The sequence below is a fragment of the Papio anubis genome, chromosome 7, assembly GCF_008728515.1.
Source record: "Papio anubis isolate 15944 chromosome 7, Panubis1.0, whole genome shotgun sequence".
Classification (NCBI taxonomy): Eukaryota; Metazoa; Chordata; class Mammalia; order Primates; family Cercopithecidae; genus Papio; species Papio anubis.
This window is the reverse complement of record NC_044982.1, coordinates 134,752,992-134,825,080: the sequence shown is the minus strand read 5'-3', so window position 1 is coordinate 134,825,080 and position 72,089 is coordinate 134,752,992.

Here is a 72,089-nt window from a genome sequence, read left to right as displayed (position 1 = left end):
TTCCCCAAAGATCTGGGCTTTTGTCTGTCTGAGAAACTTTGATGATCAAAGCAAGAAAATCCCTGTTTAAGAGTGGCATCTGCTGGGCAGCCTCGGGCCTTGGGTGCCCCTTACCAATATAGTAGTTTGGTCAATTTAAGGGCATACATTTGATGACATCAGAGGGGAAGGTGTAGGTGAAATAGAAGAAATGTAAGATACTGGCTGGAGAGAAGATTATTGAAGATGCAAGACCACAAAATCACAGAATGTCACAGGTGGAAGGGATCTTCTATCTTATGCACAAATACCTTTAAATATTTTAGATAAATAGTCATACAAGGGCTGGGAAGATATGAAGTGAAGGAACAGGAAGCAGCGTTCATTCTGGTCTAGAGAAAAGAACAGCTGTTTCTCTGAAAGAGTGGTGGGTGAGAGGATAGGATCCAGACAGAAGTTATTCTGAAGTAGAGAGGAGGAATATTAGAGATTTTATATCAAGAAGCGGAAGTTTTGCCTCTTCCCTCAAAATATTAGTTGCTTCCCTCTGCTCTTCTCTTGTACAGGAAGGTGGAATGGCATGGGGAACACCCAGGCTTTCATTTGCTCCAATTTACCTCTAACACTTTGCAGATAAGAGTGGCCTTCCTGGCAATGGCTTAAACCAAAGGTGCTTACATTCTGAAATGGCAACTTGAAAGGAAAGGAAATCCTAATTGGAAATGCTTTTCAAGCTCTTAAACAATAATTCGTTTTCCAAAAAAGAGAAAGTTATTTGCTTCCTGCAAAACAGTACTTCTACTTAAGTATGACAATAAAAAGTTTTTAAAAATGTATATAATAAAGTGCAGGTAATTTTACCACTCACATACAGAAAAGACAAGAAAAAACTAAAGAAAAAAGGTAAATCCACACAGTAATCCTGAGGTTGATCCAAAGTCTTTGTTTATACCAAAACATAAAGGCATCGGTGGTGCAAAGGACTGATTTTATGTCCCTGCAAAAACTCAGAAAGCTAGACATCAGAGTTTACATAAAATGGATAGAAGTAGACATGTACTTAGACATGTTAAGGACGAAGGCTCCCAGACCAGAAGACTGCAAGTTAGCAGAAGACTGCAAGTTAGATCCCAGTGCTTAATTGAGGAGAGTAAGCAACATGAAGGGCAAATGTGTTGATGGGGTGGATCATCAAGCCGGAAGTATAAACACCTACTCTCTGCCAGGAGTAGACGTTTTAATTCAATCCTCACAACAACCACGTGAAGCCACGCAGAGATTTTAGACGAGATTCTAAGTGGTTAAGGAGCTTCCGTGAGGTCACATGGCTTCAAAACGGAGGGTCAGCGTTTAGCACCTTGGTCTTCTGCTCTCAGAGATCATGCTTTTTCCCCCTGGCTGAGCTGCTGGATAGCTCTGTCCAAGCGGGTGGCATGGCCTCCAGGGACTTAGGAAATGAGGCTGTGGAAACGTGTGCTTGCTTTTCCCACTTGCTTTTTGTCATTGGGTTACTTTTTCTCTCCAGATTAGTTTTTCAGTTTAATTGGTTTTGGTCTTGGAATTTTTTATAAAACTAGTTATTCTCCCTATCTTGCTTAAGCAATTGTATTCCATTTGATATTTTCTGACCTTACTCTTGGGTGGGGGAATAATAGAGTATTTTACACGGAAATGAATTGTGATGTCGTAGGTGAATGTGTGGGAGCTCATAAATCAACAGTGATCCCGGGGGACCATGGAGGGCCTCCTGGCCCTGTCCAGTGCTCTTTAGACCTCTTTATGCTAATAAAACAGAGATTTCTCTAGGAAGGGCTCCACCTTTGCAAATGACACTCATAATAAGCTCAGTGCAGTGTTGCAGTAATAGGCTGTTTACCTCCTGGTAATTGGTAATTTAGCCAGTGTAAAGGGGCTAATGGTCTATCTTCTCCATTTGGAGAATTAAGAAGTACAATTTTGTCCAAATAAACTGCATTTGTCTGTGGAAGACCCTGCAGAGAGCCAAGGACAGGGAGTTTGTCTTCCAAGGGTATCCTTGCTGAAAATACAGATGTGTGAAAACATATAGGGCTAGTGATTTCCAGATTTCTAGATGAGTTACTGAGTTTCTGTGAAGGGACTTTGTTATTTATTTCACCATCCTGGTAAGTGAGAAATGGGGCAGTTTATCAAATGACAAAGACTATATTATTCTGATTCCTTGTTCTAGTAATTATGACACAGACCAATGAGTGCTAGTGGAAGACTAGCATGACCATTTAAGACTTGCTTATTTCAGTCTATATAGAATTAATGTGGATATTTTGTCATAGGGCCTGGGGGCAGGGAGGGGAGGAAAGAAAGAAAATGCATTTTTTCTTAACTAAGTGACCACAAATAGAGATCTTGTTAATATGATGATGACATGTCAACACAATGAAGAATTATAGAGACATTAAATAACAATGAAACTATGTTGAAATAGTTATATGAAAATATATCTAAGGTATATATGGTAAGTGCATACAGTGAAAAAAGCAGGACAAAATTGTGTGTGTTCTCTGATGAGATGCATGTAAAGTAGGACATGCATGTATATGGACAAATGCTGGAGGAAAATATACAAACATGAAAATATTTGGGAGAATGTGGGTTTGTAAATCTATGGAATGATGCAAGGGGTCATTTGTATCAGATTCATTTTGGCCAAGGGGACTCAGTGTATAAGTTAATTTGCTTCCTACTAGTAAGAACAATCATATTTTTTCTAGTCAGACAGTGTTGGTCTTAACCCATTTATGCCTGAGGTTGCAATTTTTTTAAAGTTTTTACAATCAGTCCTTGCCGATGACATTGAGCAGTAGGATATAAGTAACTCACACGTGCTTAGCGTTCCAATAATGGAACACTAGGCATACATTTAATTCATTCTAACAGTAGGATTCCTATAGGCCAATGTAATCACAGAATGGTAGAATAATTCAGTGTCCTGAGAGCTCAGCAAAGGGAGCATTTCCTTCTACCTAGTCCTCATATAATATTTTTATGGAAGAAATAGAATTTACACATGTTTCTGATGTAGATTGAATTTTATCAGGTGGAGATGGGGCTGAAGACATTTCAAATGCAGGAAGAGTACTACTGAAGGCCTAGGGTAGAAAAAGTGCCGAGTATAAAAATTCACGGAGATGATTTTTAACAAATTGGTTTGGTTGAAATCTGGTCATGAAACAGAATGGGGAGAAGTCTTTAAAAGGTAAATCAGGGACAGGTTATAGATGCCCTTGAATGCCTCGCTAAGTACTATATATTCCCATTGCTTTGCTTCCCTTGCTTTCATAAAGATCTGGACCATACCTCAAAATGCAAATCACTGAATATCCTTATCTCTTAGCAAACCAAACTTCCAGTGCATACACTCTGCCCTGGGATTAAGTACAGTACTTTTGGAAATTGCATTATCTCATTCTATTCACTTTTTTCCAGCACATTTGTGAACTGAGACAGTTCCTGCTATGTGGATGGTGCAGAATCCAGCAGTTAGAAAAGGTATTAGAACATTTGTACTTTCAACTGGAACAACAGTAATATTTTGGACCAGTCATTACTTTGATCTTGCTTGCTAACGTGGAGGATAGCACTTTTCTGTTCCATGGAGGTGCAACAAGTCCTTCCCTCATCCTTGCAGGTAAACCGTCTCTTGCAAATGCCTCTTTCTCTTGATCAGTCCAAGCACCACTTATCCTTTGAGTCAAGTTCAAATTCTACCACCTTCTCAAATCTGGCTCTTGCCCATCTCTCTGTTGTCTTCTTTAGACACCACTTTTTTACTTGTACCATGCACTTGGCAACTAAATTCTGTTTTTACATTGCCCTCTACATTTCATGAGGCAGAGGGTTTTTTTGTTTTTTGTTTTTTTTTTTTGGACTCGGGCAGACTGGAAGCATCTGGAGTTTAGGAATTATCCAATAGATGTCAAGTATTCTGGGCACGTGGAGGGTAGTTTTACATATTATGTATTTGTGAATTTAACTAGTCAGTTAAATTCCAATAATCCATCAGTCCACAAATACATTTAACCAGTCTTTATAATTTGTAATATTCTTTTTACAACTCAAATGCCTGTAATAAGTTGATTTATTGCATAGAGCTCATGGCAAGCTCTCAGCATTGGGCCACGCAAGGCTCTATTGTTTTTTATTTTATGATTTATTTTTCCTTTATCAACTATCCAAAATCCTAATTCTAACACCATTCCACAGACAGCTCTTAAATTTTTAATATTTGCCATCCTAAACCATCCTCCATGTGTTTTTTCCCATATAGCAGTGCACATAGTTTTGTTATATATATGTAGTATGTATAGTACTGTTTTGTGTGTAAGTTTTAAAAATTCACATAATAGTTTTGGGCTGTCTGTTTCATGTTATTTCCTATTTGTTTTTCCATTTACATTTCAGAAGCCTATCCATGTTGTTTTTTGTAACTCCAGTGTGTTGCCTTGTATATCTATTACCCCTTTCCTTCTCCATTTCCTTAGTGCTGAAGACTAAGGTGGCACAGACCTGGGATGAACACCTTCAAGGGCAGCACTGTCCAAGAGAAAGATGATGTAAGCCACAGATACAATTTTTTATTTTCTAGTAGCCACATTAAGAAAGTAAAAAGAAACAGAAATTATATACTTTGTTGAACCCAGTATACCTATAATATTATTTCAAAAAATAATAATGAAAAACATTATAAGGAGGTATTTTCACTTTAATTTTCTGTACAGGTCTTGCAGGTGTATTTTATACTTAGAGAATGTCTTAATTCAGACTAGTCACGTTTCAAGTGCTCCACAGTCACAGGTGGCTGGTGGCTACTACATTTGAGGCTACAGATCTAGAAATGTAGACTTCTTGTTTGTCTTGTTCAGCACTACCTTTTTAATGCTGAGAGGAAGCCTGTTTTCCAATAGTCACTCAATAAAAACTTTTACTGAATAAATGAATGCCCCTCTCCGAATTGTGTCTGCATTAGTTATTGATAATACTCCCAGCAGAAGTATATGAGGCTTTCCATTTCTTACCTACTAATTTTTGTCAGTCTAATGGGTGTAAAGTGGCATTTTTGTCTTATTTTGTATTTCTGTGACTATTAGTAAAGCAGTGCATCTTTTCATATAGCAAACATGCGCTTTACTCATTTTTCTATAGAATTCCCTTTTGTTTTTTGAGGGGGAGTCTTATTTGTTCTGATTTTCTACTAACTCCAGATACTAATTCTGCATTGGTGATAGACACTGTAACATTCTTTTAACAGACATCTGTTAAAATACGTCTATAGTGTGGGCAAAAATCCACAATTTTGGTGTAGACGGTCCAGCAATTCTTCCCTTGATGCCTGTGTGTTTTGTTTTGCTGGGTATTCTGCTATATTTTCTTTTAAATTTACTATTCTGCATTTATCGTTTAGATCTTTACTCATACAGAATTTATTTTTGTGAGTACTCTAAAGCAGTTAGCCAACTTCACGTTTGTATCTAAGGTTAGGCAGTTATTTAAATTCTGTTTACTAAGTCATTCACCTGTTCTCCCACTGATCTTTGATGCCATTTCTATCACATAACAAATTTCCATAAAGATATGGCTCTGTTTCTGAACTCTCCAACTTTTTAAGATAATTTTTTTGTCTTCTTGCAACATACTAATCTAATATATTGTATAGTTGCTTAAATATCTGATAGAATGATGTTCTACCCTTTGATCTCCTTTTTAAAAAATTTCTTAGCTAGTTGAGGATCTTTATTTTTCCATGTAAATTTCAGACATTATTCCATTTCTGTCTATTCCCCCTATATCTTTTTGGTATTTTGAGTAGAATTATATTACATTTTTAAATGAATTTAGATTAAATTGACATCTTTATAAGAAGTGGCCCATCTATTAATGTGGTATATCTCACTTTGTTTAGTTATTTTATCATGAAGGTTTGTGAATTCTTGGTTAAGTTAATTCCTAGATTCATTACTGTAATGATTGGTTTGATAACTATTTTCTTTTGCATTTTCTAGTTAGTTACTGCTTATGTAGAAGGAAGCTTTTTTATTTTTATGTATTAATCTTGTATCCAGCAACCTATGTAAATTTTCTGATTAGTTGTAACAGTTTGTATATTCTCTTGGATTTTCTATGTAAATACTCATAATATCTACAAATAAAAATTTTGCTTATTTCCTCCCAAGTTTTGTGTCACTTATTTCTTTCTCCTATTATTAAGTTGACCAGGAAACAGTAGTATTCAATTAAGCTGTAACTATAATAGCTGAATTGCTGTGTTCTCTCTGGACTTAAAAGGCAGGCATGTAATGTTTCTCAGTTTTGTACGGCTTATTGTTGTTGTTGTGAGGCTTTACATAGCCTTTAAAATTAAAAATGGTCTCTTCTCTCTTTGGTTTGGTTTTTTAATTTTAAATGATGAACAGTTGAACAATGTCAAATAATTTTCTACTCTTATAAGATGTTTGTATGATTTTTCTTTTCTGAATCATTAATGTAAACTGATAGGTTTTTAAAATATTAAACTCAGAAGTAATAGATTATATTTAACCATGACATCTTACAGAAAACATACTGTTGGTTTTAGTTAACTAAGTTTTATTTCAGTTTTGGCATCTGTTTTTATAAGAAAACTATTCTATAATTTTTTTCTTTTTAAAGTAGTTCTTTCCTGATTATAGCATAAAGGCATTATTAGTTTCATAAATGACTTAGGTAACTTTCTTTTTCTATTTTCTGTAAAAAACTTGTATAAGATAAAGATATTTGCTTTGCTACCACATACCTGTAAAATAATCTGTCAGATCTTTTAAGTAGGGGAGAGGTGGTACAGGGAAGATTCTGATGACTGACTTCAGGCTCTTTATTGGCAGTTCCGTATATTTTATGTTTTCCTGTTCTAATGTTGGCATTTTATAATTTTATAGAATTTTATCCATTTCATCCAGGTTTCCAAATTTTCTAGCCTGCATTTGCTAAAAATATTATTCTGTTTCCTTTTTTCATTTCTGAATTTTGCTGCCTCTTTCCTCCCTCTCCCCTTCTTTTCTTTACTATGTCAATCTTGCCAGCATTTTATCTATCTTATTAGTGTTTTTAAGATAACTACTTTTGGGGATTTGCTAATTACCTTTAGTATTTTGTTGTTGTTTTTCTTGGTTTAATTAATTTTAGCCTTATTTTTACGATTTCATTTTATCTTTTTTTTTTTTCTGAGTTTATTTTGTCGTGGCATTTTCTAGCTTTTTATGTTAAATCTTCTCATTTATTTTCATTTCTTCTAGTTTTCTATATAAATATAATCAACACTAAATTTCTGTTATACTATTGCTTTAACTGCAAGCAATACATTTTGACTTTTATTTTATTTTCATTTTGGCATTTAATGCTTTTATATACCTCATAATTCCTCCTGTAATATCCTCTTTATCCTATGGATTTCTTAACGATATGTATTTGGGCTTTTAGAAATGTAATATTTCTGTTATGATTTGGTTATAAATGTTTTTGTTTTATGGCACTACAGACAAAGAACACGTTGTATATGATGCCCATCTTCAGAATTTATTGAAATATCCTTTGTGACTTACCGTATGACCAATTTCTGTGAATTTTTACATATCCTCTTTTTTTTTTTTTTTGAGACGGAGTTTCACTCTTGTTGCCCAGGCTGGAGTACAATGGCACGATCTTGGCTCACTGCAACCTCCGCCTCCCAGGTTAAAGTGATTCTCCTGCCTCAGCCTCCTGAGTAGCTGGGATTACAGGCACCCACCACCAAGCCCGGCTGCTTTTTTGTATTTTTAGTGGAGATGGGGTTTCACCATGTTGACCAGGCTGGATTTGAACTCCTGACCTCAGGTGATCCACTCGCCTCGGCCTCCTAAACTGCTGGGATTACAAGTGTGAGTCACCGCTTCTGGCCACATATCCTCTTGATAACAGTTTATTTTTATGCTTGTGACTATAAAGTTCATATATTTAGATCAAACTTCTTAATCTTTGATCTATCAGTTCCTGACGGGCTATTTATAGATTTCTCCCTGTAATTTTATCAGTTGCTTTATCTAGTGGAGGCTATATTATTGAGTACTGTTGTAGGCTGAATATTTTTGTCCCCCCTCATCCCTGCAAAAATTCACATGTTGAAATCCTAACCTCCAAGGTGATGATATTAGAAGGTGGGGTCTTTGGGAAGTGATGAGGTCATGAGGGTAAAGCCCTCACAAATGGGATTACTGACCTTATCAAAGAGGCCTGAGAGAGGTCCTTTGCCCTTTGCACCTTGTGTGGACTTAGCAAAAAGACTGCCATGTATGAACCAGGAAGTAGGCTCTCACCAGACACTGAATCTGCCATCAGCTTGATCTTGAACTTCTCAGCCTCCAGAAATGTGAGAAATAAGTTTATGTTGTTTATAAGCCACCCAGTCTATTTTATTTTGTTACAGTAGCTATGATTGAGTGAGACCAGTACATATTTATTATGATTGCTATGTATTCTTGTTATATTATTCCTTTACCATGATTAAATTATTCTTTTTTCCTTATGATGTTTTTTCATACTATTTATTTTGGCTGATATCAAAAATTAGAATTTTGGCTTTCTTTTGGTTTATATTTGCTTAGTGTGTTTTTTACTCTATTTTCAACTTTCTTTGTCATTTATGTTTTTAAATGCTTTTTATAGATGATATATCTCTTTAAAATTCAACCTAGGAGTCTTTTGATTGCTGAGTCGGAGTCATTTACATTTATAATAATCATTACGTCTTTGGACAAATGGTTTTACGTTTTCTATTTACAATGCTTTATTTTGGTTTCTTTTTTTTTATTTTTAATTTCTCCCTACATACCCATTTTTTTAATCATGTAGTGGATTGGTTGAATTTTATTTTGCTTGTTTGAATTATTCTATAGACTCATACATTAAACTCTCTATCTTAGCAATAAGTGTTTATATCAAAATTAAAATTGATTATCTGTTTTTTTCTTGCTTCATATTTTTTATAGTCTTCTTAATCTCTCTGAGATTATTTATAATGTATATTTTAACTTCTTACTCTGTCCCATTAGTTTTGCCTCTTATAATACAAGTCAATCCATCCTTAGGTTATCACTCTTTCATGTTTCTCATGCTTCTCAGGATTTTGTAATGTTTCAATTTTAGCTCATTTTTATCCTCTTGGGATATCAGCTCGCTTGATTGATGATGTTCTCCTGTTAGGAGCACCAGAACCTAGGTCTGAGTCTAGGTTCCTTTGAGTGAGTTTAGGGGGTCATGGGTGTGCTTTCAGGAGGAGGAGAACCTTGAATGCTCCCATCTGGATTCTCCCATTTCTTGTTTTTCCTGCAGGGATTGCTCTTGTCTTCTAGTAGACCAGTGCGAAGGGATGAGGTGGGAAAGTGGAGAGAGTAAACTATGCTGCTTCTCAGGCTGCCACATTCACTTTATCATCAAAGAAAAAGAGAGAGTGAGCAGGATCACTACAGTTCAGCGAGTGCATTTGAGCTCATGCAGGTGTAGTTTTTGTTGTTTTGCTTTGTGCAGAGTACTTTTTACAGTCCCTGAATTTCTGAGCTCTTTTTTTTAATGTCCTGGACTTGCTCAAAGCAAAATAATGGGATTAGAGCACAGTAGAGTAGAAAAATAATTAAACTAGGAGTCAGAAAAGCTGGGTGCTAGTTTCACATCTGCCATGGATGAACCATTGCATCTCTCCAGAGAAGATTTTCTATATCAATTAGTCTCAGAAGATACTACATAGATAAGGATCTGTGTTCTCTATATATTCCTCCTTTTCCTCGGCTCATGATTCACAATGCATATGAGCACTAATGAGGCCTGAAGGATAGAAATTCGTCGAATTTGTTTAATCTAGGGTTTCCCAAATTTATTTGACCTTGTAGTGCTATAACTGAGAACAGCGTGTTAGATGCTGGGCAACTATTGTTGGGAACAAACTTTAGGAAGTGCTACTTTACAAACTGCATTTTCTCATCTATGATAGGTGGACTATATGAATTGTATATTACCCCTGTTAGCTCTTCTGTATGACTTTCTGCATGCCCATTCAATATTCTTTTCTCTTACCATGTCCTTGTTCCTTTCAATGTCCTAGTTCTACTAAATGCAGGTGGATTAAGGTGTTAATCCCACCCCTTCTATTAATGACATTTTAATTGGCCAAGTTTCAGGAAATATTTGAAACCTAACCTAGGAGAGCTTTGCTAATGGTGGGATTTCAGACAAGTACTGGATAAATCTTTTCTGGATCCATGGGGCTTTCTCATTGCCCCTCCAATAATGTCATCTATTCAGCTACCTCCTCATAAGACCAGCACAATTTTGCTCTAAGTGAAGAGGCAAGGAGTTAGCAGCTTCTACTTACTGATCCTTTCTTTGAACCACTTAGTGAATATAAAAGTTCAACTTTACAAGGGAAGCACTTGCTATTTCCTCGCTTAGATAATGATTCCTTTATCCCAAATGTCCCCTTTGTATCTTCATGACAGTAAAACGGGGAAAATGGATTTTTTTTTTAAAAAGTATTTACACAACTGAACATGAGATAAGCACAGTTAATAGGCAAGAATTATCTGCTTTGACTGCTTTCACAGCCCAAATTCACATAGTAATTCACAACTCATTCACTGGAATTCTGTTTTATTTCCTAACATGGAACTTGAAATGAGACAAACTTAAGCTGCATGCTTTTCTGTGGAAGACAGCCATGTTGGCTTAGGAGAGATCAGGTGCTCTGATTACCTGACCTGGTGCCACAGCACTGATGTGAGATCCACCCTCCTTGGGTATGGTATCTCTGACCCTTGGCAATTGAGTGGACCCAGGATCCAATGCTCCTGGGCCCTCTCATGTCAGGTATATGGAAAGAATCTTAGTAGATGAACACTTCGAATCTGATACTTGGGTGAATTTCTTGGCTTTTCTTCATCAGTCAATCAGGCCTCCATCCAAAACCAATGTCTTTAAATATTGACCTGTTGCTTGGGAAAAGTAAGTTGTCATTGTTATCGTTATTATGATAGAGGAACATTTTATTCTTCTTGAGGAGTTATCAAGAAGTAGTTTGGCACAGGGATAGCAGATAGATGTTGGAGTCAAAGCGGAATGAATCTCTGAAACAGAGATGAAACTCAGTACATTAGCGGTTAGCACCACCAATTCACTGCTCTGTTATTATGACTCCACCTCCATCCATTAAATGCATGCTTACTATATTGTATTCACTGTACACAGCACAATGATTAAGAAGATAAGCTTTGAAGTAAAACAAATTTTGGGCTTAATCCTCATTCTGTTTCCTGCAGGTTGAGTCCCTCAGGAAACACTGAGACAGAATTTAGCAGGGAAGATGTTGATAAAGGAGTGGCTTTGAGATCAATATCATGGAGTAAAGAGGAGAGAGTAAGAGTGGGCAGAGAGAAGTTGCATTGTGGCCAACCTTGGCTAAGCTGTGAAGAGTTTTCTGCAGCTAATATCACCCTTTATGGTGGTCTGAAGTTGTCAAGATGGCCCACAACACATTGGTCCGTTGTGGGAGGCACTGTCCCGAGAAGGGCTGTAACCTGAGCCAGGTAGCTGACACCTGAGGCTATCTGCCATCAGCAGAAGGGGAATGTATCAAATATTAACTATATCACCATTTTTCTGTTGGAAGAATCTTTAAGCTACAAAACTTTCCTGAAATTCAGTGTATTTTTAGGTAAAATGGGGATAATAACTATTATGATAGGGATATTGTAAGAATATTATTAATTCTCATTCAGGAATATATTTAAAGTACAAAGTACTTGGCACAGGGTCTGTCACATGGTAGGTACTCAAAAATAATAATGATGATGATAATGGTGACATTAAATGTATTCTTCGGAAATATTAAATAATGAAACTTGGTCTTCGGTTTCTCCTTTGATCTCAGATTGTTTTGTCATTGTATTTATGTTTTTATGTCAAGTTATCTCAAATTCTTGTTTTGGAAGCAGTCAAGATATAAATCAATCAATGTAAAATAGTCTTAGTAATAGCGATACAGTAGAATAATATTTGATACACTATATTAAGCATGTTTTTTATGCTCAATAATTATTCAATATCTCTCCACTCCCACTCCCACCAAGCAATAACCAAAGCATTCCTGCACTTACTGCTTCAGGGAAGGGGAGATACAGTTGAACAAACACCAAATTATTCTCTTTAAGTTTGAAATGTTGCAATCCTTGCATAAATAATCTATTTAGGAGGCTAAATGATCAGTCAGTGCCCATTTGTCCCAGCCTAGAAAAAAAAAGAACGTTATTTTTGGGAAGGAGAGGACACAGAGTGGAGTTTGAATGTTGACAGATCCTTGGGAAGGGCTTGTGTTCTTCCATTCTCCCCATGACTTGGCTGGAGGAGGGAAGGAGGAGCCTTCCCCCTTCCAAGGGGACCAAGGGGTAAGGGGTAAGAGGTAAAGTAAGGGATCCAAGAATAGATTTTGCACAGTGCCTTCCTTCTTGGGCATGTCTGAGGAGGCAGTGAGATTTGAAGACCTCCCTGTGTGGCCAGCAGGGTATGGTGATGGAAGAATATAAATGTCTGGGAAGATGGAGCCAGGACAGCCTCAAGAGGCTCTGTGCCCTCCAGTGTGGCTGGGGGAGCAGCATAATGTTTTCCCATGTGGCATAGATGTGACTTATAATGTTAGTGGACCTGAAAAGGCATTGTGGATGGGATGAAAGTGAACACAGCAGCATCTGTGTGATCCAGATATGGACCCTAGATAGAATCAGTGGTATCTCAGTGAATGCCACTGTGGGCACAGGGCAACTGACAGTCAAGCAGGTGATTGTTCCCTCCCATCCCACAAGTGCTCGGATACATCAATAGGGACATAAGAGACTGGATATTCTGATTTGACCTGCTTACCCTGAATAGACTAAGAATAAACCCCACCACTAGCAGCATGGGGCTCCTGGATAGAAATTAAGTTTAGTTATAGAAAATAGAGAAGTTATATTTTCTGTAAGCCAAAATTTATGGCTTGATATTCATACTCATGGGATATATTTGTTAAACCAATTTCCTATTTTTAGTTATTTTGCTTATGCTATTTCACTTGAACAACCCTCTGGAGGGTGTGTATTATTATCTTCATTTTAGAAATACTGAAATGAAGGGGCAGAGGCATTAAGTAATTTTCTCAGTCATAGAAGATAGAGAAAAAATTAAACTCTATTAAATGTAAGATCTGAGATTCAAATTATTTTTCTGCTTACAAGTGTAGGTATCTTTAAAAATAATATTTGTGAGCATTTCTTAAATATCTATTGTGTATTAGACACTTCTCTAAGTACCTTTAATATGATTAATTTATTTAATCCTTGTAAAAATGCTATGATACAAAGATTGTATGTCCCCATCACACAGACGAAAAAACTGGGGCATGGAGAAGTTAAGTGACTAATTCAGCACTCTGAGAGTAGAACAAGGCTTTGAACACAAATAGTTTGATTCAAATGCCTACACCTCTAACTACTTTCTACAGCAGCAGACTTTGTTGGTTCCCCCATTTTTACCTTTCTAATAGAACTTCAGTTGTGTTCAGGTGTCCATCTTGCTCCAAATCCATGAGTGGATCCTGACTATTGTAGATCAAATCTGATGTTCCCATTCTTTGTCCTAGTGATTGGTTTAGAATCCAAGATAAACTCAATTCATGCATGACATTCCACTTGGGAACTCTTATTGGTCTGAAGGTGGGCACACAATCTAAGGTAGTCCAATGAGAGTATTAGAAGACATTTATAGTCCAGGAAAGGAAGAGAGATTCATATCTTTTCCTTGCATAGACACAATGAAGCCAGTTGCTGCAGGTAGCCCTCTTGAGACCATGACACAAGCTTCCACAGGAAAGAAGCCAGAGCTGATAAAATTGCAGGGAGGTAGCCCCGGAGCCCAGCCCTCATCTGCTGTTCTTGTTATATGGAGTTATAAATCCCCTCATTGTTTACTTCAATTTGAGCAGTACTTTTCACTCCTTGTAGTTGTAATGCTTTTATTCTGCCAGGTGTAACTACAACAACTCTACTACTTTATCACGGTTTAAAGAGGTGCCTATTGTAGCAATGAAATTCAATATTATCCTTTACATAGGGTAGTTTAACTGCTCTTCTTGGCTCTAGATTATAACAATAATCTCTTATTAACAGAATCTATGAAAGAGAGTATTTGTTGCAAATAATTACTCCACCACTAAGATGTAAGAAAACAACTGGAATAGTTTAAGTTTCTAAGTCCATGTGTATGTCTATGTTCAATTGGTATTGTCCCTATAAAACATCACTGAGAGATTGTAACAATTCTAAATCCCTTGCTACGTTGATTATTTGGCTTTTCAGGAGTGTAGTCATTGGACTGTGTTGAAGGAAAGTGAAGTAATGATCTCCTTGCATGTGTCTCCGTTTGTGTAAGGGGCACCTATTGAATTGCCTATTCAAGACCACCTTCTCTAGGAAGTGTTTCTTCTTCCTCATCTACTTATTTGAGGAGGTGATACCTTGTCCGCGCAGTAGACTCCACCACCTGATGACAGTAGTTAGTTGGTTCCAAGTAAATATCTGCTTAGAAATTTTGAGAGTCATTTTGAAAGAAAGACAGAGAGAGAGAGAGAGAGAGAGAGAGAGAAAAGGCAAACGTTTTGGAAGGAACATCAATAAGAAATATAATAACCTGTTGCTTCTTTAACTTTTTAAAATTTTGAAGTATTTTTGGATTTACACGAAAGTTGCAAAGTCAGTACATAGAATTCACATATACCCTTCACCCAGCTTCCTCTAATGTTAACACCTTAACCATAGTACATTTGTTCAAAACTAAGAAATTTAGATATTGATTAAACTATAGATATTCAGATTTTGCCAGTTTATCCAATAATATTCTTCCGTGCCAAGATCCAATCAATCTAGGATACCATATTGCATTCCATCATCATTTCTCCTTAGTCTTCTTGAATCTGTCACAATTTTTTGCTCCTTGTTTCATAATCCTGATACTTTTAAAGAGTACTGGTCAGATATTTTGCAGAATGCCTCAGCATTCAGGTTTGTATGATGTTTTTCTCCTAACTTGACTGGGTTGTAAATTTAGGAGAAGAATTACACAGAGGTAAAGTGCCCTTGTCATTGCATCCTCAGGGGGTGCAGGTTATGTGTGAAAATATGACTTTTCACTGACATTGATGATCTGGATCACCTGGTTAAGTAGTATCTATGAGGTCTCACTACTGCTAAGCTATGAAATTTTCTTTTCCGTACTCTATTCATTAAGAGCAAGTCACTAAGTCCAGCCTACTTTCAAGGGAAGGGGAATTAAGCTTTAGATCTTGGAGTTAGGCATATAAAAAATGTTGCAGACATATGTTCAAGCCACCACAGTAATTAATACATATTTGGGGAGAGTTACTTTGAGGCTATATACATATCTTGTCCTGATGGCTCCTGAGCCTTGAATTTTCATTCTTTCCTAAAGCCTGACTGCCATCTTTTCTGTGCTGGGCATCTTCTGTTTGCTTTCCAGGTTTACTCTTCACCCTTCTCCACCCTCATCTTTGCCTCAGAAGACTTTCCGTATGGCATCAACAACACTGTGTCCTCTGGCTTCTGGTTGGGGAAACCTGGGGGAAGATCCAAGAGAAGGAGGAGAACAAGGTCTGGGCATTTTGTTTCCTTTTCCCTCTGTGACGAGTCACCTCAGACATTTTGTGTTCCTGAAAGAAAGCAACCCAGATTCAATGGGGAAAAGGACTCCCTATTCAGCAAACGGTGCTGGGATAACTGGCTAGCTATATGCAGAAGATTGAAACTGGACTCCTTCCTTACACTATATACAAAAATTAACTCAAGATGAATTAAAGACTTAAATGTTAAACCCCAAAACTATAAAAAACTCCAGAAGAAAATCTAGGCAATACCATTCAGGACATAGGCATGAGCAAAGATTTCATGACAGAGATGCCAAAAGCAATTGCAACAGAAGCAAAAATTGAGAAATGGGATCTCATTAAACTAAAGGGCCTCTGCACAGCAAAGAAAACTATCAAACTATCAACAGAGTAAACAGACAACTTAAAGAATGGAAGAAAATTTTTGCAAACTATGCATATGACAAAGTCCTAATATCCAGAATCTATAAGCAACTTAAACAAATTTACAAGAAAAAAGAAACAATCCCATTAAAAATTGGGCAAAGGACGTGAACAGACACTTTTCAAAAGAAGACATATATGTACACAACAAGGCATGTGAAAAGAATGCTCAACATCACTGATCGTTAGGTAAATGTAAATCAAAACCACAATGAGATACCATCTCACACCAGTCAGAATTGCTATTATTAAAAAGTGAAAATATAAGATGCTGGTGAGGTTGCAGAGAAAAAGAAATGCTTATACACAGTTGGTGGGAGTATAAATTAGTTCAACCATTGTGGAAGACAGTATGATAATTACTTACAGACCTAAAAACAAAAATACCATTCAATTCAGAAATCGCATTCCTGCGTGTATACCTAAAGGAATATAAATCATTCCACCATAAAGACACATGTGGCTGGGCATGGTGGCTCGCGCCTGTAATTCCAGCACGTTGGGAGGCTGAGGTGGGCAGATTACCTGAGGTCAGGAGTTTGAGACTAGCCTGGCCAACATGGTGAAACCCCGTCTCTACTAAAAATACAAAAATTAGCTGGGCATGTTGGTGCACGCCTGTAGTCCTAGCTACTCAGGAAGCTGAGGCAGGAGAATTGCTTGAACTCGGGAGGTGGAGGTGGTAGTGAGCTGAAATTGTGCCATGGCATTCCAGCCTGGGTGACAGAGCAAGACTGTCTCAAAAATGAAAAAACAAAAAGACACAGGCATGTGTGTGTTCATTGCACCACTATTCACAATATCAAAGATATGGAAATCAACCTAAAGGCCCATCAATGATAGACTGGATAAAGAAAATGTGGTACATACACACCATGGAATACTATGCAGCCATAAATAAGAATGAGATCCTGTCCTTTGCAGGAATATGGATGGAGCTGGAGGCCACAACCCTTAGCAAACTAAGGCAGGAACAGCATATCAAGCACTGCATGTTCTCACTTATAAGCAAATCCCCATGACACAAGTTTACCTAACAAACCTGCATGTGTAGCCTTGAAATTAAAAAAAAAAAGTTAAAAAAAGAAAGAAACCCAGATATGCATGACTTTCCCTCCAATAGCCTCTATTGCCTCCTCTCATCCCCTCTGGCGACAGTTCTGCTGCTGCTGGGTTAGAGCCCTGTCCTGTCCCTGTAGCTCTGCCTATCCTGCTAACACCTTTGTTGTTAGTCCCTTTGTAAATAACCCCTCCTTGAATTATCCTAATTGAGTGTGCCACCTGTTTCCTATTGGGATCTGGACTGATACATTGATCATGGCTTCTAAGAGACATACTTCCATTGTCCTTTTTAAAAATATCTTTTTTTTTGCTTAAGTTACTTTAAGTAGGATTTTCACTCCTTGTAACCAAAAGTATACTGCGTTAGAGATTACAATGCTGCCTTCTTGTACCTACGACAATAATAAAAGCTAACTAGCTTTCTTAAAAATTATTTTATATTTTTATTTATTCATTTTATTTGAAAAATAAAAATTGTATATATTTGTGATATACAACATGATGTTTTGATATATATGTTTGTTGTGGAATGAATAAATCAAGCTAATTAACATATCTATTACCTCACATATTTATCTTTTTTTTTTTTTGTACTGAGAACATTTAAAATCTACTCTCCTAGCAGTTTTCAAGTACAGAATACACTCTAACCAGCTTTTTTGTTTGTTTGTTTTGTTTGTTTGTTTTGAGACACATTCTCACTCTGTCACCCAGGCTGGAGTGCAGGGGTGCGATCTTGGCTCACTACTACCTCCGCCTCCTGGGTTCAAGCAATTCTTGTGCCTCAGCCTCCCAAGTAGCTAGGATTACAGGTGCCTACCACCACACCTGGCTAATTTTTGTATTTTTAGTAGAGACAGAGCTTCACCATGTTGGCCAGACTGGTCTCAAACTCCTGATCTCAGGTGATTCACCCACCTTGGGCCTCCCAAAGTGCTGGAATTACAGGCGTGAGCAACTGCGCCTGGCCCCAGCTTTTTATAACACTACGTTTTATTAAGGCTACCTTACATCCATGCTTCCACCTGAGACTTGCACTAATCTGAACTGTGTCAATCAGGGATATTTGTGCCTACTTTGCTAATGAGGAAACTGAGGCACAAAGAGATCTAGTGAACTATTTCAGAGCACAGAATTAGCATCTAGTAGGGCAGATACAGAAACCCAGGTCATCTGATGGTAATCCTGAGGTGTCAGAGCATGACCGTGCCTCCTGCTCTTATGCACATGTTCACCACAGCTGTGTCTGCGTCAATCACCGTCTACAAGCCATAAATCTGAGAATCATACTTCCCTCACTCCCGGAAATGATAGAATTGAAGCCCAGGGCGTAAGATGGGCGAGAGAAAAGGAGCACTAGATTTTATCTTTATAAAGTAATGCCAGACATCATTATTACCAGCCACTATTATTTCCCAAAAAGTACCATAAAGAAAACTGAGTTCCTTAAAATATTCCCAGAGTGAATGAAAGTTCCTGAAGATCACAATGCACATTGGCATATTTATTAGACACTCAGAAAATCTGCGGCTACTCAGCTTATTTTATTATGTTTAACCTACTTCTTTATAAACTTCTTTTCACTAGAACCTTTTCGCTGTGTTCATACCTTAGGAAGTACTGGAATAGAACATGAATATTGAATATAAATAAAAATTACGTATAAAATATCATCCAAGTCGACTTTTCCTTCTAAGTACCATGAATTTATTACATCCTAAAATATCATCTGGCCTAGATCTTTCAAACTACCCCTGCCACTTTGGCAAGACACAGGCAGTAGTGAATTATCTATTTGGCTAAACCTACTTCCCAAATGTATTGGATAACCGCCAACTCTAGACTTGAATTCAGTTCTATGTAGACCTGTTTCCAACATAACAACTTCTAAGTTGCAGAATGTTTTAGAGGTAGACTAGGTTTCTTTTTATCTTTGACTTGATGTTTCACTGTTGACCTAGTAAAATTGCCCTTTTCAGAAGGAATGGGTAATGAAATCAGTGCCATCACTCAATTGCATATCCTTCAAAAGGCCAGGGAAAAAAATAAGTAGGAGTGTTTCTATGAGAGAAATTTCAGTGTAATATTTTAGCAACAGCAAGCCAAGTAACTGAACCATTTTTAAACAAGGATCGCCATAGAAAAGATGAACCGAAGGAGTCCATGGAACTTGTTTTCGAATTTCAACAACAAAACTGTAAATAACTTCAGAAATTCCAATTTGAGATTTATAAGATTGTCATGGAATTAGAGCACGTTTTGTGAAAAAAGCCGAATAGCTCCTGGGTATTTCTCGGAGCCATCATGGTTGTTCTGCCTAACACGCCATCCAGTCTCAGGCATGTCTTTATCAGCAGCGTGGGAACAGACTAATACAGCATCTAAGGTTACACAACCCACAATGCACAAGACAGCACCACAGCCAGGAATTGTCCAGCTCCAAATGCCAATACTGCTAAGATCCAGAAGCCTTATTCTCAATGGTGTATTGCTCAAATTGGTGTCTCTTAAAACGTGCTAGGCCTGAAAACTTACTTGCTAATTAAAACAACTGCGTTTCACTTGAAATGTATAAAGAGAAGGAACTTGAAATTGTATACATCTGAAGTTGTGCTGTAAATGTAGCCGTAAAAATGAGCGTAATTATTACTTTGTGGCACCCTGTTAGTCTTTCAAACAGATAAAATACACTCTCCTAAGGAAATAAAGTAAAAGCCTAGTGTTGTCTGACTGAATTTTTGATGTGCTCATTATGTTGCTCACTACTACTGACTAAATAAAACTAAGTGATGTTCTCAATGCATGGACACTAATAATTTTAGTCTTCACTTCCCCCATAAAATTAATATTGAGTAATAGTTCCCAGGGAACCACACACAAGCAGGTAAGCGTGTGCTCGCATATGCACACACAAACAATCACCCACGGCAACAGTGCAGCTCCTGCTGTACCTAAATTGTTTGCAAACTACGAGAAGCAACTGCAGAACAAATGCTGGTTCTCACTCTACCTCTGTAAAAGAGGTCTGGATCGGAGGTGCTCCTCAGTTATTTAGAGCTGGAGCAAACAGAAGGCCTAACTATGCAGATAAACTTCTCATTCTTTTATATGAGGCAGCAAAATAAACACCTTAACACTTCGTGGTTCCCAGAGTGCATGAGTTAATCGGTCCAATATCATTCTAATTCTCCTCATAGTTCATTGAATTTGAGCCTGTTAGGAGATAAAATGTATCTTTAGCTACTATGTACTTATTCCAACGACTCTTTGATTTGATGGATGACTTTCTGATTTTTTGAAACAATGCCAGCCCAGGGCCTTGTGGGGGCTGTACGGTGCGTGAGACCTCTTGTTGTGCTTCGGGGTGTGGACTGGAATGGAGGGAGGGAGGAAAGGAGGGAAGGAGGGGGCTCTGCTGTACGAGGTCTGGCTCAGTCATTTTTAAAATCAATACTTGCTCTCCAAGCCTTGGATAATTTAGAGAACATAATTCAGAATTTTCCCTTTCAGCATGTATCCTCCATCAAAGGGGGGTTTTCATCCAGAGTCAGCACAATGCTTGTGTGACCCAGGAATGCACAGATAAGGTTAAAAAGAAAGAAAGAAAAAGTGCATGTTATTCTTTCTCTCTCTCTCTCTAAGCATCTTTTGGACCTTGCATATGTGTGTTAGTATGCCTCATTGTGAATATCTCTACTTAGAACAGAGAATCGAAATCATGGTGGCTCTTGGTATTACTTCATATTTAAAGCTTTTGGTGGGAGGGTGTTTTCCATTATAAACCCTTAGCCTAAGGGATATCAGCCTTAGATAATTTATTCCCAGCAGGCCTAATATAGGATACAAAAATTTCAGCCGAAGGGCTGTTAAATTCTGCTTTTCACCTCATTTCCAGAAAGTGCCATCAACAGTAGTGTTTTGCTGTAGAGATAAATTTTTGTGTTCCTATGTACAGAAACAACAACTTCATTTGCTTAAAAACCAGCACGACACCTATTATTTAATCCTTCAGACTGTATTCACTAGGTTGCTCTAAAAAAGGATCCCCAGTGGAAAACATCTTGGTCATTTAAGTACAAAGAGCTTGAGATTTTACAGCAATTTTCCAATACTAATTACATTTCATACTATCTATCATATGCATGGCTTGCAAAACTCTATTGATTTTAATGGATACTAGTGCATTGGGAACAGGTTATTTTATGACATGTTATATTAGAGGACCTCTATGAAATACCTAGATCTTAAAATGTGGGCACAAATATACCCTCAATTATCCACAAGTGGATTATCCACTTGGTCTATTACCCACAACATATTTTAAATTAAAGCTGCTGTCATTAGGTGACTCAGTAGCCCCAGGCCAATTTCTATCATAACTTCTCTGTGCAGCCGGAAATGCAAACTCATTTTGATAGCCTTTTCTAATGTGATGGGTAGGAATATACTATTGGGATTGTTGCCAAAAATGTAAGTGTAAAAAACTTTAACATTGTGTTTTGTTTTGGATTATCCTTTCAAATTAGCAAGATTCCTTCCCTCAGCAAGAAAAATCAAGACAACAATTACAAATGTGGGCTCATCGACCTGTTGTAAATATGAAGTATCTCAAGAAATAAGCCTTGGCCAGTGCTATCTGTAAATGATTGGCAAAATACTTTGGGCCGAAATGCTACCTGATTTGTGAGGTCTTCCTGCATTTCCCTTTCAGAATTGTTCAAGTCTTCTTCTGGGGCAGCCTTAAGTAGTGAAACAAGATCATGTGCTTTGGAATCAGGAAGATCTGGGTCTGATTTTTGTTTCTACAACTTCTTAGGTGAGCTGCCTGGAAAAAGCATTTAGCCTTGTTGAACTTCACTTTCTTTGTATTTTAAAATAGCCATAACAATATCTATGAAAATAATATGATATGTGTAAAGTTCATAACTCAGTGTTTGGCAAATATCATGCACTCAATATGTGCTTCTTTCTTTCCCTTTTCCTTCCCATATCTATTTTTCATTAGCTTCTGAGTTCCTTGAAATTTGTGGCCGTATTTAATTATTTAATTCATGCCTGGCACTCTAGTGTTTAATAAATTCCCTTACCCTGTGAGATTTTAATAATATTTTGCTCAATTAAAGTGTGAATTGGATTTTTTAAAGTTTTGTATCTAAAATAAATTGTTATTTTCAAATTTCCACAAATTGGTTAAAATTATTTTGCTGTTCATCCCATAGAAAGAATAAAAGCTGGTTGATGTTTTCATGTGTAAATATCAGTAATTAGGCATATGATTTTCCTTGAGTACACAAATCTGTCCTTAAGAATATTCTTAGCAGGCCGGACGTGGTGGCTCATGTCTGTAATTCCAGCACTTTGGGAGGCCAAGGCAGGAGGATCACTTGAGGTCAGGAGTTCAAGACCAGCCTCGCCAACATGGTGAAACCCCGTTTCTACTAAAAATGCAAAAACCAGCTGGGCATGGTGGTGTACACCTGTAGTTCCAGCTACCTGGGAGGCTGAGGTGGGAGAATTGCTTGAACCCAGTAGGTGGAGGTTGCAGTGAGCTGAGATCACACTGCCATACTCCAGTCTGGGCAACAGAATGAGACCATGTCTCAAAAATAAAGAAGAATATTATTAGCATATATATTGCTGTATTATATGTGTATTATGCATGTATGAAAACCAAGTAGCAATGAAGGTTAATAGCAGGAAAGGCTCCTTAGCAAGTTCATAAATTCTTTTATTGTTTCTAGAACTATTCTCAAGTCTACCTGTTAAAATAAACATTTTTGTCATGATTAACATAACATATATTTAAAATGTAGAGTATTTTACATTTTAAAATTAGGAACATATTTTAAAGTTAATTTTCTGTTGGTATAACAGAATACCTGAGACTGGGTGATTTATAAAGAACAGAAGTTTATTTGGCTCATGGCTTTGGGGGCTATGAGGTCCAAGAGCATGGCACCAGTATGAGGCAAGGGTCATTCCACCACAGAAGGGTAGGGTAGAAGGTAGAAGAGTGGAAGGTGGATCCAAGTACTCAAGACAGACAACAAGAGATGGTCACTTTTATAACTCACCCACTCTCACGACAATGAGGACTCAGCCCTCATGACCTAATCACTTCTTAATGGGGATTAAGTTTCTAATGCATGAATTTTGGGGGGACACATTCAAACCATAGCAGAACACAATACAGCAAAGCTTCCACAGACTTAAAGTTTTAATGTAAGCAGAAGTCCTTAGCGAAATGAACAATTCATTAACTCTGGGAAGGTAGAGATTTTTTTCACTGTGTTTTTTAGCCATGAGCTACCTCTTTCTCCTTTGATGTGTCCAGTTGAAGTACCATAGTCATTCCTTAGCTATTTATTTTGTGCCTTCTCTGTCCATGGTACTGAGTGGTTCCTGCAGCAGTAATCAAATATTGCAACAAAGCCAAGCCAGGATAATTATGGTTACACTTCTGTGTGTTAGGCTTAGGTGACTGGCAACAAAACAGCAGTATTATTCTTTTCAATGTATTTCTTTGTTTAATTTTTGAACTACACGCTAATTTTATTTAAAAACTATGATTATAAGAAGAATATGTACTTTAAATATTATAGAAATAGTTTGCCCTTTATTGACACAAGAATACTTTTATTTACAGATCTTTGATGCTAAAAGCAAAATGGTCTGAGAGATGCCTTGGACATAAGTGATTTCACATCTGTAACTATATCCTGCAAACATTTGTAGACACATCTTGGGAAAGAAGCATTCATGCTTGCATCTGTTTCCAACGTCTGTGCATTTAAGCCAGCAACAAAAATCACCAGGCATTTGAGCTTTCCCTACTATAATGTTTCTGATTCACCTTGACAGCTTGAGTAATCCAATCAAAGACAATATTCCTCTTGATTTCAGTAATGAGAGAGACTACACTTATCTGAAACCTGTGTTACATTCATCTCACCAATACAGTACTAATGAAAAGGACAAATAACTGAGTCTCTCTTGGTGGCCTGCATACAACAGCTTAAATACATAAGTGCATAGCAACAGTATGTGTATAACATATAAAAATAAATATGTTCAAGTGCAGCAGGGTGAGTGGGTTTGTGGGGTCAGTGGCGTGAATGGGGGTTAATTTCTGTTCAGTCAGGTGAGGTACAAATGCATCAACTTTGCTGGAAAATAGTTCCAATTGTGGCTAAATGGTCTAGTTTCCTGCAGGATACAAGCAGCCTATTATTTCATGTTTTGAAAGGCTTGTTCAAGTTTGACCATTTGTATGGGAATCAATAAAACAGAGGATGGGGACAAATATCAGAGGTTACACCAAGCACATCATCGAGGGCAGGTCCAAGTGTCCATAATTTCTCCAATAATCCAGGGGACAAAACTCCTTTTGGTCTGGTGGCACAAAGAGATAGATGGTCTATTTTGCTAGGGCAGGCCTCATTTCATTAGAGATAAGATGACTTAGAGTAGGAACCAGAGCTTGGAGTCCTTTGACTACCTAATTTTCTTAAGCCATGGTTGAGATGAATCAGGAGGAAACCAAACCATTCCTCAGTAAATTTGGGCCCACCAGAATAACTGTATGGAAAAGGCAAGCTGCTACATGTGTTGCATGCAAGTGATGTAGATTGCCTACAAAATCTGCTGAAATTAGTCAGAAATGTGACAGACACTTAGGTTGTGTAGGTGAGGTGGAGTTATGAATGAATGAGGCAGACATTCCATTGTAGTTTGTGAAAATAACTTCTAGCCCATGTATTTGTATATTTACTTATAATGAGTTATTTTAGTCTTAGGAACATTTGTGTAAAATTATGGTATACACACACACACACACACACACACACACACACACACAATATTTCTTCAGACACCTGAGAAAGTCCCAAATCACAGATGTTGAATTACTGGAATTTCACTTGGCAAGGCATATGTCTGAATCATTTAGTCCAAAGGTAGGATTATACTGCTCAAGTTTTCTTTGAACAAAAAGAGAGCCATGATAATTTTGCTTATATATTTATGTTTTGCAAAAAAACCCAAATATAATTTAGTAGCACCCTAAAAGGTATGATTTTTTTTTGGGTCCTGATTTGGGGTACAAACTACCAGGACAGACAAGTAATTGCCTCATTCTCCACTTAACCTGTCTCGAGAACCCACTTAACATTTTCAGTGCAATAAGATCTATTAATCTTGACAGACTTCAGTCTGAGTTGATTCTACATCCTAGATCCCTTTGCTTGAACAGGTTTTTGTTTTGGTTTGGGTTCCATGAAGTGTTTTTGGACTTATGCACCAAAGCATCATTGCACAGGTCAGTCCTCCACTTCCTCCCCAGGCATGGATCAGAATGAGTTTTGATACCTTGGGGATCTTTGGGCAACTCCACTGAGTAGGTGCCATCTTTGAGCTGCAGACCTACAGAAGCATGGCCTAGAGAAAATGAGTTCATGGTTTGATCCAGTCTTCAGTCTCTATTACACACACCTTATAGCTACTGGCAACTGCAAAAGAGAAATCCTGCTCATTTGGCAAAAAATTTACCTGAACATGAATCCAGTGTAGGGCTTACCTCTGGGGGCAGTGACAGGAAGAAAGGCAGCCAGACTATCCATTGCTGACAATTCTGTCCTACAGATTCCTAGGGCCATCTTGCTGGGGAAATTGCTCACCACTGAAGATTTGTTATCAAAGGTTTTTAAAGAGAAAGAATAAAAAAAACAGGCTGTGAAGTGTTTGCTTGTGTACTGAGATTCATGAGATAGAGAGGCAAGACACGAAAAACCTAAATTGTATCTATATAAGAAGTAATCAGTTTTGTGGGGAACTCTTTGAGAAACTGAGAAGTAAATAACTCGTCAGTTAAAAAGGTGCTTTATTACATTTTGCTGAATTGTCTAAAACATCTCTTAGATAGGCACTATCATAAGGCATACTGAGTAAGGCTGCCTTTAAAAAAAATCTACAGTTGTTAACTTTTCTTGTCTCTTGTAATTTAATAGCATTTAAATTTCTACTTTTATCAAAATTCATCTATAATACTTGTATAAGATCATAACTTAAAATTATTTTAAAGAACTGGACATTTTCATTTTCTTGACTTGGAGGTTACTTCACATGTTAGGGATCTCCGTTATTTTTTCCTTAAATGAATCTGTGGTTTTTCCTTTATTCAAGTGGGAAACACTTCGAAGGCTCTCTATTTTGCAGTATAGGAAAAACCGAAATACATTCTAGGGTCCACCCCACCCTCCCCCACAGTCCGAGTCACTTCGTGGGCCTCATATCTCTTAAACCACCTGCTAATCATAACAATTGCTAATTTGAGCCCTTTTTAGTCACTTCTAGTGACAATGACAATGCCATCTAGTTTGCAGTGGCCATGTGGTCAGTCCCCTACCCATCCTAGCAGGCTGCTGCTGTGCCTTTAGCTGGGGTCTCCATTGTTCTCCCGGCCTCTGCTGACCATAAGCAATTCCTTCTTCCCTAATCTCAGGGGATCTGCTTCTTTCACAATGGGGGCAGGGCCATTTGCTTTGTGTGCAAGATAATCTTCCACAGAATTTTTCACGTATGCACACATACACGTTAAAAAAATGTCCTCTTTGGATGCAGGAGGATATATATCTATATATGAGTACACACATATTAACACATGCACAGAAACATTTGTGTGTTAGCAATAACGGTCTCTTATCAGTCCTGCCTTGTATCTAGAGAATTACTTTTAAAATTTGGTAGCCTAGATATCTGCAAGTCTCTCACTGATATCTTTTAATATTAATTATTTGGGTTTCTTTATGCCTTTTAAAAATTGTGTGATTCTTTTCTTCTTAGACATGATAATGTCTAAGTTCTTCCCGTTAAGCGGCTGGAAGCCCCTGCATACCCTACCCAAGCTTCAGGAAAGCCTTTTGGAAATGAATGTGAGAGGGCGGTAGATGCGTGTCCGTGGCCTGGATGGATGATTGGAATTGAGGAGGAATTGATCATCTAAACTCGGCAGGGCTGCGCTCTACTCGGGAGCGTCTCTTGGCTGAATAGCAGATAAAATTTACTGGATTTCCACGTCTGAACCTTTGCGATGGCACTCTGTACTCCACTTTGATGGATTTAAAGCTGGTCATTATGATATAGGGCAAGTTGTAACAGGAATAAAAGCGGGTCCTTTCAACCAGCCATTTTAATCAGGAAACAGTGTTACTCTGGTATCATTAAAGCTTGCCATATGCCATAGAAAGGGGTGAAACATGCTCTTGACTTTTAGGGCAGATTAAAAAAAAAGTTTGATTTTACGGGGAGGCAGGGAGGAAGTAACCCAATAATATATTTTAAAATATTTATCTGCCTCAGTAAGCAGGGCGATTTTTTAAAAAGCCCCCTTTAGATTGTGTCTCTCCTTTCCCTTAAAATGTTGAAGTAAATTAAAAAGAAAAAAGCTCCGCTGTGTCATTTCGGTTTTGCTGGGAGCGGCGAGGCTCCCGGGCTGCTGAGCACGTCGAGAGCGCCCCCTAGACGCTGGCACGTGGCACTGCAGGAGGAAGCAGCCGGTCGATCATCCACTGCATTTGTCCGGCGCCCAAACCCACACAAAGACCTGGCACAGGCGGCGACGCGGCGTCTCTCCGCCCCCTGTCTGAGGATGGACTCGGAAGTATCTCCACTTGTTTCAGAAATTTCCCATCGAGGCAGCACTAGGTACTCTTTCTGTGTGTACTTATGACAAAAATGCTATGGAGAGTGATGGTGAAATTAAAGTTAAACGTGTAGCAGTCCAGATAGGTGTCCCCATTAAGGCTTAGGGCACAGATTCTCTGGCTGAGGTGCTCTGGGATTTGACTGGCCCTGCCTCATTTAGGTGGAAGCGTCCACTCTGGACATCTTGGTGGGGGCAAGGTTGTCTCTACTCTGCAAAAAGGATGAATGCCTATTTAAACTTCTAGTCTGACACTGAAGGAAGCCAGCTGAGAATTAAAAAAAAAAAAAAAAAAAAAAAAAGGACACTGGATTTAGTGACCAAAGACTCCAGTTTTCTCCCTGGCTCTCTTGCTTAAATGCTGTGTGACTTCGGACACATCACTCCACCTCTCTGAGCTTCAGAGTGGTTGTTCTATAAAAGGAAGGTATTTGATCAGACGTTTTCAGCGTTCATGCCCAGTTATAAAGCATGTCTTAACCTTAATATTGAACATTTTTGCTTTAAAGTGTGTCCATCAAGCCAACACAACACTTCACAGAAGTCTTGAAAGATCCAAATTGGTTAAAAAGAGCAGAGTGCATTTGTTTTGGGGGCGATGTGTATTGGCTGCAGTCAGCAAAATGTCAATTCGATGGACTCTGTGGCATCTTCATAAACAACCTGAATTCCTACTTGATGTTAGTTACTCTTCAAAGGTGAGCCAGTTGTCCACATTGAGCGATGTTCCCCTCATTCTGACCATCGCTTTTCTGACCGTCGCTTTCTGGCCACACTGATCCGAATGGTGGTGTTCTCATCGTCTCGATCATCCCCACTGGCTGGCTGCCCAATCACGGATAGATAAATGTTTCTGTGTTCACAGGGTCACCTGTGGGCACTTCCCTGGGCTGGCAGCCCCTGGAATCACTTTTCCTTGAGACCAGCTCATCGGCAGGTGCTTGTTTATAAAGCTGCCAGGGAAAGACTTGTTTTCGTGTGTGAAAGCTGCTCTGATGTGAGCAGTTGAAGGAAGTGGACCGATGTTCCTGCCTGAGTAGGGATAACAGGAAAGTTACACAGGAGTAAGGCCTGTGATAAGGGGTGAGGATGCAGTCCATAGATATTGGGATGCAGGTGCCAATGTAAGAGCAGAGCCCATGGCCTCAACAAGATGAACAGTCTGGGCTTTTGGAAAAGCCACATAGCCACTGACTCACTCAAGGGTGGTAATTTGTGTCTATCAATAATAATGATGGTACTACTGATGACTTTTTCTTTCTCAGTTAAAACTCTGCTCTCTTTAGCCTCTGTGCATTTGACCAAGTAGTTCACTTACCCTGAAAACCTTCTTTGAATTTGTCCAGCTGGCAAAATCCCAGATTAAAAGCTTCTATGCCAACCAGGTACTCTGAGCTCCCCAAGCATCCTCTGACATTGCAATATTTTTGTTATGTGATCAGCACTGACAGTTAGCTGGCATACACTGGTGTGGCCCCACAGTTGTTAAAATATCAAAGTGTTTACGTTCTGGTTAGTAAACAGCTACAGCCCAGGCCCAAAGGATGCCTCCCGTTTCCCTCCCGCACCCTTCTCCACGTCTTCCCAAATTTCAGCAACTCAGCAGTTAATACTTGCCCATTAGAGAGGGGACCTCTGGGGCTCAATGTTGTGTCCAGCCTCTGTTGACTGGTTGATGCTTGGATCTTATAGATTTTTAATTATAATTATCCTCTTAAGTGCTTCCACTATCAGACTGTGGGTCTTATTCCCAGTGCCAAAAGTATATAGTGTCTGTAACTATGATGGTTGATGGAATGAACTTTTTGAGTATTCTTTTCTGTACCAGATTCCAGGCTAGGGGATTTGCATGCATGACAGGAAGTCAGCAATAGTATTATTCTCCATTTCATTCTCATCGTTGGAGAAGATTCAAGGAAGGATATAACTTCCTGTCCAGTAACCAAATCTTACGTTGCAGAAAGTAAAGTTGAATTGTCCTAGAGAGGAGGCACTCCAAAAGGTGAAAGGAAAGAAATAGTTTGACCGTGTGTGGGGGTGATTAAGGGTATGTGTTGGGGAGTGAGTAGCAAATGGTCATGCCCTACTCCCATGCAACATCCAAGTGGGGCAGGCTTTCCAATGAGTACTACCTTGATGTTAGAAGGTGGGTTGATAGTGATGATGATTAGACTCTAACCGCTATGGCTTTTGTGGTGAGCAATCTGGGTGTCTTTACTTTGTACAGAGGAAGAGGATCCTACTGCCTTTAACTGTGTCACATGGTTTTGGGCAATGACATTTCAGAGATGATGACGATGGGCCGGGGTTGAAGCTCTGTCTCTGTTTTCTGTGCCACAAACACCCCATATTCTTTTCTAATTCCTTAGAGAGATTGAAGAAAGTGCTCCAATAATAATAGAGGCTGATTCTTTTTCCTTTCCACCATAGAGATTAGGGGCTTAGAGCTATGTTCGAGATTTGATTGAAAAAATAAAGCAATATAACATCTCTTTTATCAATATGGCAAATTCATGCCAGCACCACATATTATTTCAAGAAATATGTAATTAGGCTTGAAATCTAGAGCTTTATTGCAATCATTTTGTTTTGTGCATGTGAGCTTCAGCTTTTATAATAATATTTTTGGCTAACTTGTTCTTTAGAGGTAAATTTTAGATGCACATGGTCTATGCGTGTAAAGTTGTCATGTCATTCTATATTTTTATATTTTTCTTTTGAAATCTTAAAGCAAATTATTATAAATCCCTTAAGTAACCTCACTTGTTACAGATGTCTCATGAATGTCAGATCCAAAACCTAGTATTTGATCATGAAACTTGATGTAAAAGCAGCAATTTCTTGGCCATTTCCAGTGAATTACATGTTTAGGGGAAAACAATTTAAACTCAGTGTATTACAGAAGCAAAATAATTCTTTTCAGAACCTCGTGTGAGTCAAGTAGACAATCCTCTTGGTTGGTTGGCTTTTGTTTGGTCCAGTTGGACTCAAAACATGAGCATGAGGCTGAGCGTGGTGGCTCATGCCTGTAATTCCAGCACTTTGGGAGGCTGAGGTGGGCAGATCACTTGAGGTCAGGAGTTCGAGACCAGCCTGGCCAACATAGGAAAACACCATCTATACTAAAACTACAAAAATTATCCAGGTGTGGTGATAGGTGTCTATAATCCCTGTCACTTGGGTGGCTGAGGCAGGAGAGGGAGGGGGAGGTTGGAGTGAGCTGAGATCGCACCACTGCACTCCAGCCTGGGTGACAGAGTGAGACTCTGTCAAAGGGGGAGGAGGGGGAAGCATAGATCATGGATATTTGGGGAAGTATCTATGGCTTTAAGTATCATGTTCTCAGAATGATATTTGGAATTGACAGTATCTGGGAAGTAAGGTGATAAATTTGGAAAAACAAAAAGTTTACTTACAGTAATAATACCTTATGTCAGAGCCCCTTTAATCTTCACAATAGCACATAGAAATAATCATGGCAGTTAACATTATACCCGTTTGCCAGACATGGAAACTCAGATTCAGGTAGGTTAATTGCTTTTGGATAATGACAAAAGGCTAATGAGGGAAGGAGGCTGGGACAAAATTGGGCTCCTTGTTCTTCTTCTGGTGTACTGTCACTATAATGGACAGTGTATATGGAAGCCAGGGATCATCCTGGGCTGGCAGAAGGTGAAGTGGCAAATTGTGGTCAATGTAAGGTCCATGCAAGCCATTGAGCACATTTTCCACTCATGGGCTCAGGAAGGCAGAAATGTGGGGGATGCGAGACGTAGAACTCATTTCAAACACTAGCTGAATGGTGCTCAGAACATGTGAACTGGCCCAGCATGCATGTGATGAAGTGAGCCATCCTCATTTCCACACAGGTTCTGTTGCTCATCTCTGTTGCTTGTGTGTTTCTCCATTTTCTCATGGGCTTGAGCCATTTCCTTAGTTTGTCCACAGAGGGAATTCTAGGCAAGGAAGGAACAGTTTATGTGCAATCCCTGTCTGATGTGAAAAACACAGGCATGAAACATGGCCTTGTTAGAGTGCGTGGCTGAGGCTGGGGTGCTGCTAGAAGTGCACATGGTAGTGGCTACCTGCTCCTCCCTTGTGCTCCTTCTACACATGCTGTTTGTGTCCAAAAGGACACAAGTGCAGCGTTAGAAGTTAACACTCAGTTATCAGCCCTCGTGGCTGTGAAGGAACAGCTAGGACTCATACTCATCAGCAAATGCAACTGAATATGGTCACAGCTGTTCTTGGTGGGGGAGAACCTGGCAGTTTGGGTTGTAGTTTTATTAACAGAGAAACATAAGTTTAGCTACTCTGTGGTAGAACAAAAATTCTGGAGGTCATGTGGTGTGGTGAGTGAGGGTACAGTTTTTTTCTGGTCACATAGACCTGCATTTGAAATCCTTCCCTGGCACATGGTAGCTCTGTGATCTTAGGCAAGTTTCTTAATCTTTTTTTTTTTTTCTCACTTTCCTCCTCTGTAAAATGGGGATAATAGTGACTACATCAGAGAGTTGTTGAGAGGGAAAATGGGAGGATGTATGGAAAGTACTTGGCAATGGGTTTGACATGTAAGTGTTCACCAAAGGCTAGCACCGCCATCATCACCATGAGAGTTTAGGTGTACTGTGGGATTGGAATTGAGGCTAGGAGACAAGGACAAGTTTAAGTCACCCTTAAGTTATGATATTGGTGATTACAGAGAAGAAAAAAAGAAAGGACGAAAGGACATGTATATGTACATGTATACAATGGTGAATTCAATCTGTCTTTACGTCAGCTGAGGCTTTAAGTCTTTGTGTTACCCATTAGGAAAGATGATGGTGGAAATGATTCCGTGGCTCTACTTGACTTGAGTATGAGGTAATATTTGCTGGGAGGACATATCCACTTTCATCACAGCTTGTATCAGACCAGATATACAAAGGCATCCCTCAAAGACCACATATATATCTTTTTAGATGTACAAAGCTGCTTTAGAATTCACAGAACTCCCTGAGAAATAAGCAGAGGAAACATTGCTATCTGCATTTTGTGCACAGGAAAATTGATGCTTAGAGAGCATAAAGCATGGGAAAGCCCCTAGCAAGTTGCCTAGCTCCTAGCAGATGCTGATTTCCTTCATCATCATTCTACTGAGAAACGGTGAAGCTGGAATTAGTCCTTGAGTCCACTGGCTGCTGGTCTATGCTCTGTTCACCGCACAGCTGCCTTTCCCAATATCTTAACTTTGGGTTGGAAGAACACTTTTTTGAATGACAGATCTTCAGACAGAAATCCCTCCTGGTGGTCTGGGGGTGGGAGTGGGTGCTCAAACCCTCTCTAGGCCCTTTACTTACCCTGGCCTAAGTTATTTGTGGAATGCAGGGTCCCTGATCGTAGCGGAAGCACTGCCGTCTTTACTGTGTCATGATGTATTATTCATGCTTTTACTGAGTTTGCAATGGCATCAGACTTGCATGAGATTTCTCACCTGACTGCCAGGTGGTTCAGGAGCTGACAGCCCAGAAACTCCCTGGAAGTACCTGTATTTCGAGAGCTGTAGTGTGGGAAGTTACATAGCCTGATGCGAGCTGAGGCTATCCCAGGCGAATGAATGAACTGGATCACTGACTTGGCTGTGTGTAGAACAAGTCGCTGGTGTTTTCTCCAGTAGATAAGGCTCTTATTTATTCTTATTAATCATTCTCCCTCGCCCCCAATTAATACATTGGACAATGGATATAGGGGTATTGTGTCCATTTTGAGAGTTCCATCTGTAAAAGAGGAAATATTATAAAACCATATAAAACTTAGAACCCCCTCTTTGTTTGGTTGTGACAAATTCTAAGTACTTCTCTGCACTTGGAGGTCTGTTGCCAAAAGAAATGGTTACCTAAAAATAGATTTGTTCTTGGAAACTGACTTAGAAGTTCTGTCAGGCTTTCTTTTTGCACAGGTCAGATTTCCACAGCCAGGCAGTTTTCCAGACAAGGCAGCCCTCACCCTCCTCCTCACCTTGTGTTCTCTGTGGCCTTGCTCTCCAGATAGCTCCTTCCTTTCTTCACTCCCCTCTGGTCTCTGACCTCCATATTGTTTCAAGGAGAAGCTCCCATTTGGATAGCAAGGTACTGAGGATAAACTGGTGAGGAAGAGGGCATGGAGCTCTCCACTAGCACTTCATAGCATCTTAAACAATGCTAGGGGCTGGTTCTCCTTGAGTTCCAAAAGCCACTGCTTCCACCTTTAGCTTTTGAAAGAGAGATGGATCTTTCATTTACTTTCCTCTTTGCAACATAATGCCCATTTATTTACTCCTTGGTTCATATATTGACCATTCGAATGTATAGATTTTTCAGCAGCTACTTTGTGCCAGGGTCTGATGACACAAAGTTTTACCAAGGAAAATTTCCTGCATTCCAGGAGCTCATTGTCCAGTGCATTATAGGACTCACTGTTCCTTTCACCGCAGGGAGGAACTGTATCAAGAAACCCTTTTTCCTATTCTTGGCCTGTATCCCCTCACTCCAAGCTTCCCCGTCTCTCACACAGCCAGATCATAGACAGCCTCCTGGACTAAGCCCTTCATTGCCCTTCTTACATGAAGCTTCTCATGGTCACCCCCACTCGACACCTTCCTCTGGACATCTATCATGTTTTGATTTGCATGACTTTTATTTCTACATTTGTCATATATTTATGTATATGTCAATATATCCGAAACTATAAGCAGGTTTCTATGTAATAGGTACTCAATAAGTATTTTTTAAATGTCGAACACATGTTTCTATCTCCTTTCTCTGAAAGCTGCTTTCAGCTAAAATGAGGGTGAGTGGTTGCCTGAAAAAGACACAGTGGGTCATTTCAAGGTTAGCAAAACAAAAATCTTGGAAATGAAAGTGTTACGGCCCTTTGGGGTTATGCTGCCAGTCCTATGCACAAAAAGAGTAGTGTGTGTTGTGTCATGGTGCCAGAGAAGGGAAGGGAGTGGGATGGACTTTCCTTCTTCAGTATGTAAAATGGCTTGCCCATCTTCTTTCTGGATAGTTTGCCAAAATGTCTAGTCGTGTGGTTCATGAAATACATTAGAGGGGCTATGATGATAACTGAAGACTTTCAATAAATTTGGCTCATCATTTGAAACATTAGTTATGAGTGTGCTGTATTGTGGGCATAGGTATAAAAGGTATAAGAAATTGGGTTGCATTTATATTGAGCCCAGGCTAAATATTTTTAGATTTTAAAAAATGAGAATCTTTGAGAGCATCTTATTTTATGTAAGTGTGATTTTCTAGGAGAATAATTGGTGCTAGCGATAACTGGATTTGAGTCTCAGCTCTTCTCTTTCTGTGAGGCCTTGGATGTCTCCAAGACTCAGCTTCCTCATATGTAAATGGAAACAATAATAACCACATTTTTCTCCATGGGTTGTCAGATGGATTCAATAAGATACTGTACAAAAAGCACATTGCACAGCCTAAGTTATCCAGTTTTCTGGAGCTCTACAGACCTATCCAAAGATTTAAAAACTTGAGAACCAGACCTTGTCAATAAAATATAGCCCTTGGAAAGGTTCTATAGCTACTCCAAGTAAACCTACATTGTCTGTGACCCATCCAATGAGAATCTTTCATCAGACAGATACATTTGGGATTTTATTTTATTTTTAACATATATTTTTTAAAATTTTACTTTAAGTTCTGGGATACAAGTGCTAAACATGTAGGTTTGTTACATACACGTTTTGCGCTATGTATACATAGGTATATGTGTGCCATGGTGGTTTGTTGCACCTATCAACCCGTTATCTAGGTTTTCAGCCCCTACATACATTAGCTATTTGTCTAGTGCTTTCCCTCTCCTTCCCTGCCACTCCCCAACAGGCCCCGGTGTGTGTTGTTCCCCTCCCTGTGTCTATGTGTTCTCATTGTTCAACTCCCACTTGAGTGAGAACATGCGGTGTTTGATTTTCTCTTCCTGTGTTAGTTTGCTGAGGATGATGGCTTACAGCTTCATCCCTCTCCCTGCAAAGGACATAATCTCATTCCTTTTTATGGCTACATAGTATTCCATGGTGTATATGTACTACATTTTCTTTATCCAGTCTATCATTGATGGGCATTTGGGTTAGTTCCATGTCTTTGCTATTGTAAATAGTGCTGCAATAAACATACATATGCATGTGTCTCTATAGTAGAATGATTTATATTTCTTTGGGTTTTTATTTTTATGACTATATTTTTATTTTGTTTTTATGATCATGTAACAGGTTGAATACTATACCTCCAAATTGCTCTCTACTTGGAACCTCAAAATGTGACCTTATTTGGAAATAGCATCTAAATAAATATTAGTCATGATAATAATGGTGATGATGAGGATGTATTAGTTTTACACAGCTGCTGCAACAAATTGCCACAGATCAGGTGGCTTAAATCCACAGAAATGTATTCTTTCACAGTTCCAGAGGCCAGAAGTCTGAAATCAAAGTGTCAGCAAAGTTCGTTTCTTTTGAAGTCTCTGAGCAAGAAACCAACCCAGACCTCTCTCCTAGCTTCTGATAGTTGCCAGCAATCCTTGGCATCCTTGGCTTGTGGGCGTATCCCTCTAATCCCTGCCTCCATCATCCCACAGCAGTCTCCTCTTTGTGTATCAATTGTCTGTTCCTATTGTCTTGTAAGGTCACCAGTTATTGGATTTAGGGCCCACTCTAATCCAGTAGCACCACATCTTAATGACATCTTCAAAGACCCTATTTCCATATAAGGTCAGATTTTGAGGTTTTGAGTAGAGAGGAATTTGGGGGGACACTGCTACATAGTCATAAAAAACAAAATGAGAATATAGGCATAAAAATAAAATCCTAAACATACCTGTCTGGTGAAAGATTCTAATTAGATTGGTCATGACCAATGTTGGTTTTATTTGGAGAAGCTATGGAACCTTTCCAAGGGATGTATTTTATTGACAAATTCTAGTTTTCAAGTTTTTTTCTATCTTTGGGTAGGTCTGTAGGGCCCTAGAAAACTGGATAATTCATGAGAAAAATCCTGTTTTTCTGCCTCACCCAGTTATGGTTTAGTCTTATCCTCAATCATCTCAGTATGAGATGCCATATCTTTATTCAGCATCATCAGAGAAATAGAGGGTTTTGGCCGAAGTCTCCTGTTGGTGATAGTATACATGAATCCCACACTTGTAGCCAGCTTGGGGAGAATTTTCAGTACTGTAAAATTTGTGAAACATGGACACACTGATGAATGTAATATGGGCCTGCTTTAATGATTCAGAAGCACATCAGGATTATGCTTTAAGGATGTAATTTTGAGCAACAGTCATAACTGCAGTAGAAATATGTGGATGATGGCTAATAGAAAATTCCCATTAACCAACCACTAGACTGGAAGGGACTAGCTCTTTTTCCCTTCACTTAAAAGTTAATAAATAAGTGAATTGGGATGGCAATTAAGCTCACCCTTTTTGCTTTATATGCCAATATTTCTCTACATGACTGGGTAGGGTTGAGGATGCTGTATCAGAGACCAGGAGAGGATTCTCCTAGTGACATAACTTCAGGGCCAACATTGCCCTGGGAATTTTTTCTCATTCTCCATGTGATCTCCAAAAATGATACAGTTATTCTGGAGAAAAAGATATTGTCACCTCTAAAGAGATATAAGATGTATTGCTTTAATGCTTATGCAGTTGGGATAGTTTGGGATGCTTAGGTAAAACACAATACAAAAATGCAAAACAATGCTCACTGGAATTTCACATCATCTCCCCTGCACCCTTTGAAACTACTTTATATTTATTGGTTATGTCCTGCTGGGGCCATTAGACCTTTGATTGTATAGTGTTTCCTTTTTACACCTCTATTTTCAAGTATTTTTGACATAGGGAGTATGTTTTCAAGCCAGAGGGGATTTTACCTTAAACAAAATGTGAGGGAAAAAACTATCCACAATTAGAATTAAATAAGTTAGTGTTTTCAGATAGTATTTTGTACCTCTGTAACTTAACATGAGATTTTAAAAATACAATATTGTTGATTTACATATTATCAGATATTTGTATTAGGATTTGGGATGTTAAACAAAGAAGGGATTAGTCATTCAGAGAGGGAAACAAAGTCTATGGAGATTACCAGTTTGGAATAATTAATGTTATCAGAGAGACAGGCTGCAAACATCTCCGTGTTCATTCCTAGTATCAGCATCATTTAGTCACGTAGGTGCTTGCTCTATAGCTTTCCTTGTGGCTATCTTATCTTTTCTTTTTAAATTTTAGCTTTTTATTATCGAGAATATTGGCCTAAGGTAAAGAGCCCCAGCATAAATCCAGTGATCTGAGAAATTTTCGGTTGAATTTAACACACCCCAAAAGAAAGGCAGGATATTCTTTTAGGATAGTCTCCACACCTAGAGGTTCAAAATTTTCCTTCAGAGCTGCACAGAAAATAAGTAATAGATCCATTGGAATTAAAGACAGGGTTTCATCTGAAAATGTCTCTATTCTCTATACTTTGAGGGCCCTTAAATTCAAATACAAGGCTTGGGAGGCAAGAAGGGCATGCAAACCCAGACTAATAATAATTTGCCTATGCTTCTGACACCTTTGCCCTAAGTAATCCCACAGAGCTGAACTCACACTCCTTCAAATATAGGAAAAATGAGCTCATTAAATTTTAATCATCAACATGCTGCAACTAATTATAATGTGTCTTGTCTTAACTCATGACTGCTGTATAATAAATTCAATTACTTTGGCTTTCTTTTCTATTTATATAAACCGATCTCCAGTGAAAGCAGAGTTGCAAACTCCCATGAATGAAAGGAATGAGTAACACTTAATTTTCAAATGATGACCTCATTAGAGCGTGTGTGTATGTGTGTGTGCATGCGTGTGTAAAATTTGTTTTTCTAAGGAGGAGAATGTCAACACTTTGATAATTACCTTCTTGGGCCTCAAGGGTGTGCTAATAAAGAAAATTTTATACATTGATGTGCTTCTCATCTCTTCACTTCTTTGTTCTATCATCCTGTTGTTAATAACACCCTGCAGCAAAAAAATGTTTGTGAAGCTAAGAGCTGTCCAGATAAGAGAAAAGGTCATGATCTCCCTCCTGTGTGTTCATCAGCCAACGAACAACAATCTGAAAGTAAGAGGATGCCTGTCAGTATGGAGTGGGCAGGCAGCAGCGTGCCATCAAATTGAAGGCAGCGAATGCTCACACAGTTGTACTGGGCTCCAACCTTAACCAAAAATCAATAATCAACAAAGTATTACAATATGAAGTGACTGAATCATGGGAGGCAGTGGTGGAGGGAGAGAACATATGTGTGAAGCTTTGTAAACGCTAAGAATGAGGAACGTAGGCTATTTCTCACCATCTTAAGATTTCTAAGATAAGTGTGTTAGAGGCAATTAATTGAAAAAAGTAGAGTCAGAGAATCCCAGACACACCCCATTTCATTAATGTACAGTGTGGCGGATTTTTAAAATGAACTTCTAACTTCCGTAAAATGGAGAAATGAAGTCACTCGCTTCATTTCAGGCTCAAATTTTGAGTCCAAGGAGTAACATTAATTTGTGTGTATCTTATTATCATTAACTTAGATAATTAGATAAACAGCAACTGTGTCGTAGGACAAATGTTATTCTTATGATGACGTGTCAAAAATATCCTTGTGGCTAGATTTTAAAATAACCGAATGAAGCGTCATCATTTTTTCCAGATTAGTTCAAAGTCCCTTTCTTTCTTTCTTTCCTCTGAGCAGTGAGAAAACCCTCCTCTTCCAAGAAGACTTCTTTGATCCATTGGAGTTAAGGGAAGGATTTCCTCATCTTTAGGCCTAAAAACTAATTGTTTTCAGGCAACAGGGATGAATGTAACAGAAAAATTGAATCATAAAGAATAAACAATGTAAAATTTAAAAGGAAAAAAATACAGAACTTCTTTACTTGTGTATATTTACTGGCTGCTTCCTGTAAGTATGTGTCACTCACCTGTTTATAACTCATGAATAGTATTTTTTTTGAGAGAAAAAACTGCAGCAACGAAACCACAAAACACGTTGTTAGGGTGAATGCATTTGTTAATAATGAGAGCTATCTATCTTTCCATCTATCTATCTATCTAAAAGTGGAACTATTTCTGCCTTTATAGTCAATCCACTTATCTATCTATCATCTATCTATCTGTCTATCTGTCTATCCCTCTATGTATATATGTATCTATCTATCTACTATTTGCCATCTATCTACCAGTCTATTTATTTATATACCTACCATCTCTATCTATCTATCTATCTATCTATCTATCTATCTATCTATCTAACATCTATCAATTACTATCTATCTATCTATCTATCTATCTATCTATCTATCTATCTATCAATCACCTATCTATTTCTAGTTCCAGCTCCACTGAGAAGCCTGGCACTGAGGTCTTTTCTCTCCCAGCCATATTATAAGCACAATCCTAGGGCCTTATAAGCAAAAACATCCAGCTCAAAATAAAAAGTCTAAGAACGGCCAGGCGCTGTGGCTCACGCCTGTAATCCCAACTCTTTGGGAGGCCGAGACGGGCGGATCACGAGGTCAGGAAATCGAGACTATCTTGGCTAACACGGTGAAACCCCATCTCTACTAAAAATACAAAAAAACTAGCCGGGCGTGGTGGCGGGCGCCCGTAGTCCCAGCTACTCGGGAGGCTGAGGCAGGAGAATGGCGTGAACCCGGGAGGCGGAGTTTGCAGTGAGCCGAGATCCGGCCACTGCGCTCCAGCCTGGGCGACAGAGCGAGATTCCGTCTCAAAAAAAAAAAAAAAAAAAAAAAAAAAAAAGTCTAAGAACACTGGATGCAATTAAATATTCAAGTTCTGTAAGTTTCAACTTTATTTGAGCCTGAAAAATACAGAACCGAGAGAAGGTTGTTTGCTTGTCTTTATGTTTTGATGTACCTGATCATTCATAGAGTTTAGTCAGTCGACAGAAAAATCCCACCTTGAAATTCTCTTTTAATTGTTATCTCTTTTACAGCTCAAGATACCTGGCACCTCCTTTGGTGACTACGACCCCTCACTCCACACGGGCACACACAAACACGTATACACAGAGAACAAATATACCTCCAATACTCTTTATCAAAAATATAGAGTATTAAAAGATCAAGACATGAAGAATGTACCTGCCGGAAATGAGTGTTTTTTTTTTTTTTCTCTCCTGAATTTCCAAAAGAAACTGCTAATTAATTGTGAAGAATGTGATTGCAATAAAAGTGAATATTAAGTGGGGGGTGGGGTGGGGGCAGGGAGTGAAGACCAACTAAACCACAGTACCTGGTGAGGGTGAACTTTGGGGCCTCTCTGGGTGGCTGCCCAGTACCCTTTGAAGTGCATATGCTGCATGGATGCATAGGTGCCTGGAGCTCAGCTAGAATGCCAAATCCATTCTTTCCTCTCTCTCCCTCCTTATTGCAGAGACAGAGGCAAAAATCGTTGCAGCTCTCGTATTATGAACCAGGATGTTTATTGGTGATTTCTCTATAATTTGCAGGGAGAAATAGAATACGATCTAAGAACATTGGATTCAACTAAATATTCAAGCTTTAGGGTTAATAAACTTGAAAAGTTTTTATGTAAGAATAATGATAGCTTTATCTTTATTGCACAGTACACAGGTTTTTTAAAAATAAAATACTGTCGAGCCTAATTTCTTAGCCTATACTTCAGGATCAAGAGTCTTTCCAATGTCTGGGGCAAACTACTTGCTGAGTGCTGGTAAAGGAGTCTACTGCATCCCAAGGCACACTGGGGGTACTGGTGAAGTTGAAGAGTGAAAGGTGCGAGGAATGGAGTTTTCTCTTTCGATTAACAGCCGCTTAAGCAGCCATCTAGAGAAAGCTTTTACAGAAAAATTCAGGTCAACCTATACCAGGTCAACTTCTATACCTTGAAGAATAAGAATACAGCATTCCCATTCAGCACATAATACAATGCTCTTCACACAGAAATAAATCAATAAATGCTGTTGACTGGTGTCTGACTTTACTTAATGTGTACCCTTTTCGTGCCTCAAACTGCGTTGACAGTATTCATTCACTGAGTTTTTGAGTAACCCTCTCTAACACACAAAATATCTCCCCTTCCTCATAATTACACAAACAAGGCAAAGGAGTTAGGAGACTGGGTTCTTTCTAGGCCTCCACCCATCACTAACATTGGCAGTCATACCACCTTTATCTTGCCACAATTTATTCCCTGTGAAACAATGTATTTGAAACAAGCAACTTCGGAAGTTAAGATGTCTCCCAGTTCCAAAATTAAATCTTGAGCGCTGATGACAATGTTGCTGCAATAAATGCAATAATATCTCTCTGCAATGTTATTGCAGTACCATAATCATTATTATCATCATCAAGTCCAATGTTGACTGTGCTTAGCACTTTACATGTATGAGCTCACTTAATCCTCACCCGAGGCATAGGAAGTAGTTGCTGTTACTATCTACATTTTACAGATGAGGAAACAGGCAGAGAGAAGCTCAGTAACTTGCTGGAGGTCACACAGCTATTAGTGATGGGTTACTGTCCATTCAGTTAGATTTCAAACTCTTAAAGTTACGTTTTCTCCTTTTAATATTATCCTGCAGTCCCACTTTCAACGTGCACACGCATGTACACACATACACACATGCATATGCACACACCACACTACACAGCCTTACCCCTGGGTGATCCTTGGTATATTTCAGGTACTTGAACCCATAAAACCCTAAAACTAAAATCAAACCCAATCTATTAATTAATAGGAACAGTGAATTAAATCAGCCACAATATCAATTTATCCTAATATATATAACCCATCACAAGAATTTTCTTTTTTTCCCCAAAGTGTTCCAATTTATAAAAGTGACAAGGTTCCAAATTATATAAGTGACTGGAATTATATAAATGACAAGGTTGATTTTCATGTGTGACAAATGAAATCAGTATCATTACTTTATAGTCACACTTCACGTTTTCCTAAATTACTGAATCAGGAGAAGATGAGAACGTCAAATTATTCTCTGAAGGGAACCTCATCTGAGTCGATATTTTATTTTGTTGGAGTCTCTGATAAGTATTGATTCATGGATTGACGGACTGATTTGAATCTGAGCCTATACCAGACTTGTTAGAACACCTTTCTTACATTTCTTAATTAAACTTTTAGGGAAGCAGAGGAGATGCTTTTTGAATTAATATTAATAATTGATTGTCAGAAAACAAGATTCTTGGAAGCAGGGCTATTTTGGTTTTCTTTGGATTCAGATGTGAATTTAAATATTACCTTCCCCACACCACTGCTCTTTTAAAAACATAAGTAAATGGGTCCCAGTGTACTTGGTTTTTATTACTAATCTCAAAGACCGTGGCAGTTGCCTTTTTATGCACGTTTACATCAGGGCTAACTCTTCTGGCCTTGCCTCAGATCAATGTTCAGTGTGGAATCAGCAGTGTGGATGGAATTGACCTTCCCTGACCTCTTCCCTAACATAAACCTCGAAAAATGAAAATCGGAAGAACACTGGGCAGACTGTTCAGCTTTCAGTAATCATGCAAAGCTAAAGCCTCTTTCTGCTCACCGCTTGAGGATATTAGACTTCAATACACTGTGGGTCACACTGTCGTAAACACTGAATTCTTAGGGAGCAAACGAATTTCGATAATCAGCATTTTTGAGTCCAGTCTACTGGGTACCCGAGAACTACAGCGTGTAGCAAAGAAGAGGTTGAAGAGGATAAGCAGCAGAGGATCCCAAGACCTATTCTTGAGATATAAGCTAGATCATTCTCTCTCATGAGGGCAGGTGTTCTTGTTCTACTCTCTCCTCAAATAGGGAATGGGAGAGGGCAGGGCTGGAAGGAGGCCTAGGGAATAAGACACGTGTCTTTCTGAGTCCTGATGAATTGTCAGAATCCTATTTTTTTGTTTGTTTTTTACATTTGTCTAAGTATAATACATTTTCTTATCCCGCAGGGAAGGCTTACCTGGCACTGATGAGTTTTGAAAAACTGCCTCATCAGCAAGTAGGCAAGTTATTACCTTGTTAATTAGGGTCACTGCTCACTAATAATTTAGCCAATAACATGGTATTTTTTTTTAACAAGGCATTTATTGCATTTATTTCCTTTGGCTAGAGCTATAATAAATATAGTGAAATTTATTAATTTATGAAGCTTTTATCTAACACAAATGCATTTGCCATGGCCCTAAATTTTCTTCAAGTCTTCATATTCACGTTCTATTGCTGTCATGTTTTCTGAGCTCTGGAATAAAAGCTTTCCCCTCCCCAAGTAGGTTCATCTGTAGCAATACCTATCTTACAACATTACTTTAAAAATCAAAGGAGATAATATATAAGAAACTGGTCTAAATACATACAGGAATTTAGAAATGGGGAAAAATAAATTATTCAATACACAGCGTTTAAACAATAGGATAGCCATTTGAAGAAAAATTAAATTTAATTTTATCCCTACTTTACTTAAACTTATTTACATTTCACACGATTTAACTATTTAATTACACACACACACGCAAGTAAACCATAACTGTAGTAGAAGAAAACATGAGCACCGTGTTGGAGTTCGGATGACCTTTGTAAACATAATCCAAACACTGTAACAAAAGGAAAGATTTGATAACGATTGACTACAGTAAATTCTTTAAAAATCTATCTGAGAAACAAAATGCCATAAAAAAGATAAAAGAAAAACTCGGGAAAATATCTGCAACTTACAACACAAAAAACTTATTGGCCTATTACGTGAAGATCTTCTATAAATTAGTAAGATAAAGACCAATAACTCAAAATAAAAACGGACGGCCGGGCGCGGTGGCTCACGCCTGTAATCCCAGCACTTTGGGAGGCCAAGACGGGTGGATCACGAGGTCAGGAGATCAAGACCATCCTGGCTAACACGGTGAAACCCCGTCTCTATTAAAAAAACACAAAAAACTAGCCGGGCGAAGTGGCGGGCGTCTGTAGTCTCAGCTACTCGGGAGACTGAGGCAGGAGAATGGTGTAAACCCGGGAGGCGGAGCTTGCAGTGAGCCGAGAGCACGCCACTGCACTCCAGCCTGGGCGACAGAGCAAGACTCTGTCTCCAAAAAAAAAAAAAAAAACACAACAATAAAAATGGACAAAAAATATGAACAGATAATTCATCAAAAAAGAAAGACAAATGGCTTATAACATGCCCAACCTAATTAATAAAAATAAAGTTGCAAATTAATTGAGTTTTGCAAATGTTACAACTGTTATGTTTACCAATTGTTAACACTGTGTTACATAAGCTTGTTAGAAAGAAAGCTATATAGATGTATAAATAAAATCTATATAGATATATAAATATATATGTGCATATATATAATACAAGAGCCTATAAAAGATTATATTACACATTTAGTTGTCATATCTATTTAGTCTCCTTTATTCTAGGAATAATTTGTCAGCCTTTTAAATTTTTCTTGACATTTTTAAATAGTCAAGGCTAATTTCCTTATAGAATGTCTCAGAAAAACCAAACCCGTATCAGAGAGCTCTCCTTCCCATTCCTGTTCCTTTATTATATTTCTACTTACTTCTGTAGGTACAATTTTATATTTTATGATTTATTTCTCCCTGTGTGTCTATAAGAGTAGATAGGTAATTGATAGATATAGATATATTTCCATAGTTTGTCTTTTTATGTATAGAAAGTTGTATACTATACATGCACTCTTCTGTGCTTTGCTTTTTAAATAAATAATATATCCATATAAATTTATAGAGATCATTCTCATCCTTTTGGATGGTTATATAATATGCTATTATATAGATGCAACATGGTTTATTCAACCAAAATCTAGTGAAAGGTATACAGGTTAATTCCAATATTTGAAGTTACCATAATGCTGTAATAAATAACTTTATGCATATGTTGTTGTAGAAGTAGATTTTTAGGGTGAAATATCAATTTTTGAGGCATATTAATAATGTTTTCACTAAGATGCCATTTGTGTATTTCATGATATTTTTATATACTCCAGATACTGTTGGTAACCAGTCTACCTAAACGACAGAAGTAATAATCAGTCACTGCATGTCAGACAATATGCTAAGATCATTATAATATCTCTGCTAAAATATTTTGGGTGTGTTATTTTATTAGACCACACAAGCACAAGTAAAGGGCATACCATTGCCCTCTTCTTCTTTCAGTTTTTCTATTAGTTTGATATTTGTCAGAAAGTGGGGAGACATATTAATGCCTTTAATATGCTTACAAACAAGGGATGGCTACTATTTAAGAATAACACACAACTCAAACTCAGATATTAGGATCTTATGAAAGAGAAATCCAAGGACGTTGACTCAGTGAAGAAATTTAATATCAAATCCTCCACTGAGAATTTCTCTAAAGCTCTGCAGAGATGCTTTGTGTTTTCTGCAATTTTATGAGAAGCCAGGAAGCTAGAAACACTTTATAAAGTCACCTTGCCCTCTTTGTAAAGTCATCCTACTTCGTAAGTGGTTGTTTTAGGTTGGTTTAAAAACACCAGAAGCAACAAATTCAACATGAATTTCATTTATTTTTGAAAAATTGTGTTTGTATCACGAGTTTGGCTTTGGAAAATTTTGCTGGTGTTCTGTACATGTCTGTTTTGTAGTGACCCAAAAGAGAGCAGATAAGCTGATGGCAAGAAGGAATGCAGGCCACTGAGCCTCTTCTGATTCTAACCCTATTTCTCATCTTGGCCTTTCTGAACACTCCTAGTCTTCTGCATCATTCACTGTCAAGGATTCTGTCTGCTCTTGCTCAGTGGAGGATCTGGGAGTGGAGATATTAGAGGCTCTGGGCAGTAAGTTGGAAGACAGTGCTGCCTACGCACACAGCGGGCTCTGGTTGTGGGCTCCACTCCTCTCTCGGCAGTTTCTCAAACTTCTCTAACTTACCCTGTCCTCTCTCCTCCTGCTATTCTATAGGATTCTGTCTAGGAGCAAAAGCTTACTTCCTATCTCATATTCTTCTAAATTTCTTATCTATATTCACATGAATTCTTATTGTTCCCTTAGGCCTAGGTTTTTGAATCTCAAATACCAAAAACAATCTTCCTTATGCTATGTCATCCTTCCCTCAAGGCAATGCATGCAGACTGTGTGACTGATGGGAAGAATGATAAAGAAGAATCATATCCAAAAATATTAAGCATCTCTTCTTGCTCCAAGGCCATGACTCCTTGTCCCATTATCCTCATCTTCTTCCCTTCCAAACTCAGTTAAAAAAATCATCTGCCAAAGGAGAATCAAAAGTGATCTTATTTTCAACCTTATTCTTTACTAGAGGACTGAAAAACAACAGAAGGTTTACTTAAGTGTTTTTTTAAGCCTCTTATGTCCATCATCCATCTCTTCTCCTTGGTCATTCCTCACCTCAAAGCCCAAAGCCTGGTCTTTGGAGACAAATAGAGGTAGAACTAAATCCTGGCTCTGCAAAAGAAATAAGATTTCATGCTCACTTTCAACATCTGTAAAATGGGGATAACAATACCTATCTGAGAAATTTCTGATTAAGATTCAATAAGATATATTTAAGTGTATAGAACAGCGTAGGTGGTCAGTACCTTCTCACTTCTGCCTCCTTCCCTCCTTTTATTCTGTCTCCAAATACTTTTCTATTGCTTAAATATAATCATTAATAATATAAGGGAAACAACAATAGAATGAAATATAACAAGTCACAATCCCTTAACCATCTTAATATCTTCATGCCCTAAGTTTGATTTATATCCAGTTCTGAAGGATCTCTATAGTCTTTAGTGAAAAGATATGCTTTTTGAATAAAATTTCAGATTAAAGCAATCTGAAAACAAAAACAAAAAAATACTCTTTTAGCTTCTGTGAAAGAATATCCTGTGTTCATTTTTAAATCTTGAGATCAAGAATTTGAGGTGGGGGCTATTAAGGTAAAGGAGAGAGGGAAGCAGAGAGGGAAAAAGAGGAATGAAGATGAGATGGGATGGTGTGGATTAAAGAAAGAGAGTTGTAAGCATAAAGGCATGAGCGTTATGGCTTGTCTTGCAAAATAGAACAGATGATGCATCCTCTCCAAGACAATTTTCTTCTTTTCTTACCCTCTGTGCTAAGATAAATTTTCTTTTCAGATCATGATTATGGATTAATTTATGACTTCTCTTAATTGTCTGAGCAACGCAGGGTTAATATCCTGGTAAGGACAAGTTCTCTTTTACTTTATGAGAGCAATCACTTAACGAAAATTAGGCTATTACTTTTTATCTCCTTCTCCTTGGCAATGCCTGATAGCATGGGACACTTCTGCAAATTTTCCTCCTCTTGCCTGTGTTAGGGAATAGATCTTTATTTGGCTTTGACACTTTGAAGATTTCCTGATAGTTGATAACAAGATTGAACTCCAGAAATGTCATCTGGTAAATCAGGTTGAAGCAGTGTATCTTCCCAGCGCTGTGAAGGTTCTGTTTTTGAGTGAATGTTGGTTCTAGGAGAAGCTACCACTAGAAGGGAATTTAGAACCAGAAGATACCCAAGGATTATGGCGCCTTCTGCCATTTCCCAAAATATTGAACTAGTGCTGGGTGGAACATAGTGCTGTTGAAAAGTTTAGTTTGGAGCCATATATGGGCCTGGAATTGGTTCCTGGATCTCCAAGTGCCAGCTATGTGGGTTAGAGCTTACTCTACTTACCCTTAACCTCGGTTTCCTCATACATAAGATGGGAATAAATATACTTGCTACTTTGTTGGATTCTATCGTAAGTGATTGATTAATTTACAAACAGTTACTGGGTTCTACTCTGTGTCAGATACTATACTAGTTTTTCAGGGGATATCTTAGGTTGAGATTGCCAGAAGTAGACCCTGAGACAAGGATTTGTGTGGGAGTGATTTATAAAGGAATGCCCCCAGGAGAACCCTGTAACAGAGCAGTGGAAACAGCAAGGGGGAAGAGAAGACAAACAAGGGTGCCATTTTAGTCAAAGACCTACAGAGGGTGGCTTCAAGCTGATCCTGAAGGGGATCAGTGGAAAAAAAGTTATGCTGCATCATAACTTTTTCACCTATGGAAAAGGAAGCTGGGCTTTCATACACCAGTACCAATCAGTCATTGGCTAAAGGCTGTCCCATGGGTGAAGGGTGAAGGTAAACTCTAGCCCTCCTAGAGGGTTGCAGACACAGTCTCTTAGAAGAATATGGAAGGCAGAGAAGAGAAACCGGGGATAGTAAAGGGGATTGCAGGAAATCCAAATGTTTCCTACTAGGAGATATGATAGTCAAAAGATAAACATAATAACCTCATAGATGTTACACTCGTAACGGGGGAAGCAGATAAGTAAACAGGCAATGCAATGCAGTAAGGACTGTTGTGGAGGAAGGTCAGGGTACTATGGGAATGCAAGGAAGAAGCCCTGGGAAAGGATCAAGGAAGTCTGTCCAGAGGAAGTGATGTGTAGTTGATGAGTAGGACTTACCCTGGCAAGGTAGGAATGAAGGGTCTTCCAGGAAGAAGGACTGCCTGCGTATGGTTCAGAAAAGAGAGAGTATGGCATATTTGAGGAGCTGAAAGAAATACGTCTTGACTGGAGTGTACAGTGGAGGGTGGGGAAAGAGGAGGCATTGAGAAATGATGCTGTGGCAGCCAGGAGGATTCTGATAGCGTGGAGCTTGTAAGGGCTGCATCAGAATTAGAAGAGGTATTGAAAGTTATATGCTTGGTGTCCCACTAATACTCTACAAATAATATCTAGTGGAAGCAATAGCTGGTGGGAGAAGTAATATTATTAGCAGTATTACTATGACCACTACCTCTACTATCATTATTCCCTTGCAACAATTAACTTGGGACCAAACTAAAGGCCTAGCTGTGTTACACTGTTTATGTGTTTATTATCTGTCTCTCCAAACAGCCTGTAAGTTTCACAGGGTAGGAACTATGTGTTTTATCCAATTATTCTCATATTCATCATAATATATTTGGTAAGTGAATAAAAAATTTTTTTGAGCCTTAGGCATGCCAGAGGTTAGGGTAGGGGTGGGAAGGGAAGTCTAAAGATGAGCTAGAGAGTCTCCAGGCTCAAGGGTACATTCCTTTATTTACTCAATGGCTATTCATTGAACACAATTTAGTAGTGCATACTAAACTTTTGTTAGGTACTGAGGATACAGTTATGAGGGACACAGATCCCTGTCCTCATGCAACTTACCATCTAGTGTCATGGTTCTCACTGGGCATGGTTCCACCCCATAGGGAGCATTTGGATATTTGTGGGGACGTTTTGGGTTGTCACGATATTGGAGGATGCTGTTGGCATTGGGTTGGCAGAGATGAGGGAAACTAGGTATTCTACAATGTGCAGGACAGGCCCATGCAATGAAGAATTGTTCTTTATCCTGCAGGATCTTTCAAACATCTTGGGGAACAGGCAAGTAGGTGACAAAAGGTCTTTGCTATTAATCTACAATCAAACTGGTTAATATATAAACACCAAGTGGTTTTTGTTTGATTTTATTTTGTGCTGATTTTTTTTTTTTTTGCTGTGAAAAAGTCACCTAATGTAAAATTTAACATCTTAACCACTTAACACATCCTGACAAATCTAACCATATAAACAATGCACAGTTCAGTAGTGTTAAGTATGTTCACATTGCTGTACAACAGCTCTTTAGAACTTCATCTTGCAAATCTGAAACTCTGTACCTGTTTTTTGTTTTTGTTTTTGTTTGTTTGTTTGTTTTTTTGAGACAGAGTTTCACTCTTTTTGCCCAGGCTGGAGTGCAATGGCGCGATCTCGGCTCACCGCAACCTCCGCCTCCTGGGTTCAAGCAATTCTCCTGCCTCAGCCTCCCGCGTAGCTGGGATTACAGGCATGTGCCACCACCCCGGCTAATTTTGTATTTTTAGTAGAGACGGGGTTTCTCCATGTTGGTCAGGCTGGTCTTGAACTCCCGACCTCAGGTGATCCACCTGCCTCGGCCTCCCAAAGTGCTGGGATTACAAGCGTGAGCCACCGCGCCCGGCCTGAAACTCTGTACCTGTTAAACAACATGCCCTTTTTCTTTTTTTCACCCCCTGACAACTACCATTCTCCGTTTGGTTTCTATGAATTTGACTATTTTAAATGCCTTATTTAAGTGAAATCACATAGTATTCATCTTTGTGTAACTGCCTCATTTCACTTAGCATAATGTCCTCAAGGTTTATCCATATCATGGCATATGTCAGAATTTCTTTCCTCTTTAAGGCTGAATAATATTCTATTGTGTGCATCTATTACATTCGGTTTATCCATCCATCCGTGATGGAACTTGAATTGCTTCCACCTGTTGGCTGTTGTGAATGATGCTGCTGCGAGCAATGCTGTGCAAATATCTCTTTGAGAGTCTGTTTCAATTTTTCAGGATATATATACCCAGAAGTAGATTTGCTGGATCATATGGCAATTTTATTTTTAATTGTATCCTTATTTTTTTCTCTAAAAATACAACTGTAAATCCAGGAAAGATTGCATTCTATTTCCCCAAACTTTATCAAGAATCATTCACCATTTGCGAAAAATCATGTTGCCAATGGCAATGTCTCTCATGGTATTTGAGTCACCAGTTCAATGCATTTAGATGAGTTTGCGTTTATAGCGATGATATTCACAGCAATTCTCTATGTAACACGAGGTTCAGACTAGTTGGTTTTATGTTTTTGTGTGCTTGTGCCCAAACATTTATGTAATGATGTGCATATGTATAATTTTGTCACAAATTATTTTCTTTTTATTGTTCCCTTATATTATTGTTAGCATTATATTGACTTTTTGAAAATAAATGTATGGTATGTTATGTAATCTATGAATTTTGTTTATAGGAAGGTAAAATGGAGCTATAAGATGTTATTTTAAAAAGGAAACATTGGTTTTGATTGGCTTAAATGTTCTAAATTTTTAACACGAACCACATTCTAATGAGAAAGAACTTAAACTGTGATACATATTCACAACAAAATCTTGAAAACTGCTCTAGTTTTGTAGATCAGGATGGCTGGAGGTACACAGATATTTCTGTCTACATCTAAAAAGTGGGACATGTGTTTGTCTGCATTAGATAGGCTCCTTTTCCAACTGTCTTCAGTTTCTGAAACTTGTCTAAGTGGATGAAAATGATGGGTCTGCCTCAGTTTTATGTTTAATAAAAATCAATCATCAACACTTTTTGGGATTCCTTTCTTAATGGGTAAATAACCATTGGACTTTAAGAAGATGTGTTCACCACTTTGGAAAATCATATTTTGATGGCTATTCATGGTGTCTAGGTGTGTAAATCGAAATGCCTGTATCAGTCTGTATTGGTAACTTCCCATTCCTGGTGACTCTACCTACAGGTGAAACATCTGCCTACTTCCTCATTAGGTTGTCTAGCATAGTTATCCCAGGGAACTCAGATATTGAAATATGTACTGTTTTATTATAACTTACTTTCTTTTTATTTCTTTTTTATATTAGAGTTAGGGCATTATATCGATTTAAAAAATATGTGTGTAGGCAGGTTATATTATCCATTCATATCTTTTCAGGTTAGTAAAGAAAAGGTACTAGAAAATATTTGCCATAAAAAGGGGATTTGGACCTGGTAGGTTTGAGAAGCACAGGTCCCATGAATAAATACTTATACCAACAACTAATCAATTACATTGTGATGAGTGCTATCCACGAAAAGCACAGAGTGACATGAGCTTACAGTTCTATATAGATTCATGACATGCACCCTGAAATAGTGATTTCGGTAAGTCCTCTATCAGCTGCTGTGCCACATGACTGGCACCTTGTCAAGAGGAGCTCCTTGTCCTTGCAAAGGGTTCAGATGAGGAAAGAGTGTGGCATCCATTTGGAAGGCTAGGTTAGGTAAGGGTCTGGCTGTAGCATTTGAGGTGACAGGGCCTACATAAGTGTGGCACTGTGGGGTGTGCAGGACTATAAAACATGATTCTCGGGCTTGTTCTCTGGATGGTGAAAGAAAACACCACACCCTCAGGAAGACTTCATTTTTTCATTCATTTAACAAGTATTTATTAAACACCCTCTATGTGACAGGTACTTTCAGAGATACTGCAGGGAATAAAACAGACAAGAATCCCTGTGTGTCTGAAGCTTAACTTGCTGTCAGAGCAGCCAGGCAGTAAACAAATAAACAAGTAAGTGTATAGTATGTCAAATAGTGATAAAGGCTATGGAGAAAGATAAGGCAGCATCAGGGGATTGGGGAGGCTGGAGATGGGATGGGAGGGCTAGTTTATATCAGGTGGGCAGGGAAGCATCTTAGATAAGATGACATGTGAGAAAAAGTGTGGAGTGCTTCCCATTCAGCAAGAGCAAGGCAGGCCAGGATTCTCTCGCATTAGTTCCTCTCCTGCCTCTACCTGCTATTGCCATTCTTCCTGGTACTCCCTGGTGCAAGCTCAGCATCTCATGTCTAGATAAGCACAGGTGGCCTTGTCCTTTGTTCCCTTGCTCTCCCACTCAGTTGTTCCCCCTTACACATAGCTACTGCTCTTTCCTGCTGGATTGTTCTTCCTGGAATCTGGTTGCAAATACATTCCTCTCCAAAACTCTGCATGAGGCCAGGGATGGTGGCTCACACCTGTAATCCCAGCACTTTGGGAGGCAGAGGCAGGCTGATCACCCGAAGTCAGGAGTTTGAGGCCATCCTGGCCAACATGGTGAAACCCATCTCTTGTAAAAATACAAAAATTAGCTGGGCATGGTGGTGGCTATCTGTAATCCCAGCTACTTGGGAGGCAGAGGCGGGAGAATCGCTTGAACCCTGGAGACGGAGGTTGCAGTGAGCCAAGATCTCACCACTGCACTCCAGCCTGGGTGATAGAGCCTGATTCTATCTCAGAAAAAAAAAAAAAAAAATCTGCATGAGATCTTAATCTTTACAAATGAAGTCCAGACTGCGGAGCATGGCATTCAAAGTCTTTCAGGTGTTGCCCCCCACTACTCTTTTCATCTTTCTCTCTGTTGCTATTGCCTTTAACAGACCCCATTCCCCAGTCAAACTAAATTCCTGCTCACCAAGTCTGATGGTGCTTTCTCATTTCACCTATATAATTTTTTTCCTTCTCCCATTCCCTCTCCTTAGAACACTCTTCTCCCATGCTCCCTCTTCCCAAATCCTAACCTTCAAGACTCACGTCATTCTATATTCCAGGATAATTTCCCCATTCCCTTGAGAATCTATGCTTTTCTTTTCAATTTATGTTATAATTTCTTCCCTGCTAAAGTGTAACCATGAGTCAAAATAGATAACTGGAGGGAGTAGCAGGGGAGGAAAGTCAACCACCACTGGGAGTCATGCAGGTAACATGAAGGAGTGTCCCAGTGTGTGAATAGAGGATAACAGGGTGGGATGGGGCCTGTGGAGAACTGTAAAGTGTATGCCTATCTAAAGTTACTCACAGAGCCCCTGGGCCATGTTTCTGCAACTTCTGGAATAAGGAGTATAAAATCAGATTGACCTGGACTTAAATTCTGATTGTATTCCTTACTGATGTGTAAATTTTGGCAGGTTATTGAACTCCTTTCATACCGTTTCTTCACTGCTGTCCTGGGGGTAATATCACTCCTTTAAAATGATTAGTGAGGTCTATATAAAGCACCTGGTGCATAGGAAACATTTAAAATACTGTCTTTCTTCCTCTGTGTCTTCCATGATGTCAAGCATAGTATCAGTCACATGGTAGTTCTCCACAACTGTTTGCTGAATTAACACTATTCGATAAAGATAGTAAAGGGTCAAGAACAATTGAAGGAATGTCCTGGTCATAACTGATGAGAGTATTGAGAGGGAGAATTGAGTGTGGGCTGGAGGGCTAGAGGAGGCCTCATGGAGGCAATCAGGTTGCTGCTGGGCTCTAAGACTGGGTAGGGTTTAAATGAGCAACTGAGAAGGAGACAGTGGAACATCATGAATGAAGACTCAGAGGTAAGCGAGTGTGAGAAAGAGATCATCCTGGTCCCCACTGGTAGACAATTTTGTGAAAACATCAGCCTTACTGGTGCACAGAATAGAATTAAACCAATTACCAGAGTCCCCTTGCCTTTATCTTGAGAGGTGGGTGCTCTCCCCTGGGACATTCAACCATAAAATCCTGGTATAGACCCAAGCATTGCTCTGTGTGTGTGTATGTGTGTGTGTGTGTATTTGTCTATCAGCAGGTAGGCTATTTCCTTTAAGTAGCATTTGATGAAGCTGCTAAGTTCTAGGCTTGCTGGTATAAGGATGTAGTTGGTATAATAATGAGTCATTATTATTGAATAGGCCCATCTAATTAATCTAGGAAAATCATGTACTGATGTACTATATTACTGAGTAGAGTGAATAGTGAGAGTCTTGTGTCCTAGGGGAATGCAGACTTCTTTCAAAGCATTTTTAAAATGCAGATTTCCTCTGCTTAAGTCTGGATTGCTCATTTTTCATCTGTCTGCTTCTCCACTTCAGCTGAGAACAATGCACTTCTTTTCAGTCCAACAAAGAAACAGACATTTAAAGATGGTAGACAAAGAAGGCAATTGCAAATATATATGTGTGTATGTATATACATATATAACATGTGTACGTGCATACATGTACAGATATATTTATAATAAGTTGAACATTTATTTCAAATTCACCCTACGTTTTTAAAAACAGCATACGCTGAGAAGGAATAAACAATCCATAGATTGTTACCTAAAAGCTGAAAAGTATTATAAAGAGAAAACAAAACAGTAGATAAAAGATTTTAAAATGTGTGGTGCCTAGACGGTATAGGAATGATTTGCATAAAATGGAGCAGAAACAGTTTAGGATCACTCATATTTGTTTTAAGCACAAAATCCACAATATATTCTGAAAAAAACAAGGCTACTCTATCTTTGAAAAAGTTTCAGATGTGACGTGAAAGGTTTAAATACAGGAACGGGATAATTTTTGTTGCAAGAAAAACATTTATTGAGTCAAAATTAGTTGGTTATGGTATTAGTTTAACACTTGAAATTTTTACATATACCTTCCATCTTTATATTCCAAATGACATGAGACTGCTTTCCATATTTTGCTGACATTTTCATTGAGATAGGAACCTCTTTAAAAAAAATGTGAGGTAACATCAAGACTGATACTCTTTTGACTGAGTTTTCAGGGAAGATCTTTTAAAAATCCTCATTGTTTCCTGTGGAACAAAAACCTCATCATAATGAATCGAACTGCAATTATTAGAAAGAATGTTCCCCCTCCACAGTGGATTACTTTAATAGACATAACATATTTGGTTTCATTGCTTAATTTCAAGAAAATATCTTTCAGAATTAGCACAAGAACTTGTCATATGATTTGTGGTTTAGTATTCAGGATATTTGTTGGATTCTGTGACACTATTCATAGTGTTTGTTTCATAGACATCAACAATTAGTCACGGAAGAATTCCATTGTGGAAAAACAGACTTTAAATGAAAAGTGTTTTTCTGAGTCTTCAGATTTCTATAACGCACTTTGAAAGACTGGATAAAATGGACAATGAAAATGTTCACCATCTCTAAGCAGGACATGAACCATCGTTGCCAGAAAGTAGATTCCCCCCATCATGCCTCATATCGAGTTCATTCAAGATGTAACTGGAAAAAATACAACTATGTCAGGACAGACATGAGGGCTTGTCTTGGGAAGGGGGTGTTTTGTAATGTTATAGACTTTTTTTTCCATTGACACTCCTCATTCTTATCTAATAAAGTACAGTGCTACAACTTTTGAAACTCATCAAAATAATTAAAGTGGACACACTGCCATCCCATGAATGTTATGTCAACAATTAAGTGTGAAAATGATGCCGGGTCTGGGAAGTAGGTCCTGCACATTACTGTTATTGTGTGCTAATCTGTTTCATTCATGAACTAACCAGAAGCAACAAGAAAAGCTTGAGATTTGAGGCCTGAATTCTGGATTTTCCCTTTAAGGGTAGAACTGACTTTTGGCCAGAGATTCTTTCCACACTCTTTTTAGTGTTCATCAAAAACAAAAACAAACAAACAAACAAAAACAAAAACCCCTCATTAATCCATAGTGAAAAATCACTAAAGGAAGAAATCCTGTAGTAATAAGAGAAGTCTCACTTGGGAAGGATTTTAGCATGAACCAGGCTTCTTCGTAAGCAGCGTAGTGGAAGTGCTTGGGTTTTGATGTTGGAAGGAAGCTTTCTCCTGGCCAAGTTACTCTGTGTACTGCAGCTTCCTCACCTGTGAAACATGGCTAATAAGGCATCCAACGCATCCTTCATAGGCTTGTTGAGATTATCAGTTGAGATATCCCATGACAAGTGCCTGACTATATATTATCATCAAAACATAGTTATTTGAGAACTGCCTATATAGGGTACCTGGATCCCACACAATTGAAAGAAATACTGGCTTTGTTCTTGCCACCAGGGCAGCTTGTCTCCTGACATGCTGCATCTTTTGTGTTTCAACAATCTTTTATTGTGTATCAGTTTTGCAGCAAAGTATCACACGAGCCCTTAGAAAGATTGTTGAATGGGAAAATTCATCTTAACAACTAACTCAATGGGTGACTGGAGCACTCAGTGCTTTCTCGGCATCCAATTTCTCTAGCAAATGTGGATTAGGCACCTAATATACGCCAGTGGACCAGACATGAGCTCAGTTAGAGTGGGGACTCTAGATGTGGCTAAGACATACTCTGTCTTCTCTCCAGAAAGGTTGGGAGACATTTATGTGAGTAAGTAAAGACATTCTGGTGTAATAAGTGTGGCCACCAAGCTGTTTGTTATGTGTTGGGAGCACAGACTCTGTCTTAGCACTGAGGAAAGCTTCATGAAGGAGTCGACGTTTGAATTGGGCCTGAAGCAGAATTTCAGGGCATGTGCAGAAGCTAGGAGTGCAAAGGAGCATTCTGTATTTGGGAAATTTTTTAGAGTGGCTGAAACAGAAAATGGTGGGGAATATCTGGGGCCTGATTATAAAGGACTCCTTTTGGCCCTATCTAGTAGACAGTGTGTGGGAAAACTCTGTGGCAGTGGTGGTGGGAGAGGACGGAAGCTTACTTACAAGGCTTTCAGGAATAGTCAAGCGAGAGAAAATGAGGGCTCAGAGCAAGGCAGAGGCCAGTAGCATTTACTATAGAGAGCAAAGGAGAGAGGATCCAAGGGTGAAGCTGAGATTTCTAGCTTGAACTATGGGATAACAATGTTATCACCTTTTTATCTTGGCTGGCCGGCTGCCAATACCCCCAGGTTTTCAGGTCTTGCTACCAACTTGATCATATCTCCTGTTTCCTAAATAACTCAGGCAGTCCAAGGATATAATCATCGCTCAGGCTCCTTGAAGTGTCATCAAAAGAAATGGATGATGGTGGCATGACTCTCGTCATTCTCTGGGTGGGTGCCATGGTTGCTTAGCTGGCTATTGTTTTTCAGTGAGGTCTGTGGATCCCTGAGCATTCCTAAGACCCTTTTGGGGGGTCTGCCAACTCAAAACTATTTTAATGATGCTACTAGGATGGAATTTGCTATCTTCACTCTCCTTCTCTTCTAGGTGTTCAGCTAGTGGAATATTTCTTGGGTATTTTTATGCTTTCCAGAATTTTCTAAGGGAGTAGATTTAGGGTAAATATGTGAAGCATTTTGGGAGATTAACTCAGTATGTTTTCAATACTTGTACTGCACCCTTAATAGCAGATTATGCCTTATATATTATGTGTAATTTTATTGTCATCCACTAAATCATTAATTGAAGTTTTCCTTCCACCTAAGCAGAAACACAATAAGAAGCATACTTTATTATCTTGATTTGTAATATTTTAAATATATGTAAAAATATTTGTAATATACGTAAAATACACTTTTAAACTTTAAAATTTTGTCTGAAACTTATTTTAGAATTTAATATTTTATTCTATAATAAAACAAATTGTATTTTATCTAATATTTAAAAATATATTATACACCAAAAATAAAGGGAGATTAGGAGAGTAGCTTTTTCAACCCACAGCCAAACGGTCTGTATATAAAGGAAATGAAAAACATGAAAGTGACTATAGAGAATTCTGTCACTCTGGAAGGGAGGAATATGAGTGAAACTGTAAATGGGAAACAAAAGTATGATGACAGCTGTCCTTCCCTTGGCTTTAGTGATATTAATAACTAATCCTATTGTGTTATGGGCAACAGAACATTTAAAATAAAACTATGGTACCCCTTGTGACACCATTTTAAGACCAGTATTTAATAGTTTACAGGAAAAGGAATTGAATATATTAAAGTAAAGATGATAAGGTCTTTAAAAACAAAACATTTTCAAATGAGGCGTCTTTAGGTAAATTAATTATTCCATTGCATTGGCTTGAAAAGTGCATATAATAGCTAAAAGACTAATTGAGCTATGAGTGTTCCAACTGAGTTAATTTAATTTGAATGTTGAATGACTTTTCCCTTTCAAATGGATGAATCTAAGTTTGCGTGTATCCATTCAGTATCAGCATCAATGAATCATCAAAGATGATCATTTATGTGACTACATGGCAACAAACACAGGTAGGTGCTGAAATAATCAAAAGTATTGAGTAACCTTTTTTGCAACTCATGATTTATCTTGGAAAAATGGTGTTGACATATATGACAATGGTGCAAAAATTGTGCAAACATTTTTGCGTCTTAACAAGAATGAAAGGAGAGCCACCAAAGTGTCTTGGCAGTCGTGGTATTCCCTACTGCATATTTGCAAGTTTTAAGAAGCCAGATTTGCTTAAAAATGTCTCTGTCTGCTGGGGTTGGTGGCTCACGACTGTAATCCCAGCACTTGGGGAGGCTGAGGCGGGTGGATCACAAGGTCAGGAGAAAGAAATGAAACCAGGATGCTGTAGAGGTATCTGCACTCCTGTGCTCATTGCAGCATTATTCTCAATAGCCAAGATACCGAAACAACATAAGGGTCCATCAGTGAATAAATGGATAAAGAAAATATGGCACATGCAATGGAACATTAGTCAACCTTAAAAACAGGGGATATCCTGTCATTTGTGACAACATGGATGAACTTGCAGGTTTCTTTAGAATCAATAATCTCCTCCTACTCCCAGCCACTGCAAACCACTGATCAGATTCTTGTTCTCATATTTTTGGTCTCTCCAGAATATCATAGTATATAGAATCACACAATACATAGCCATCTGTGTCTACCTTCTTTCACTTAGCATGTTTTGGAGGCAAATGTGATCTTTTGATATTATATAATAAAGTGTGTCAACATTTAATCTGCATAGCTCTGAGAACCAATATTTTCTAAATGCCCAATAACATATGTTACAAAAGGGGTAAAAGATCTCCTCACAATGCAAGATAAATCAATAGCTTTTAAGTTATTGAGTATGAAAAGTTTATCAATAAGTTTTCAGATCCTACTGCATTACTACTTGTTGAGTGTGAGTGTAGTATCAGAGAAGAATATTCACAATTATCTGAAAAGCCTTTTCAAATACTCCTCTTTTCAACTGCATACATATCTGTGTGAGGCCAGGTTTTCTTCATATAATTCAACCAAAATAACACATTACAACAGAATGAATACAGAAGCAAACATGAAAATCCATCTGTTTTATACATTAAGGAGATTAGCAAAATTACAAAACAATGTCATACTTCTTGGTAATTTTTTTGTTTTGGAAAATATTTTTATAGGCATGTGTCATTTGTGTTAATATGTGATGGATTCATCATACTATTTTAAGTAAGTCAATAAATATTTCCACGTTTTCTCAATTTCTTCCCAAATACAGAAAATATTCGCAGGTGTAATCCACATAAACAAAAGCTCTTTGGGTTCTCAATAATTTTGCAAAGTGCAAAAGTCCCTGAGACCAGAAGTTGAGAACAACTGGCCTAGATGGACTGGCAGATGCCCCTAGAGAATAAGAACAGCTGGGTAGGGAAGGAGTTAGGGAGAAAATTGCATATCTGATTTCCTGGCTTATAGTAAGGTCTTAATATATAGTTAATGAAAGTCAGGCCATAAGCCAATGTAGTCAGGCTAATCAATCCAGGAGAATGAAGTTTCTGAAATGAGTAGATGGTTTTATCAAGGGCCTAGCATCCTGGCTCAGGGGGACACCCAGGTTGGTCTATCTACTGACATAATTGATCTGGAAGAGACTGAGGGTGAGCTGGTATTGGAGTTGATGGTCAGGTTGAGAGTCTATGTGAATTCATGAGATATATGCAGAAGTATCAAATGCTAGTGGAGGATCAGAGCACAGGGTCTGTGGCAGAGGTGGTCAGGTTCAGAAAGTCTATAGGAAAGGATGGATGGAATTTGTATGGGGAGAGACCAAGGGTGACTTGGCTGAGAAAGATCTGGATTTGATCTGGGTCAAATGGAGGTTTCTTCTAAGGTTGAGATGGCCCCAGATCAAGTCCTACAATGGCAGAATCTGAGTGGGATTTCAGTGAAAGTAGGAAGTGGTGATAGTGGTGGAGGGACTGGACAGTTTGGTCAGGTGTTGTAGAATATTGAACTAGGACTTTTGTCTTTGCATTTCCCTTCTCACTTTACCTTTAGCCTGAGTCTATAGCATGAATTTCATAGTCTCTAATCTTCACCAGAGGCCAGGAGTTTTGTTGGGGTAGAGATGGTGTGATACTGAACATAGTGTCTTAGCATAAATTAGCTGATCTCTGTCCCAACCTTCTGACTTGCTCTCACATGTACACCTATTGTTCAGTTATAATCCTAAGAGATAACCGATTTATTCTGAAACAGATAATTTTTAAAAACATATGCTCAGTGTTACCATCAAAGTCATATTGACATCCTTTTATTCTGAAAATATACTATACTTTCCTCCAAATTTGGGAAAGCCAGAACTTTTTAATGCATTTTAAAAATTAATGGTTATATTTAAAAATATTAAGCACAGGTTAATCTGGATTCTTTATTTATATTGTATTTGTGGTGACACCAAATTATACAAAACTCTATAGGAATTCTGTTCTAATTTTGTCCATGTCCATGTATTCACTATGACAGCATCATTAATTATGTTGAAATGAGTATGGAAAACATATAAGCTGCTAATGCTAGGTATTACTAGAAGTTATATCAAACCTTGCTTGCTACTGAGAATAAATTGTGACATCAACACCTTATCTTTAATAAACACAGAAAGCACCCTAACCTGACATTTTTATCTTACAATGTGTGTTGATAAATACAAAACTTGATATTTACTATAGGAAATGCAAGGTATATAATTTGTCAAGACGAATTTAGCCTTCTTAGCAGGCACATGATTATTTGGTTACCTTCTGCTGTCTGCTTCCTGTCTACAAAGGGTGGTCCATTTCTCCCCTCCTCCTGCCTAATATCCTGTGAAGGTGCCAATTACTCTGCTGCTTATCAGTTGCAAACGATGCTTGGTGCAACGGGAACATCAATTATTTGTGGGCAGAGAGCTAAGGCTGCTGGAATCATAATAAAGGATGCTGGAGCTTCCAGCTAATAGACTATGTCAAAGGCAATGTGTAGACCAAAGAGAGCACATTTCAGAAATCTATGCCTTGAAGATAAACTTAGGCCAGATTTGCAGACTTTAATGCTGTATAGGTTATGTAAGAATTTGCTAATGTTACTGAAAAAAACTGGTAAGACATTTTCCTTTTATCCATGCAGCCTTTCACACTGTGGATTTATTAATACTATTGACTTTTTCTTCTTGAATCTGGTGTGTGTGTGTGTGCATGCGTGCGTGCGTGCATGTGTGTGTGTTTGCTTTGTTTCTAAATGGTAGCCAAATACCAGGTGAAGTTAGATGCAAGCTTTTTTTAGGTCCTTTGTTTTCAATGGTGAGCCCTTAAAGATGAGTTTGTAAACTTACTGTGATTGTTATTGCCTTATAATTTCACGTTGGACTTCTTAACTTTTGTTTTTTAAACAGGAGATTAAATAGACTAGTGACTGTGGAAATGTCAGCACTGGTCAACTTGGCTTGGACAATTTATTTCCAATTCTATGAATAGGGTTTCCAACTGCTGACAAGAGTTCACATCTCTTGCTCTCCTGATATTCATATAAAATAATTCAACCAGCCCACTTAAACTTCCTGATTAATATTGTAAGGATGTTCACACAAAATCAAAAGGATTAGAATATATTTATAAAAATGAAGATGATTCCTTGACAGCAGAATGATAATCCTAAATCTACCCCATGCCTGTTGTGTGCAGGTAAAGGGAGATGACGAACTTCAGTTTGTAGATGGTTCTCACTTAGGTAGATGAGGATAACTATTGATTTGTTTTTTAAGTAATTTTAAATTTTAGAAGAGTTTCATATATATAGAAAAGCTGCAAAGACAGTATAGAGAGTCCTCATATTCCCTGCCCCATGCTCCCCTATTGTTAACATCTTACTTTATCAGAGTGCATTTGTTACAACTAAGGAACTAGTATTGGTTTGTTACTACCTATTGATTTTTAATTTCATGTGAATATTTATTGTTTGTAAGATGCTACTCCAATATTAGGAATTGTTCCAATATTCATTCATTGTATTTATTTTTCCAAATCCATTATATTTCACACACCAGCTTATTGCCTTCTAAGTTGATCGCCCATTTGCTCTTGATGACACTGTATCATTTGGGATTCCAAGTGCTACCATGTCTTCGTGTTTCTCTCAGCTGCTGAGCTTTGGGCCACATGTTGGGATGAAGGTCAGATAGATGCACTGTGTGATGTTTGGCTTCAGAATGAGAAGACTGCTAATCAGAAAGGGCACTTTAAAAATCACTCCATTTAATTCACATATTTTACAGAGGAGAAAATGGAGGCCCATTGAGGTGAGGTGACTCACCCAAGGTCACACACTGCTGGTGTTGTGGCCTGGACTGACGCCCAGCCTCTTAACTCCTTTACACTTACTGCCTCTGATAAAATTTTCACAGTGACGCTTTTATTCTATTTATTATTTATACCCTGCCTACTTTAAAAAAGAATTGGAGCCAGCTGCTCTGTGATTTACTTTGCTTTGAACACAATATAGATCATTGCATCCTGCATGATTTAAGTGAATTTTTAAAAAATATAAATAATTCTCTCATCTGTAATTATTTGATAAATAATTCCTACCACCTCATAACCACACTATTGATGCCTTGCACATAGTAGGCACTGAGTAAACAGAGGTAAAATGAACAAATGAATAATGCTTACTTGGATGTATAGAAAAAATTCACAGTGCATGCAGATGAGTGCAGCATGGCTAAGTGAGTGGGAAGAAGCATGATCTATTTTTGGCTCTGGAAAGGGGGGCGTGAGGGAGATACCGTGGATGAAAGATGAGTATTTTGGCTTGTGGTTCCCTTTATACAATTAGATGGGTTGCAGAGGTGGGATGCACATCTGTGGGGCCTCATTAGGTAGAAAGTGCCCCGGGTCCCACGTGTGACTGGGCAAGCTGTTTGCCTTCTCTGAGCTTTCCGTTCCTTACCTGTGAGGATATGAATACCTATCTCTTGAGGTTGTTGCCACTGTTAAATAATAGAGATAAGAAAGTGTTTTGCAAACTCTAAAATCTGGCATAGATGTTATTTATTAATCTCTAGGATTATGTAGAAGGAACTCAGCATTTAAGGCAGGTTTTCAATGAAGTACTTTAAACCTTTCCTGTTTTGCAAGTTATCTAAGCATCATGAAAATGTTACAACAATGAATACTGGGAATTGAAAAGGGAAATAAATAGATATGAGGAAAAAATGGTTTTATAACTCAACCCTATGACAGAGAAAGCTGAGTCAAAAATGGTAGGCATTGGGATTTAATACCTGCCTGATAGGGAGAAGGGGAATGGAGCCAGGCCAGAATGTCCTGCTAATAATTTCTGCTATGCTTTGGCTCAGGTTTTATCACTCTGTTCTTAGGGTGGGGTGAAGAAATACTGGCAAGCATGAAGATTCCCTTTAGGTAGGCTGTGGGATATATTAGTAGAAAGCATTACACTCTTACCAACAGAGTATAAGCATTTCCTTTTCTTTGCAACCAACTATTGCGGAAAGCAGTATGGTGATTCCTCAAAGAACTAAAAACAACTACCATTCAAGCCAGCAATCCCACTACTGGGTATATATCCAAGGTAATATAAATCATTCTATTGCAAAGACACATGCATGCATATGTTCATTGAAGCACTATTCACAATAGCAAAGACATGGAATCAACTTAAATGTCCATCAACAGTAGACTGGATAAACAAAATTTTGGTACCTATACACTATGGAATACTGTGCAGTCATAAAAAAGAATGAGATCATGTCCTTTGCAGGAACATGGATGGAGCTAGAGGCCATTATTCTAAGCAAACTAACTCAGGAACCAAAAACAAATATTGCATGTTCTCACTTATAAGTGGGACCTAAATAATGAGAACACATAGACAGAAAGTAGGGAACAATAGACACCGGGACCTACTTGAGTGAGGTGGGTGGAAGGAAGGAAAGGATCAGAAAAAACAAATTGTTGGGTACTATGCCTAATATCCAGGTGACGAAATAATCATACACCAAACTCCCAAGTCATGAATTTACCTATATTCTGAGCTACAACTCGACATTAAGATGAAGCTGGGCCAAATGAGAACCAACAGTATTTGCACAAAACAGCTGCCAACATACGGCATCACAAATTGCCCTAACGATCATTGCTCTTACTAAGTGGGACTTCATTCCTTTAACGCTGTGCTGCTCCAGGCAAACTGAGAAGTGAGTGGTCTTGGTTTTGCCTTCCTACCTGTAATCTCCCTCAATGGACGCATATCTTATGCACCTGGGAGCTTGGCTGCCTTGTGGGGCTAGCTTAGCCTGCCACATAAAGACACTCTGACTTCCACGTCATCTCTATTCTTTCATTTCTCATCCCATCCTTCTTAAATATGGCCTGGCTGGTATCTCACACTCTTGGGGCCTGCTCCATGCTTCATAACCCTAAAAATGAAACCCATGACAATAGAGAAAAAGAGCCAATGGGCTACTATACTGGGTAATGGAATGTTCAGAGAATTGACCTTGGGGAAAAGCAAACTTTAATTTTAGACAGTTTGGTATATGTAGGATTTCTATATGGATTTGACCCTCAGTCAAATATAGAAGGATGATCAGGAAAGAAGCCTGTGCAGGGTATGTGAGTTTTTTGAGTGATTTAGTACAAGAGAGATTAGACTGACTGTGTGACCCCAGAGGGTGAAAGAGAGTACTATGTGGTAACCCATGAGATTTTGGACAGCACAGGTTTTGTCTCATAGTTTGATTGCTATAATGCACTTAATTTTTAAAAATTGATTTTTATTCAAAAACCTAAAAGGGCTTAAAGTTATGAGTTTCAAAATAATCTCATTTCATTCCAAAGTGGCAGAAAGAAAAAAAATCCTTCTTGGTCAATCACTTTCGCGTATTCGTCCTCTTTCCATTCAACCAACAAATATTGGCTGTGTGTTCACTGCTTCTCAGATACTAACTTAGGAACTTGAGATAAAGCAACAAAATGAAACAGATAGTCACTGACTTCATGGAACTTACACTAATTGGAGGACCCAGATTATCAAGAGTTAGTAGAATAAATAACTAAATATTTGTGCCATGGAGAAATGGATCAGTGTAAGCAGAATATGCTGGGTTGTGAGTGGAGAGACTGCTTTACGTAGGTGGTCAACGGCGGCTCTCTCCTGGGGTGATATTTATCTGGGACCTGAATGAAATTAGGGCTGGGATTCTACAGTTTCCTATTTTCTATTAGCCAACCAGCTGAGAGCATTCTTACCAGGGCTTATGCCTCTGAGCTCTGAGACATGAAGTCTAAGAACCAGGCTTTCTATCCCTTGATTGGTATTTAGACTCAATGTTGCTCATTTTTCCCCACTGGAGAAAGGTGGCAGCTCTAGTACTTTGGAGGCGATTGGAGTTGGGATAAACCTGCGGCTTCATTTAGATGAGAAGGACATTTAGTAATGCTGCCTTGTTCTAGCAGAGTTACAGAATAAGTGATTTCCTAGAAGGGATATTCTTCTAAATAGCTTATCCCTGTAGTTCCTGAATTTAATTCAATAAAACACTTGGAATGAAATTTTCCAAGACCATTTTGTGTATATATCAGACTTCAAAAATAAGTTTTTGAACACTTACATTTATTTAGAATAGAACCTCCTTCACAAAGAATTTGAGCCAGATTGTGCTATACAATAAAATAATCAAAATAAAAATGAGAAACGTAAAATTCAGAACAAAAATATCGTAAACCTGGAGTAGAAAGTCACGATCCCCCCAAAAAACTAGAATGAAAAGGCCCCTAAGGTCCTTTGTGGTTTTTGTAGTAAGGCTGAAATCTGGTTCTAAGCTTACTGGTAGTCAAAGTGACAGAAAGAAAGGTCAGGTCTATCATTTTTGTCAGAAAGGAAAAATTATGCCACATCTTTAAGAAAAGCAAAAATCCCCAGGCACTCATGCTACAAGAAATTTCTCATGGGGATATTCTGAGCATGATTTAAATCTTATGTATTCAGTGTATTCGTTTGAATGATACTGTATTTCACTATTTATTAATAAAATATCACTAAGAACCATTGACATGTTTTCTGTTGTTTTCCCTGAAATGAAAAAAGACCCAGAATGATCCGTTTTGAGTTTTTATATCCTATTCTCGTTGTCTTTCTGTCTTTTTGTCATGTTCAACTTGTTGGCCATGGCCTTGTCGTGCTGTTAATGCCCATGCTTTTCTAGTAGAATTTTCTCCTACTTGACTGATTTTTGGCTTCTGATCTGCCATGGATAAACAATCTAACAATCATACTTGCCGAGTTGTATTTAGAATAATAAATCATAAATAATAAAAACAGAAACATCATTTATAAGCACTTTATAAATAACAGGTAATGTTCTAATCACTTTATATGTTACTTCATAAATCCGGTCTACAATCTCATGAGGGGAAAAAAATTACTATCCCTGTTTTACAGATAAGAACACTGAGGCTTGGAACGGTTGTCTAACTTGCTCACCATCTCACATCTGTGGTTGGGCTAAGAACCAAGGCAGCATGACTGTAGTGCTAGGATGTGAGAAACTCACAATGGGACGAGTTGGTATCACCCATCTGTGTTTCACCAAGCTTTTTCTTCTTCTTGCTTCTAGTGTTCCGTATGGCTGTAGTCTTCAACAAGCAGGCTCCCGATCAGTGAGGTGTGTGACTGAACTGTTTAGTATCAGCTAGATAGAAGATTTTCTTTGACAAGAGGAGATGCTGTCTGAGAGGCACTGTACTTCTAAAGGCTGGTCCTATCCCTTTGAATTACAATATCTGAATTCTAATCTCCCATCTTCTATTTATTCACTTCTTCAAAGTAGGTGTATTTATCTCTAGACTGTAGTTCTCCCAGCTATAAAAATTTAAGATTGTAGAGTCTCATGCAAAGGTGAAATGAGAAAGAAGTATAAAAACATTTAAACTACCTTAAGTCCCCTGTTTTTCCATTCTGAATAAGGAATTACCATGTGTTCATTGCAGAGGCTTCTATACATGGAACCTTATGCAGTTCCAAATAACTAAATGAAGCCATTTATTTTTTCAAATATTATGCTTGCCATTTCATATATTTTCTATTATACAAAAATGTCTTCTGTGTATTAATATTTCTTGACCACAATTCTAGTATCCTTTCTGATATTGTCCCCTGCCTGCTCATGTAGAATTGACCAGCAGTTCCAGCGCATAGCAGAATCCTCCACCTAAATTTAGAAATTGGTAAATCAAACAAACACAGGAGCCTCAGAGTCTGTAGAAGTACAGCTGAGAATCTTTTTGGCTTTTAAACAAACGTAAATACTCTAAAACTTGCTCTTAGCAAGTAACTTTATAATTAGGTTAATGTAATAGCATTTTGTTCTTTTGTATCACATTTCAATTGAAGATCTAGAAGGGATTTTAACAAATGTGAGTGCTTTTTACCTTGGTTCCTGTAGAATAGGAGGTTCATTATGCTCATATGATGATCCATCACATAATGGCCATTAGGGCTACCGGGTTGGGCATTGCATTAGTCAGGGTTTTCCAGAGAAACAGAACCAACAGAATACACACACACACACACACACACACACACACACGGGCACACACATCACATGTATAAGGAAATTTACTATAAGGAACTGGCTCATGTGATTATGGGGGCTGAGAGTCCCACAGTGCGCTGTCTGCAAGCTGGAGACCCAGGAAAGCTGGGGTGTAGCTTGAGGGCCTGAGAGCCTAAGATCTGATGGGAGAGATTCCTGTCTGTGTCTGTAGGCCTGAGAACCAGCAGCACTCAGGGAAGGAGAAGGCTGATGTTCAGCTCAAAAAGTCAGGCAGAGAGCAAATTCAACCTTCCTTGCAGTTTTGTTCAAATTAGATCCTCAACAGATTGGGTGATACCCACCACATAGAAGAGAGCAATCAGTTTTATTCAATACACAAATTCAAATGCTAATCTCTTTTGGAAATGTCCTCATAGACACAGCCAGAAATAATGTTTAATCAGATAGGCATCCCATGGCCCAATCAAGCTGACGCATAAAATTAAACATCACAACAGGATCGAGGACTTGGAAGATGATCTGCAGGACAATAATAAAATAGTCTTTTAACCTCTAAAAACCAAATGATTGTGTGAAGAGGGTAGGAGAGCCCAGATTTGCCTGGACTTAACATGATGAATTCTCTTACACTTTCTGGGTCAGATCCAGTATTACCTAGTAAAAATAACCCAAAGAATGTATCGGTGTATGGAGGTTAATTTTCATACCTTTGAAAGGATTCTCATCTGTATGGCTGGGGTTCTGTCTTGAACTTAACAGGCACCAGACTTGAGGATTCAGGCATGTCCATGAATATAAGATGAGCTGGTGAAAGGAGGAATCCAGGTATTCAATTAGAGTAAACGGATATGCAAAGGAGGAAGGGGATTTTATACAGTGAGGGAGATGAAAGAAAATGAAAAGTGGTAAGAGGGTAAGACTGCATGGTGTCTCTCTTTAATATTGATCTACAGTCTGGTCTTAGGTCTCTGAGCCTTGTAATAAGGAAAATTGCATGCAGAAATTGAGCCGCTGCTTCCACAGTCAACAGGGTGAGGTACAGAGGCATCAGGAATTTTGCTTTGGTACTGAATGCTAACATAGGACTCAGAGTGGGTGAAAAAGTCAACCTCTCCACTTCCACACAAAGTACACCTGGAACCTCAAGAGTTGCTGCCTCTGAAAGCACAGAAGATGGTATCTGCAACATGAAGCATCTGGGTACAGGTTGCGGTGACAGCAATGGGACCCAATCAGTGAACTTCTTATCAGGGACACTGATGGTGAATCAGAGCAGAAAGAGATGTTGGTAGATGTTCTGATTACTTCTTGCATACACCTGAGTCACCTCTGGTGACTTTTAGACATACTAGGGTGAGTTTTTACGGCAGCTAAAGTCTCCCTTGAGTGAAAAGAAGCAAGAGCTGGAGAAACATTTTCCTGTCTGGAGAAACTCAGGCCTCCCATGATAAAATTAATAAGTCAGAAAACACTTTTCTGGTCATGCTTGGCCCCAACTCTTTGGTTTATCAATATAGCAAAGCAAGCCTGCTGTTAAAATAAGGGCGAATGAATGTGCTAGATTTACTAAAACAGAGCAGCACCAGATTCCTCCTTTGGGGCTGGTGGCAGTTGGCCCAATTCCTTGCAGAAAGCAGCCCAGCAGGGGCTGGGCATAGGCAGGACAGGAAAGACAAGTCCCACTGTTGCTTGCTCTACCTGCAGTTACCAAATATAGGTGATTTTCAAGGTTCTGCATTGGCTTCAGCGAGCTGGGACATTTACTCTCCAGGAAGTAAATTAGAACGCACCAGAGGGTTTTTATAAAGTCCCTGCCAAGTGTAATCACCGCTCCTCGTGCCTCTAGGTGCCCAGCGTGTCGCATTTCCCACTGACATCAGGCACAGGAGAGTGCATTTGAACCTTAGGGATCTGACCAAAGCTTCCCAGGGAATGTCTTTCAAGTTTCCACTTTTATCTTAAAAGCGTTTGTAAAATTTTTATTCTACTTCATGATATACTTGTTTTCATATAAAGGTATGTCTTAAGTTGGTTACTTTTGAGTCAGACTGATGCGAAAAATGTCTATTTGGTGCCTTGGCAAAGTTCTCTGCACGTCCCCATGTACCTCTGATGATTGAGATACATGCATGTATAGTATTTTTACATGTATTTACATATCTATGTAAAATGTATGTACACATATGTTAAAATATATATGTATCTTTTTTTTTTTTTGAAAATGGAAACATCTCAGCAACAGTGCACGGTGGGGCCATTGCTGAAAATACGATTGTGTGATTGCTTCACTGATGGGGAAGGGAAGATGCCTCTGGGGACCCCAAAGCAGGTTTCTGGCGGTAGGGCAATGGATGAGGATGGTTGATAGGAACAGTCCTGGCTGCCCCTGACAGTGGGATGTGTTAGCCATGGGGACTGGCCAGGCCATGGTCCACATAGGAGGATGCCACATCAGTCACAGGGTTCTAGGAGACCAGCTGCTCAGCCCATAGCTCTTCTGATGGAGTGTGGATAGACGTAGGCCCCCAGAGAGCAGGAGCAAACAAGAGGAAACACATAAGGAAAAACAGCCTGCTTATGTTTTCTGACTTGTCTAGAAAGGGAGACTCTCAGGTATTCATTTGTCTGACAAAGGATCTAGACTCTGACCACACGAATTTGATCTTAAAGTTTTGGTTTTTTTTTCAGTGATGGGAAAGGTGTTTTAAGGATGTGGTGAGGGCCTTGGGGATACAGTACATGAAAAATTAGGTTTAATATTTAAAGTTGCTTTAAGAACATTGGAACAGCAATGAAAGAAAAGGAGAATCTTGTGTCCATGTGATGCTACATTATTGCATTTCTTGTCATTGTTTTTCTACTGCTTTTTCATGTGTATATGATGTTCATCTGCTTACTAGGGGCAGAGTAACACTTGGAATTAGGCTTTTCTCATTTAGCTGTACATTATCAATGTTTATTTCTTTGTTGTTAGTCCTGAGTTTTTAAATG